Raw genomic sequence first — 72089 nt, forward strand, 5'->3', positions numbered from 1 at the left:
CGGTTAAAGAGGACCTTTCACCAGAATAAAACATCTAAACTAAGCATACAGACATGTAGAGTGGCGCCCAGGGATCCCCCTGCACTTACTGTTATACCTGGGCGCCGCTCCGTTCTCCCGGTATAGCCTCCGGTATCTTCTTAGTTAGGCTCCACCCAGGGGAACCTGACGGCGTCTCATTCTCCCATGCTGTAGCGCTGGCCAATCGCAGCGCTCAGCTCATAGCCTGAGAGAAAAAAAAAAAAACTCTCAGGCTATGAGCTGAGCGCTGCGATTGGCCAGCGCTACAGCATGGGAGAATGAGACGCCGTCAGGTTCCCCTGGGTGGAGCCTAACTATGAAGATACCGGAGGCTATACCGGGAGAACGGAGCGGCGCCCAGGGATAACAGTAAGTGCAGGGGGATCCCTGGGCGCCGCTCTACATGTCTGTATAGTTAGTTTAGATGTTTTATTCTGGTGAAAGGTCCTCTTTAAGTTTTTATAATAGCAATTTGCATATACTCCAGAATGTTATGAAGAATGATCAGATGAATTGCATAGTCCTTCTTTGCCATGAAAATGTACTTAATCCCAAAAAAAACCTTTCCACTGCATTTCATTGCTGTCATTAAAGGACCTGCTGAGATCATTTCAGTAATCGTCTTGTTAACTCAGGTGAGAATGTTGACGAGCACAAGGCTGGAAATCATTATGTCAGGCTGATTGGGTTAAAATGGCAGACTTGACATGTTAAAAGGAGGGTGATGCTTGAAATCATTGTTCTTCCATTGTTAACCATGGTGACCTGCAAAGAAACGCGTGCAGCCATCATTGCGTTGCATAAAAATGGCTTCACAGGCAAGGATATTGTGGCTACTAAGATTGCACCTCAATCAACAATTTATAGGATCATCAAGAACTTCAAGGAAAGAGGTTCAATTCTTGTTAAGAAGGCTTCAGGGCGTCCAAGAAAGTCCAGCAAGCGCCAGGATCGTCTCCTAAAGAGGATTCAGCTGCGGGATCGGAGTGCACGCACAGTGAGGCGAAGACTTTTGGAAGATGGCCTGGTGTCAAGAAGGGCAGCAAAGCAGCCACTTCTCTAAAAAAAAAAAAAAAAACATCAGGGACAGATTGATCTTCTGCAGAAAGTATGGTGAATGGACTGCTGAGGACTGGGGCAAAGTCATATTCTCCGATGAAGCCTCTTTCCGATTGTTTGGGGCATCTGGAAAAAGGCTTGTCCGGAGAAGAAAAGGTGAGCGCTACCATCAGTTCTGTGTCATGCCAACAGTAAAGCATCCTGAGACCATTCATGTGTGGGGTTGTTTCTCATCCAAGGGAGTGGGCTCACTCACAATTTTGCCCAAAAACACAGCCATGAATAAAGAATGGTACCAAAACACCCTCCAACAATTGAAACGTATGAAGTGCGTGTAATTATATTTCACTACATCACAGAAACAACTGAAACAAAGATCTAAAAGCAGTTTAGCAGCAAACTGTGTGAAAACTAATATTTTTGTCATTCTCAAAACTTTTGGCCACAACTGTACATAATGGCCCCTTGCTACCTGGCAGCACCTGATCTCTTACAGGGGGCTGTGATCCGCACAATTAACCCCTCAGGTGCTGCAACTGAGGGGTTAATTGTGCGGATCTCAGCCCCCTGAAAGAGATCGGGTGCTGCCAGGCAGCAGGGACCAGACCCCCCTCCCTCCCCAGTATTAAAATCATTGGTGGCCAGTGCGGCCCCCCTGCCTCCCTTCCCAGTATTAAAATCATTGGTGGCCAGTGCGGGCCCCCTCCCTCCCCAGTATTAAATTAATTGGTGGCCAGTGTGGCCCTCCCTCTCTCCCCAGTATTAAATTCATTGGTGGCCAGTGCGGGCCCCCCCCTTCCCTTCCTCCCCAGTTATAAATTCATTGGTGGTTAGTTCGGCCCCCCCCCACCCCTAATTAAAATCATTGGTGGCAGTGGCCACAGGTTAACAACCAAACCCCCATCATTGGTGGCAGTGGAGCGGCAGTTCCGATCGGAGTCCCAGTTTAATCGCTGGGGCTCCGATTGGTTACCATGGCAGCCAGGACGCTACTGCAGTCCTGGCTGCCATTGTTACTTAACAATTTTAGAAGCATTATACTTACCTGCGCTGTCTGTGGCCGGCCACTCCTCTTACTGGTAAATGAAAGGTCTGTGCGGCGCATTGCTTATAGCAGGTAAGTATAATGCTTCTAAAATTGCTAAGTAACCATGGCAACCAGGACTGCAGTAGCGTCCTGGCTGCCATGGTAACCGATCAGAGCCCCAGCGATTAAACTGGGACTCCGATCGGAACTCTCCACTGCCACCAATGATGATGATGGGGGGGGGGGGGGGCACCAATGAATTTAATACTGGGGAGGGAGGGGCCACACTGGCCACCAATGAATTTAATACTGGGGAGAGAGGGGGCCGCATTGGCCACCAATGAATTTAAAACTGCGGAGGGAAGGGGGTCTGGCCCCCTGCTGCCTGGCAGCACCTGATCTCTTACAGGGGGCTATGATACGCACAATTAACCCCTCAGGTGCAGCACCTGAGGGGTTAATTGTGCGGATCACAGCCCCCTGTAAGAGATCAGGTGCTGCCAGGCAGCAGGGGGGGTCGTTATGTCCACAGTTCTCAGTATATTCTAACTTGAAGCGTCCCCTTCACTATGGGAATGCCTCTGTGTTAGAATATACTGTTGGATCTGAGTTTTCACGATCTAACTCAAATCAGATGGTATATTCTAACATTTTTGATTGCTTGCCATTACACTTTTTGTGATGTAAGGTGACAAAAAAAGGTTTATTTAGCAGCTTTTATTTTTTATGGTGTTCATCTGAGGGGTTAGGTCATGTGCTGTTTATAGAGCCGGTCGATATGGACGCGGCGATACCTAATATGTATACCTGTTTTTCCACCCTATTATTTACCAATTTTTTATTTTTTGGGGGGAAACTTTATTTTTTGTCCCACTTTGGGATTTTAACTTTTGGGGGTCTAATCCTTTACAATGCATTCCAATACTTCTGTATTGGAATGCATTGGCTGTATGAGTAATACTGTGTGTATTACTCATACAGCTTCTGGCCTGTGAGATTCAGGGGGCTGGATCTCACAGGCTCTTCACCAGAAGGCAGCGCTTTGCCTTCCTTAGACATCGCGCTGCCTTCCATGCCATTGGGGTCCCCCCACAGCCCCATGGGGACCCGATGGCACCACCACCAGCCGCAGAATAAAAAGCCGCAGGTCTGAATTGACCTGCGGTTTGCGGCGATCGCCGACACTGGGGGAGGGGGGGTCCTTACCACACATTTAGCCTGGGTGCCTGCTCAATGAATTGAGCAGGCACCAGGTTCCGATCACCGCCCGCCAGTGATCAGAACTATACATGACTTACCGGTACGCCATGGGTCCCTAAGGGGTTAAAGTGTAACTGCCATTCTATTTTTATTTGTGTAATGTGTAGGGACAGTGATGCTGACCATTTTGTAATATACTTTAATTACTGAAATTGTACATTTTTATTTGAATAGCTCTAAAGTGGCCCATTTTGAGCCTCAGCAACGCTCCTCTTTCTTCTGTTTACATAACAGTCAGTGGTAGCAAGTCTCCACAGTTACATAAACAGAAGACACAGTTGCCCCTCAGTGGTTGGAAGGGAGAGTGAATCTACCTGTAACGCGTATGGTGAAACAAGTGATGTACCTGCATTGAAAAGCCTCTGATAATACTGTATGGCCATACAGAAGAAAATTTCTACAGTAAAGGATTAACTATTCTTATCGTTGAAAGCTGCACCAAAGGAAATTGCGGAACAGAGTGGCAACTCCCGCGATCTTTGGAACTCCAGCGAAATTTAAACCAGCTTGCTGTATGGAGCGACTGAATAAGCCGGCAAATATTTAAAGCTCCATTGTAGCAATAGGGAGACAGCAGACGCTAGACTAAGCCAAATATCGATTTAAAGTTTTCGATTCAAAGCTCATATCGACCTTAAAAGGATATGCTATAAGTGACTTTTCACATTATCCCAATTTGGGAAACTGAATGTCCACAGGAATCCTGATAGAGCGCTAGAAGATAATACCCCCTCTTTCCCAAATAACAGCATACACTTAAAGTTTTTTGGTGTGATCTATATTATTGAATTTATCGACACTATTGAGTGGCATCGAATATTCTATTGAATATTTCAACATTTAATTTCTACCATTCAATTTATCGAATATTTCTATTGAATATATTTTTATCGAATATATTATCGATCATATCTACCACAATATATGTGACTAATGTTGTATATTATTGCTACATTGTTCTTATAAATTTTATTACTTGTATTTTATGGGGATTTAATGAATATTTTCTGCACATGTCAATTTGGTTGCCAAGTGCATGAGTGCTCGCTCATTTTCCTATTACTACAATTCCAAGAACTCCTTCTTGATGTGTTATTCTTGTTAACAAGTCTACATTAATAACTACTAGACACATTTACTTGCGTACCTTTGGTTTACGAGTGTCCAAAGAAAATGACTCAACTTCTGATTAGTTGGCAGGCTGTGCATCACACCATAGTAATGTCAGTCTCCCACAACTCCCTCAAAACTTGTTACCTGCAGTGAAAGAAAGCAAGTACAGCTTCTGTGCATGCACAGATGAGCAGGTACACATGCTGCAATGAAGGGGTACAAGGAGATGCATTGTAAAACAGTGGGTGCAGCTCTCCACCTGCATGCCCACCGGTGATGCAGGTGGAAGTTACCTACAGCAAATGCTTTTACAAAGTGACGGGGGGGAATGGAGGGGGTCAACAACTTTAATGCATTTTCTGAGATTACATTTTATGACCTAGGTTTATGTGCATAAGATCTTCTGAACGAGCCATAGTTATATTAGTGTGAAAACCCGCTTCAACACAAAAAAAGAAAATAATTTATCAGCACGTCAAACTCCCATCCCGATGGCTGGCCCGCACAAGATATGGACGCAGGAGGACCAGCTTGTCAGAAGACAAAGCCAGTGCTTGGTACTCATGTCACACCCACCCCTCTTCTTCTATGGAGCTCATCATCAAAATGCTACAGTCTCCACCCTGGACAGGCGCAGTCTCTACATTAGTATGTCGGCTGTCCCCACTCCACACACCATTATCCTTCCACTATACTCCTTGTGGAAAGTGGTTTTCTTTATGTCTTGGCGACCCTTAGACTGACCTACGTAGCACCGATAGGATTGCATAGCATTATATTGATTTATGATGTACTGTCTAACACTAACATGATGCTGTAGGTCAGGACGAGAGCCCTCAGACGCACACTGCAAGTTCAATGCACTGAACTCTCATGTGAAACCAGCCTAAAGGCCCATGCACATGTGTATTTTGCGGTCAGAAACAAAACACATCCGCGTTGGATCTGTATTTTTTGCAGATCCATTGTAAGAATGCCTGTCGTTTTCTGCAAAACAGAATTTTTTTTGTGTGGCCCATTAAAATGAATGGTTCCACATAGAGCCCTGTAAAAAAATTGGAATGGGAAAAAAAAATAAAAAATGTTTGTGTGCAGGAGTCCTCTTATACTCAGTTTCTGTGGGGGTCACAGCAGGACTCATTTGCCATAACCCCAGAATCTGGGAAAGAGGAAAAAATATAAATCAATAATAGACTAGGTTAGATTATTTGCAATTCTGGGTTTGCAGATGTAGCAAACGTGCGAGTCGTGTTGTGGCCCCATTCATTTCTACATGAGTACTGCTACACTGAATACTGACACATTCTAACAACCCATTGTAGGCAACCATACTGCCGATATGGCCCTCAGTAAAAAGGCGTTTGACACCAGATCTAGATCCATTCAGGGAAAATTAAAAAACATACATACCACCACCTTTCAAAATATTTTATTTTTCAACAATCCAGGAGAAACCAGTAATAACTATTCACAGCTTCTATCTAGTAACAACCTACAGTTACAGGGATGGTGAAACTGTCAGAGGTGCCAATAAAATTCTCTTTAGGACACATGGAGAGTGGCAGTAGGCACATCTACGTACATTACTAGAGTCTGACTTTACGGTTTTATTGTAGTCTGGATTCATAACCTTTTCCACTTTCCTCAATGCTCACTGCTTGCCATTGCCATTGATTGGTCTCTTCTTGTGGGCATCACTGGAGAGATATGCTTCAAGCTTGGGACGGCTACTAATGCGTTTGACATAGGCACAGAGGAGTGGGAAGCCTGAAAGGCAGTCTGGTGCCAGAACAAGATGGTTGTGCAGAAGATCCACCAGGTTGTAATCGGCAAAGGAAATCTACAAAGCAATAGGGAAATAATGCAGTTAGATATCACAACTTTAGGAGTCAACGACTTAATGGGTATTCCGGCCCAACCAGTTGCTCCGTTCATTTCAGGAGGGTACAGGCCCCCCACCCCCCTGCATTTCTTAATTGTTCAAGTCACCCTGAATTTGTGGTCAGTTCGCAGAAAGGTCTATGAAGAGGGGAACCAGTATGGAGAACATAATACAAGTACTGAGCAGATTTACTGTCAGCTGGACTATTAAACAATGAATGGCCCTGATAAGTGAAGGAGACATTTCTCTATCTCTAACATATACATTTCTCCTCCTCACTTGTACTATGGATTTATACAAAGTTGTTTATAATCCAAGGTACACATCAATGTGTTTCCATGGTAACAGACTACAAACAATCATCCTGCTGTCATACAGTTTTCCATATGTCCCTTACTTGCTGCTAAAGTACTGGAGCAACAAAGTTGGTTGTGAAGGTGTGCACAGCTTTTAGATCTTTATGAACACGAGTATTCCTATGTGGACTTTCCATTTCTTGCAGGCTCTCTAACAGCAGCCTGTGTCAGAATTACATTTTTTTTTTAAATAAAAATCTTTAATGTATGCAAATATCTGCAGGTAAAAAAGTACAGTAATCTATATATTCTCCAAACACAGAATAGGGCTGCCATAGATGTGCATGGAGGTTTTTTTTTCTTTTTAAATCAAATTTTCTGATCAATGGCCTGTCAATTAAATAGTCCTAGTATAACTAAAGCAAATCAATACTCACATGAGCTCCTACCACAAACCCCTTCCCCTCATTATTAGAGGCAAGCAGACGTTCAAAGTGACCAAGGTCAGTGGGCAGAGCCTTAACGTAATCATCTTTTCCATTCTCCTAAACAAAAAAGGAAACATGAATCTTCTGAAGAGGAAGACATTTCTCTGTCAGACTTCTGGGTGTCACTCACATAGTTCTGATAGATCATCTTCAAATACTTAAGCCGAAGATCTTCCACTCCGTCATTAACCATGTCTATGAGGCTTGCCTCACGAGGATTTTTCCCATACAGATCTACAACCCAATCATAGTTCAGAATTAGTAAATATATGCAGAGGGATCCACAAGCTCAATACATGAAAGAACAAAAGAAGCTCCGACACCTGAGTTGCTCCTGATCCCCCAGTCATGTGGATTAAAACATCTGGCAACGGGGTGGGGGAAACAGCCAATAGCAGGCCATGACAGGGACTAGCCTCCCTAGAGTCACCAGGAGATGCAGCTGTGCGGGAGATCAGGAGCGGCGCAGGTGCTGGGGAGGTGGGCAAGTATAATCTATACGAGGGGCCTGGGCATATGTTAGACTTTGTATAACCCCTTTAAGTTGTAATACCATGATTCCTGGCAAGAAGGCGCAAAATGGCATTGGACTGATACAGAGTGAAGTCTCCATCTTTCAATCCTGGAAGTTGGCCATACACCTACAAGGAGAAAATAAGACAAGGAACTGTAAGATAGTTTGACAGCACTGAATGTGTTAACTACAGCAAAATTCCTGGCATCAATGGGATCTGATTGATGCAGAAGACAACAAAAAAAAACACCTGTGTAAAGAGTACTGGTCAGGTCCCCACATCCACAGTGATGAAAGCGCTCCTTCCATGCATACAATCAATAGGGATGAACGTAGGGAAAATAGAGGAAACATGGGTACTGGAAGTGGAGCATCTAGGGCAGGAGACAGGAACCTTCGGCACGCCAGCTGTTGTGAAACTACAACTCCCAGCATGCTCCAATCATTTCTATGAGAGTTCTGAGAAGAGTAGAGGAAGCATGCATGCTGGGAGTTGTAGTTCCACAACAGCTGGAGTCTCCCTACTCCTGGTTTATAGTATAAGGACAGGAAGGAACACAGGAGAGGTGAGAATTGATGACCAAACCTAATGATAAGCAGGGTGTTCTAGTGGTGATAACTAAGGGCCTTAGACTGAGAACATAATATATTTATTATTTATAAATTTACATAAAATTACTCAAATATTAACCACGTTCTGGAACATCCTTTCAGAGATGGCAGCTGCCGAGTGGGTGGCCTGCTGTCAATGACCGCAGGACACCCCAGAAAGAAGGCAGGGACCATTCCTGTAGGTCCCTGCCTTCTAGATTGCTGTATACACAGTGCTCAACAAGTCCTGTCCAGGCCCGGTGGTGATGTGACCGCCAGGGGAGTGCAGGAGCTGACGGGTCTTCCACAGATCACGATCAGCCCTGCACTGAGGCCATGACGAACTTGGTCTATAGGGCAGGCAAAGACCCGGTGGAACACCTTACCTCCCTTATGGTGGGGGTGATCAACGCATGGAACCCATTTGTGGTGGCGAGAGGGGACAAAACAAGGCGCAGTATGGTCCCTAGTTTTGCCCCTATGGAGAAACCCTAAACTTCCAGAATTGGCTTCTCTCTCAGACTGAGTTCTGGCTGCAGAGGGGGATTAAATACCTCACCCAATTGTATGATGAGGGGGTTTTTAAGACTCAGCTCTACAGGCCGAATACAATATACCATGCTCATCCCTCTTTAGGTTTTTCCAGCTGAGGCATGTACAGTCCTGATCAAAATGATAAGAGCACTTGTAAAAATGCCAAACAAACATATTTTACATTGTTGGATCTTAAGGGTCCAAGTAGAGCTTCAACATGCAACAAGCAGAAATGAGAGAGAGACAAAACATTGAGCATTCAATTAATTGAAAATAACGATTAAACTGAAACAGGCTGTTTTTCAGCTGATCAAAATTTTAGGACCACATGCCTCTAAAAAGGCCAAATCTGTGCAAAGATGTGGATTTATTGTCATTTTCTGTCAGGTAGTCACACGTTGTGATGGCAAAGGCAAAAAACTCCCTTTTTGAACGTAGTCAGGTTGTTGAACTGCATAAGCAGGGTCTCAATGCACCATCGCTGCTGAGGTGGGACGCAGTAAGTCATTTGGAATTTCTTAAATGATCCTGAGGGTTATGGAACAAAAAAGGTCAAGTGGAAGACCCAAAAATTTTTATCAGCACTGAGCCGGAGGATCAAATTGGCTGTCCTCGACCCAAATTAAGGCCCTTACTGGTGCTGACTGCAGCCCCATAACCATCAGACAGCATCTGAGACTGAAGGGATTCAAAAACAAAAAAGTCTTCAAGGACCTTGTCTCCTTGAACGCCACAGAACTGCTCGTTTGGACTTTGCAAGAGAGCACCAAACATGGGACATTCAAAAGGGGGAAGAAAGTTTTATTCTCTGATGAGAAATTTTTACCTTGATGGTCCTGATGAATTCCAACGTTACTGGCATGACAAGCAGATCCCACCCGAGATTTTTTCTACGCGCCACAGTGGAGGGGGTGCCATAATGGTCTGGGGTGCTTTTTCCTTCAGTGGAACAATGGAGGTTCAGGAAGTGCAGGGGCGTCAAACAGCCGCTGGCTATGTCCAAATGTTGCAGAGAGCATTCCTCATGACTGAGGGCCCTCGTCTGTGTGGTAACGACTGGGGTTTTTCAACAGGACAACGTTACAGTACATAATGCCCGCAGGACAAGGGACTTCTTCCAGGAGAATAACACTCTTTTGGCCCATCCAGCGTGTTCCCCTGATCTAAATCCAATTGAGAACCTTTGGGGATGGATGGCAAGGGAAGTTTACAAAAATGGACAGTTCCAGACAGTAGATGGCCTTCGTGAAGCCGTCTTCACCACTTGGAGAAATGTTCCCACTCACCTCATGAAAACGCTTGCATTAAGCATGCCGAAACAAATTTTTGAAGTGATAAACAATAATGACGGAGCTACTCATTACTGAGTTCATGTTTGGAAGTTGGATTTCTTCCTATTTTTTTTTTGGAGGTGTGGTCCTAAACTTTTGATCAGCTGAAAAACAGACTGTTTGTTCATTTGTTGTTTTCATTAACTTAAATGCTCAAAAATTTTTTGTCGCACTCCCATTTCTTCTTGCTGCATGTTGAAGCTCTACTTGGAACCTTGTTAAGATCCAGCCATGCTAAAATATAATTGCCATTTTTCAAGTGGTCTTAAACTTTTGATCAGGACTGTATGTGCGTCCCAATTCGTAGTGGGCCCTTTGCGGCTAGAATATGGAGAGAGAAAATTGCCAGGCGAGTAGAACGTAGTAAAATGTTCTGCCTTCGAAGGTTGATACAATATTAGTGTCCCATAGCCTATATCTAAAGCTTTCGCCAAATGGAAAGACGACATCACGAATTTAGAGCTGCGGCAGGAGAGGGAATTGGCCTCTACATGGAGATCTGTGATTTGTGCGCAGGATCAGCCGATTCAGACTAAGTGGATACACAGTATATTTGCTCGCATATACAAACTCTCAGATATCTGTACCAGATGTGGCATTGGCAAGGGAACGTTCATGCACATGATTTGGGAATGTCCAGTTATTGCAGACTTTTGGGAATACATGCACAGATATCTTAATTCCAGACTGGGTCTCCCGGCAGTTATATCCCCAGAAGTTAGTCTACTGGGCCTTGTCAACGACATTATCCCTACCAAATACACTACAATCCTTTATAGGTTACTACTATTCTATGCTAGGAAATCCATCCTGCTAAATTGGAAGCCTCCAAAGAGTCCCCCTTATCCCACTGGACTCCACTCATCAATGCAACTTTACCCATGTACAAATTGACCTTTGAAGCTAGGGGTACACCAGACAGGTTTGAAAAGATTTGGGGCCTCTGGTTGAGTGGCAACTCTGTATCGGAATAACTCAGACACAACTCTGGTGTCTGCAGGTTGCTGCCCGAGTGAATGTGGTGTGAATGTCTGACAGTCTTTGAGAGCGACCAATTATATCCAGGACCACGAGTTAAAAGGTGAAATGTACTTGTTAAGGGAAATATGGCTTTCAGCCAGAACCTCATCCTGATGACCACACAAATATGCCTAATTGGACCCAGTGGTATTCATCCATTCAGTATGGCCAGTAGCATTGTGTCCCTTGTTAGCAAAAAATAATTAACTCCCCTCATCCAATTGATCGCGCAGCCGGCATAGTCTTCTTGCTTATTTCAGGACCTGCAAAAGGACCTTTGATGACGTAAGTGCAGGTCCTGAAAGAAGCAAGAAGACTATGCCAGCTGCGTGATTAATTGGATGAGGGGAGTTAAAAATTAACCCCTCAATCCACATTTTAGTAAGAATTCTGTATTAAGACTGCTATTATTTTCCCTCATAACCATGTTATAAGAGAAAATAAAATGAATAGAACACCCAACCCAAACTTCAGTGAGGAAGTCTGGGTACCACATTCAGTTCTCACACATGCAAAACGCATTGCACCATTTGCGGAAAAAAAAAAAAAACGTAACATCGGAACGCAGTCAAAACTGACTGCAAACTCATGCGGTTTTCCCACAATACAGACACAACGCATCCGTAGCAAATCCAGGACACCCGTGTGAAAGGCCTAACTCTTCTAGCAGAGGTCATCGGTAGGAGAAAAGCCAGTTTTAGGGAGAGCATCTTGGGGGAAATGCTGTCTATTGGCGCAAAAGAATCTGACATCAGGGCTGAAAGAACCAAGTTTAAATCCCAAGGAGGGATCCTATGTCTGCAAACTGGGGATAACTTAGAAACTGCAGTGATGAATCCTTAGGACAGGAAACAGAACTGGAGGTGGAGAGGGTGGTCCCTCTTTTAAAGGGTTTTGTCACCTGAAAAATGGGTATTAAACTGGCTGACATTAGTGATGTGCTAATGTCAGCTGAACATAACTATACAAGTGCCATCTCACTGCCTGAAGCCTTTGAGATTTTTTATAATATGCTAATTAGCCTCTAGGAAAGGGAAGGTGGGTGGTTTGGGGGGCGTTGCACCTGCTCCTAGAGGCTCTGTTTGCCCACCTCTTTTCACGCCCTTCTGTTGATTGACAGGGCCAGGGCAGCGCTGCTCTTCTCCCGTCAGCTGTGTCTACTAAGAAAATCTCGCGCCTGCGCCATCCAGTATTCAGCGCAGGCGCAGTGAGGGAAGGACGTTCTCCGGCAGCCTCACTGACGTATTCAGCACAGGCGCAGTAAGGAAGCCAACAGCCTCCGAGCGTACTTCCCTCACTACACCGAATACTGAACGGGACGGCGCAGGCGCAAGATTTTCCTAGTAGACAACTGGCGGGAGGAGAGCAGCGCTGCCCTGGCCATCAAGAGAAGGGCGTGAAGAGAGGTGGGCAAATGGAGCCTCTAGGAGCAGGTGCAAAGCACCCCCACCCAAATTCCATGTTAGAAAATCTTGATGCCGCTCCCTCTTCTGAGCTCTGGCGTATCCTAATATATCAGTTTACGACCACAGTTGGGGTGTTACTGTTTTCAGGAGAAAGAGGGTAGCAAATTGTCGGGGAGGTATTCTCCTGTTATCTTTTGTGAAAAAGTTTTTCGGCTAAAGCACCATTTTCTTGCCCCGTCGTGTGCCCAAACACTGTTATACGACCACATATGGGGCGTTTCTGCAAACTGCAGAATCAGGGTAAGGGCTTGTTCACACGACCGTTGCCCCTCCGTCACCGTATTGCGGATCTGCAATACACGGGCACCGTTCCGTGTGCATTCTGCATCACAGATGTAAACCCATTCACTTCAATAGGTCTGCAAATCCGGAGATGCGGAACGGAATCACTACGAAGTGCTTCCGTGGGGTTCTGTTCCGTGCCACAAAAAGATAGAACTTGCTCTATGTTTTTGCGGAACGGATGAATGAGTCAAGTTGAATGGGTCTGGATTCATCCTGGTGGCCATATGGAGGTTGCCCGTGCATTGGGGACCGCAAATTGCGATCCCCAATGCACAGAACAGCCATGTGAATGAGCCCCAATAAATATTTAGGTTTGTTTTGTTAGAGATGAGCAAATTTCGACTTCTAAAATTCTATGACAGAATGCATAACGGAATGCCTTTAGAGGCATTCTGTTATTCATTCTGTCATAATAGAAGTTTATGGGCTGCAAAACGGATCAGTCCCATTTCTGTTTTGCAGCCCCAGACAAAAAAATAAAAAATATAAAGGAGCCATTGGCTCCTGACCTCAAATTTTTAGTCGCCAAATTTAAGATGCGCATTAAAAAAAACAAACAAAAAAAAAACACACATGTCTTACCTAGGGTTGTCACGATACCAAAGTTTTGACTCTATTGCGATACCATAAAAAAAGCAGTGTGCATTCCACATTTTATGGAACGTCTGGACCATAACAGAACAGTCCCAACCTAATTTGTCAGGATAAGGTGACAAAAAAAAAAGCTAATTTCATGTTTTTTTCCTGTCATGCACTTTCGGGCGTGGCGATGTGCAATTTTATTGTTTATATATTTATATGTAAAATTGGGCAAGGGGGTGATTTAATATTGGTGTTTTTTTTAACTTTAATATCTAACTATTACCCCCTTTAAGGGCTAGAACCCTTGTCCTATTCACCCTGATAGAGATCTCACACTCCCTGCTGCTGTGCGTTTTGTGCACACAGCACCAGCGAGCCAACTATGGCAGCCAGGGGTTCAGTAGCATCCCAGCTGCCATGGTAACCGATCGGAGCCCCAGGATTACACTGCTGGGGCTCCGATCAGAACTGCCACCAATGATTATAATACTTAAGGGGGGTTCGGTGCGGGACCTGAGGGGTTAATAGTGGTGGGGTGCCGGGTATGGGATATGTCCGGCACCTGCAGTGCAGGCTGCATTTGTATTAAGCATAAACGATATTCATTGATGGTGTAGTAGCCACAGCCCCTCCTCCTCCCTGCTATCAGCCCATTGGTGGCAGCAGCACAGGGGGGAGGGACTGCCTCCTTCCCCTGTGCTGTTGAGAAAAACATGGCACGTGCTGACAGCAGCACGTGCCATGTCAGTTTGTGAAAGCGGCAGAGCAGCTGCGGGTCTAGGCGCAAATGGTGACAAGACTACAAAGTCTTGTCGCCATTTAGCAATTCTAGGTCGCATTTCTGACCATTTTTGTCGCCATCTGGAGCCCATAGACTACTATTATGATGGAATGAATAACTAAAGGCATTCCATTATAGAAATGCACTATGTTCCGTAGGGTGGTTGCGGGTATCGAAATTTCGATACCCAATCGATACTTTTGTCCCGGTATCGATACGATACCGGGATTTCCGTTTTTTCGATACTGGGCTGCGCTTCTGCGCAGTCTAGTATCTCTGAACATGAGCGCGCTGCTATCGGCGCGCTCATGTTCTCTCTCAGCAGCACGGGGAGAAGGAAGCTGTCCTCCCTCCCCCTGTGCTGCTGCCGCTGCCACCAATGAGAAGAGAGGGGCGGAGGAGGGGCGGCAATGAGAAGAGAGGGGCGGAGGAGGGGCGGCAATGAGAAGAGAGGGGGTGGAGGAGGGGCGGCAATGAGAAGAGAGGGGGTGGAGGAGGGGCGGCAATGAGAAGAGAGGGGCGGGCGCACTGCACCCCCAATGATAGGATTACTATCGGAGCGATGGGAGGAGACATCAGCTTCACTAGTGGGCGTTCCTTTTCCCTGCGCTGCGATTGGACAGCGCTACAGCCAGGGAGAAGGAACGCCCACTAGTGAAGCTGATGTCTCCTCCCATCGCTCCGATAGTAATCAGCAGCATGTGGAGCAGGAGAGGAGACAGTAATGGGGCACTGCGGGCGAACGGAGCGGCGCCCAGGACTAAATGGTGAGTGCTGAGACATCGCTGGGCGCCGCTCTGTGTGGCCTAATAGTGAAAGTCTGGACTCATATACAGTAGTCAGTCTTTAACACATACAGGAGGCGGGTGCCGGCAGCAGAATCGCATTGCCGGCACCCTGCCCCTGACAGGGAGCTGCGATCAGCGGCAGTTAACTGCCGCTGATCTGCTAGTACCCGCCTCCTGTATAAAGGGGTAAAATCATTGGTGGTGCAGTGTGCCCCCCCCCCTCAATCCCCCCATCCCATTAAAATCATTGGTGGCACAGTGCGCCGGCCCCTCTCAACCCTCCAGTATTAAAATCATTGGTGGCAGTGGCCACAGGGACCTCTCCACTCCCCCTCATTGGTGGTGCAGTGGCAGCTTCTGATCGGAGCCCCAGCTGTGTAAGCCTGGGGCTCCGATCGGTTACCATGGCAGCCAGGACTGGTTGCCATGGTAACATCCCTGATGCTGTGTGCACAAAGCACAGAGCAGCAGGGACAGTGTGGAGTCCTATTCACCCTGATAGAGATCTATCAGGGTGAATAGGAAAAGGGATGAAAGATCCCAGGTTCTAGCCCCTAAGGGGGGAAATAGTTATTAAATAAAAAGTGAAAAAAAAAAAAAAACACTAAAATATGAAGTATAAATCACCCCCCTTTTCCCAATTTCACATATAAAATATATAAATAAACATATTACATCGCCACGTCAGAAAAGTCCAAACTATTAAAATATAAAAAAAAAATCTAGGTGGTGAATGCCGGAACAGAAAAAATAAAATAAAAACTGCGCGATTCGCCATTTTTAAAAATGAGGAATGCACGTGGCTTTTTTTGTTTATTTTTTTCGCGTGGTATCGAATATCGCAATACTTTTTCATGGTATCGAAACCGAATCAAAAATTTGGTATCGCAACAACTCTAATGTTCCGTAGGTACGGAATCCATAACGCAGTTCACCTTTTACCAACAAACGAAGTGTGAACGAATTTCAAAAAAATGAAATTTGCTCATCTCTATTGTTAGATCGTTAACCCTTGCTGTGTTCCAGAAAAAAAAAAAAAAAAGGGATTAAAATGGAAAAATCAGCAAAATCTATTTTGCTTTAATTCCAATGGAATACCTAAAGGGTTAACATTTCTAAAGCCAGTTTTGAATAGTTTGAGGGGTGTAGTTTCTAAAATGGGGTCATTTATGGGTTGTTTCTTTTTTTTCAATCAAATTGTTTTTATTGTTCAAATAAAGTTGGCATATCACAAGACAATTTGCGTCACAATTTTTCTGATATTTTCTCCCCACCACATCTCAAATACACAGAATTGTATAAAACATTATCATATGTCCATATATTTGATACATCTTCCACAGTCATTGTACATAATGAATATACCAAGATAAAGACAAAACAATTAGAGTTATTTGACTGTTAAAACCCCAACAACTCCCACCCCCCCTCCGCCCCCAAATCAGAGCATGAATTTTCAAGACCTTTTTATATTACAACATGAGTGTGAGACAACCATTCATTCCACAACTTTTCAAACTTCTGAGGACATCCTCTCCTAACAAACACTCCCCTCTCTAAAGTTAACATATCATGCACCTTTCTCACAAATTCATCCACAGTTGGCGGACTCCCCTGGATCCACCTAAAAGCGATCAACTTCCTGGCCACATACAATAGTCTCCCAACTGCCACCTTGACCGCCTCTCCCCCAATCTCCTTCACATATCTCAGCACACATATCTTTGGGTCCTTCTGCACCCTCAACTCCAGGTTACGATTAATCAAAGTCAACACCTCGTCCCAATATCTACTTAGCACTGGACAAGACCAAAGCATATGAAACAGATCTGCACCTTCCGCCATACATTTTGGACAATTGTCATCAGTTCTAATCCCAATTTTCCGTAAAAACACTGGAGTTTTGTAGACTCTGTGGATGATAAACAGTTGTGACAACTTGCCCTGTTCACTTACAGACACTCCCGGGACTGCCTCCAATATATCTTTCCACTGTTCCTTAGGGATGTCTCCCAGATCCTTTTCCCATTTTCTCATCCTAGTAAGAGGGAATTCTATCAAAAGTTTGTCTAAAAGCAGAGTATACACCTGTAATATCAAACCTCTTTCCTCCAGCTGGGAGAACCAGTTTATGGACCACATCCGTTTTTGCAATAATGCATCCCTTCCTTATCGTGACATCATAGGCGTGTCTCAGTTGCAGGTATTGATAGAACCATACTTTAGGAATGTTGAATTCCTGCTGTAGACCTTGAAATTTAAATACATTAGTCTCGATCAATTGACCTATCCTCATTACTCCATGGGATTCCCAATTTCGGACTCCTGATAGAGAAATGAACTCTGGCATCAAGTTATTGTTCCATATTGGGGAAAGCTCTCCTACCCCACCAACTCCCCTGATCAATTTCACCTTTGCCCACACTTTTTTCATAAGCTCTATAAGCGTCACTTTCTCTCCCCCCATGCATCCCTGCACCTTCCAGAATACCCATAAGATCCCTACTACCCAACCAATGTTGCAGTATCTTCCCCGTCACATCTGGTAGCTGAAATTCCATCCAACCCTTAAAATGTTGACACTGAGAGGCTAAGAAATAAATCCAGGCGTTAGGGACAGCCAAGCCACCTTCAGACTTGGGATATTGCAGCGTCTTCAGCTTAATCCTAGCTTGACCATATTTCCAGATAAGATCTCTAAATATTGAATGTATTTTCCTAAATCTCTCAACTGGGATCCATACAGGGGCATTATTCAATATGTATAGTAACTGCGGCATCATTACCATTTTTAGGAGATTCACTCTGCCCACCACCGACAAAAAGAGTCTACCCCATGTCCTTGCCTTCAGCCTAAAGGTATTTAGCGAAGGAGTTAAATTAAGCTCTTCAAAATCTAGCAGTCTAGGTGTTATATATAACCCCAGATATTTAAACTTGCCCACCCAGGGAATCAAACTATCCGCCTGCACACCAGATAGTGCCTGTCCGTCTACCGGCATCAAGGCAGACTTCTGCCAATTTATCCGAAGCCCAGAGAAGCCACCAAATTTATCTATTAAAGCCATGGCTGCATCCAGAGAGCCCCCAGTGTCACCCAGAAATAACAGTGTCATCAGCATACATTGCCACTTTGTTCTGCATCTCACCATATCTAAACCCCACAATATGAGGTGACAGGCGGATAAGGGCTGCAAGTGGTTCAATTGCTAACGCAAACAAAGGTGACAATGGGCACCCCTGTCTGGTGCCCCTGGCCAAAGAAAAGCTATCTGACAGCCCCCCATTAGCTCTGATCCGTGCCTTTGGGCTTGAATACAACACTTTCACCCACTGAATGAATCGAGCACCAAAGCCCATGACTCAATGTTTCCCATAGGTAGTTCCATTCAACACTGTCGAACGCCTTGGCGGCGTCTAACGCAAGTAAGGCCCTATCTCCATTATCTGCTGGAATATTCAGACTGGCATATACTCTACGGATATTTATAGCAGTTGATTTCCCAGGCATAAAGCCCGTTTGATCCGGGTGCACTATAGTTAGTATTACCCTGGACAGCCTGTTCGCCAACACCTTCGCCAGGAGCTTCACATCTGCTGTTAATAGCGAAATTGGTCTATAAGAATCAGGAACTTTGGGATCTTTCCCAGGCTTAGGACTAACTACTATGATAGCCTCCTGCATAGAATGTGGTAGCGAACCCGTCTCCAGAGAATATTCAAGAACCTTAAGTAATTCAGGAAGAAGTATCCCTTGCAACTTTTTATACACCTCCACTGGTATACCGTCTGCCCCCGGCACCTTACCGTTCGCCATCCCCCCAAGAGCTGCCTCTAACTCCTCCAGCGTGATTGGCTCTTCCAGTCTCTCTCTATCCTCCTCTGATAACACTGATTGCTGAGCCTCAGCCAGAAAGGCGGACAAGGCCTCCTCCGAGCTAGATGCCTTGGAAGCATAGAGAGAGACATAAAAACCTTTTAGAATATCTAATATCCCTTTTGTATCCTGGCTACTATTCCCATTACCATCCATTAGCTCTTGTATACAAGAACCCCTCTGTGCCTGAGAAACCACTGAGAGCAAATGCCCAACTTTCTCTCCCTCCTCAAAAGATCTTTGGCGGTAAAAACTATGTTTCCTCTCTGCAGCCTGTAGTAGGTGACACCTCAGTTGTTCCTGAGCTACCTCCAGCGCCTCACTATTAGCCATGGTGGGGATTCTACCAAACTCCCTTTCAGCCTCTGTTACTTGTACATGAGCTTTAACATCTGCCTCTCTGGATTTAGATTTATGCTTACTTATTTCTTTGATCAGTACCCCTCTCAGAAACGCTTTCATGGCATCCCAGACTCCGTGAATTGAAGCCGTCCCTCCAATAGAAAAGTACTCCCTGACCTCCAGAGTAATCTCAGACAAATCACCAAGTACATTCAACCAATGCGGGTTACATTTCCACAACCTCGGTCCCTGCCTAAGCACGCCCAGGCACAAATCAACCTGCACCAGGGAATGGTCAGACAACGACCGAGGGTGATAAACAACATCTCTTATCAATGGCAGCATAACATCATTAACCAAAGCCAGATCTATGCGTGATAATGAATGATGCGTAGCAGATCTACATGAAAACACCCGCTTATCTGGGTTGCGCAGCCTCCAAACATCAAGTAAACCCGTTTCCCTCATAATATTCTTTAGAGCCACACTCCCCGGTGATCCACTGGCACCGTCTACCCGACATCTATCTATGGAGTCATTCAATGTACAATTGAAGTCCCCCACTAGTAGCCACGGCAGTCCGCCACAAAGGTCATAATATCCCTCATTACAGGGGGAAGCAAACGGTGGAGGCACATACACTGACACCAACACCACCTGGATCCCATCAATCTTGCACACTACACACACATACCTGCCCTCAGCATCCACACATTGCTTCAGATGTTCATACCTTATACTTTTATGCACAATCACACTTACGCCCCTGGAGTGAGAGGAATGGATTGCATGTACCACATGTCCTACCCAATTTTTGTTCAGCCACTGCACATTATCATTGGACAAATGCGTTTCCTGCAGGCAGCAGATAGCTGGCTGAAACCGACCCAAATATTGAAATATACATTGTCGTTTTCGTGCATCAGCCATTCCCCTCACATTCCAGCTCAACACTTTAATCACCTGTGTCATGATGAAAGATTACAGCATGTTTGAATCTCACACCCCATACTAATGTCACTCTCTCATAATTCACGCCCCTCACCCCTCTCTGACCCTTCACCCTCCCCCCCGTCCCTCCCCCTCCCCAGTAATCAGGCTACTTTGAAAAGTAACCCCAACCCCCCCCCCCCTCCCAAACATCCAACTCTAACTCAGGGCAATCTGTAAGCACCATGCCCAATGTTAAACAAAAATCATTTCTGATTCCAACACTCTCCCTCAGGTAGAGAATCCTCTCCACAACTGGGAAATACATTTCTTATCCCAACTTCCTACTCCTGCATCAGGATCTACCATGTGGTAGCAACACTCAATACACTTTATAACTGGTGTAACATTAAAGTGACATTAGGGTGCAATCCTATGCATATAAAGTGAGCACAAACTGCAAACTGTTTCCTTCAAGTGTCCAGGGCCCCACTTCTCAGTTGTCGCTCGTGAACGTCCAGCCACTGAGTTGCTTCTTCCGGATCCTCAAAGAATCTGGTGGATCCCAATGCCACCACTCGCAATCTAGCCGGGAACATGGCGTACGGAACTTGTAGCACTCTGAGCCTTTATATCTATAAATCTGCTCCTCCTCCGCTGCACCTCATTGGAATAATCTGGAAAAATGGACACTGACCCCATTCATGACCATCTCATCATTGTCCCTTGACTGGCGTAGGATAGTGTCCCGATCTTTAAAGTGTAAAATCTTCGCCAGTATGGGGCGAGGAGGCCTGCCTGGCAGGAGCGGCCGCGACGGGACTGTGCGCCCGCTCAACCGCGTACAGGGAAGATAGGCCCTTCTCATGGAATAACTGGTGCAACCATTTCTCCACAAACTCTGTAGCATTGGCCCCTTCTGTTTTTTCTGGCATTCCAACAATCCGCAGATTATTTCTCTGCGATCTGTTCTCTAAATCATCCGCTTTGGCGTATAAGGCAGCTATATCTTTCCCATTCATTTTTGACGCCATTTGCAGAGGTTGAATAACATCTTCCAGTGAGGACACCCTCTTTTCCAAATCTGAAGTGCGCTCAGAAATCTTGCACAGGTCGTGCCTGATTATGGACACATCTGATCGCAGACTGCCCACTTGTACTGCGAGCACTTTAAGGGTACTGTTGCAGCTTGCCACCGCCACCATTATATCTTTCAGTGTGGGTTCCCTTGTAGAATCAACCCGCAGGTCTTCTGGAACTATTGCAGGGGCTGCAGATTTGAGTACCGGCTGACCGGCCGAAACCGGATCGTCGCCGTCCATGGATCCGTCCTCCTGATCAGAGGAGGTAGGTATATCAGTCCCTTTATCGCTGGCCGAATCGCCCCCTCCACCGTCCAGTCTGGCATATTTACTAAGTTTAGCAGCCGCGCTCTGGCTCACCGTCTCCTGCCGCGCCGACCCCTCTCCACTTCCGGCGCCATCTTGGCCTTTCTCCATGCGGTCTTGTTTCGCCAGTTTGGACGATTTCCTCTGCATTTTCAGGCTCCCGCTTTTGTCACCGCAATCATTGGACACCTTTCTCACCCCAGGTAAAGTAGTTTCAGGCAGTTTGAGTGCGCTTCCAGTGTAAATGAGCAGGATTTTTGCAGGAGCAGTGAACAGGGAGTCTTACTCCATGCACTCACAAGCCACGCCCCCTCATTTATGGGTTGTTTCTATTATGTAAGCACCACAAAAATAAAATAAAAAAAATTTGAAAATACTAAACCTTTTAATGTCCTAAAAGAATAAACTTACATTACCAAAATGATGCCAACATATAAGTAGATATATGGGGGAATGTAAATTAATGAATATTTTATGAGGCATCACTATGTCTTAAAAGCAGAAATATTCAATTTTAGATTTTCGTTAACTTTTGGATAGAGATAAAAAATATATACATATCTAATAAAGCTAACATATAAACTCAAATTTACCATTAACATAAAGTACAATGTGAAAAAAATCTCAGAATGGCCTGGATAAGTAAGTCTTCCAAAGTCATTACCACATAAAGTGACATGTCAGATTTGCAAAATTAGGCCTTGTCAGGAAGGGGGTAAATGGCCCGATCTGGAAGTGGTTAAGATAATTTTTAACCAGTTCAAGACAGCCAATTTTCCCCTTCCTGACAGCTTATTTTTGCAAATCCGACGTGTCACTTATACAAGCCATTCTGATGTTGTTTCTTGTGACACATTGTACTTCATGTTGGTGGTAAATTTGAGTCGATATGTAAAATGGTGAATTTTGGAAAAATTTGCCATTTTCTAAATTTGAATTTCTCTGCTTTTAAGACAGATGGTATTTTATGAATGTCAATATAATTTTAGGACAGTTAAAGGCTTTGCATTTTAGAGGCAATTTCACCAAATTTTCAAGAAACTTTCCATTTTTTTTAACTATACTCAAATTATTAAAAAGGAGTTAAAAAATGTTGTTAACCTTTTAGGTGAACCAAAAGGAATTTGAGAAAATTGAAGGCAAAATTTAAATGTTTCTTTTTGCAGACTTTCCACTTCAATCCATTTTTCTGTGGCACAGCAAAACAAACTACAATATCACCCCGATGCTGCAGTTTACAGCCAATACGTGGCTCTTTGTGATATACCCTGCTTATTCAGACAAGAACTTACTCAGAACTTACATAGTTTTTCATTATTTTATTTTTTTTAGCTGTCACAGGTACATGCATTTTGTGCACTACATGCTGACTATATGCACGTCAGGATAAAGGGCAGCGTGGTGCTAGCCGGCTGGAGACCACGGAGCGGTGAGTAATAGCAAGCGCGTCACTCATGCTCCATGGTCACATGAACCAAAAAAATCCTTGATGCAAAAAATTTGCATCAAGATTTTTTTTTGCATTCAGTTAACTGATTAGAGTAAGGCCCCTTTCACACAGGCACGATTTCCACGCAGGTGCAATGCGTGAGGTGAACGCATTGCACCCGCACTGAATCCAGACCCATTCATTTCTATGGGGCTGTGCACATGAGCGGTGATTTTCATGCATCACTTGTGCGTTACGTGAAAATCGCAGCATGCTCCTCTGTGTGTTTTCCATGTAACGCAGGCCCCATAGAAATGAATGGGGTTCTGTGAAAAATTGCAAGTGCGTATGCGGTGCGATTTTCACGCACGGTTGCTAGGTGACAATTGGGATGGGGACCAGATCATTATTATTTTCCCTTATAACATCAAAGGTCCTATACCTCACAGAAAAAGACAGAAGAGAAGCCGGCTGCGCAAACAAGTGGATTAAGGCGAGTTACATTTTTTTTTTTTAACCCCTCCAGCCCTATTGTACTATGCATTCTGTATTCAGAATGATATTTTCCCTTATAACCATGTTATAAGGGAAAATACAATCTACACAACCTTGAACCCAAACCTGAACTTCTGTGAAGACGTTCGGGACTGGGTACCACATTCAGTTTTTTATCACGCGCGTGCAAAACACATTGCACCCGCGCGATAAAAACTGAACAGAATGCAATCGCAGTCAAAACAGACTGAAATTGGGTACCTACTCACGTGGGTTTGCTGCAATGCACCGGGACGCATCCGGACACGCTTGTGTGAAAGAGGCCTAATCGTTTCAGCCTTACATCACTCCATAACCACATAATTGTTGTAACCATACGTAACCTGGTTTACATTGCTGGGGCATGTACCGTATCTGCATCCAGAGGACAAGTCTTTTCATCCCCTTCTGGGGTTTCCCTCACCACCTGGGAATGAGTGAGAGCTTCAGGGGTCTCAGCTTCTACCTTATAATCACGACCTGCAGGGGGCAATGTTTCTACCGCACACACATCTTTACCATGAACATCCTGCATGGCAGTATTATACTCCCAAGGTACTACTGACTTACAGGGAATATTTCCTAGATCTCTCTGGCTCATTGCTAGGCAGTTCATTAGTGACTGCGGCCACATCCATTGTGCACACACCTCACTGACTTGCACCATCCGGGAACTCAGGCGCGTCTCCTTGGGTTATACTCACACCAGGATGATCCTCCATTTTCTGCAACACTAGTTCTTTACTCAGCAGTCTGAGGTGTCAGTACTCAAGATACTTGCAGATTCATAGGGTTCAGCATGACACCCCCCCCCCCCCCCCCCCCCCAATGGTGGCAGTCACACAAAATTCCATCCAAGACTTCAAGTCAATATCTATTCTCTTAGAAATTGTGTGGGACCTGGGTGACTTTGGTTTTATAGCGGCAGAGGGTGTGTGGGAAGGGGAAGGGGGGGTTGCGGTGTCCCCTCTTAAACTCCATCAGCACCCCAGATAGCATTTAAACTCCCACCACCAAAAATAAGGGCCTAATATGGGATCTGAACCTGCGCTCCTCTACTCACTCATTCTGTTACTGTAAATCTGACAGGCAGTCTATTAGGGTGAGAGGAAACACTGAATGCAGCAGTATACCAGAGCTGGCATCCACAAGTGATGGAGCGGGCACAGACCCCGATCCCACGCCATCACCTGATCTACATTTTACCATTATACTTTGCCCATCAGGGGTTTCATCTCACCGCAGCTTTCTTCAGATCCCCCTTCTGCCAGTCATCAGACGTTACGACTTCCTCCTTCCATTGAGCTCCCTGGTCAGCCATGAGCATTCGCATAGCTTCACAACGACCTGACAAGGAAATCAAAGAGAAATAACTCACCCCAAACCCCTGCAGACCACAATGCAGTTCTCCCCCAAACATTACAGAAATGAAAATCCAGTCATCTTCTATTATAGCCTCTTCCTTACAGCAGCCCGATATTCTGACTAGGGCCAAGCTGCAGTACCAGACACACGCGTTTGGATGTCGCTCTGTGAGGAATTCTGCCCCTTTCCCACCAGCGGATGCCGCGCGGGTAATCTGCTGCGTGGAAGACCGCCAAGCCCCGCTCCGGACAGCAGAGACACGGAGCAGTAACCTGATTGATAATGCTCCGTGTCTGACCTTTTTACTACAGAATCACGGTGACAACTTTATCTTACCGTGATTCTGTAGTAAAAAGATCAGAGGGGCACGGAGCATTATCAATCATGTTACTGCTCCGTCTCTGCTGTCCAGTGCGGGGCTTGGCGGTCTTTCACACAGCGGATTACCCACATGGCATCCGCTCGTGAGAAACAGCCCTTGTAGGTGCAGCTGACCGTAGTAGACCATCAATGTAAAAATGCTTTAAATGGTTTGGTTCTAAGAAAGAAAACCTCTACTTACCTCTGGCATTAAAATAAATGATGGTGTATTCAGGCACTAAAGAGCGAGAAGAGAGACAGGCGGTATTAATTGGTGGTAATGCTACATGACTTCTGTATATGCCGGTTGTTACAAGTTATCCCTAAGGGGTCATGCACACAGCCGTTGTAGTTTTTTTGGTCCGCAAAACACGGACACCGGCCGTGTGTATTCTGCATTTTGCAAAACGCAACATCCAGCCCATAATATAATTTGTCTGTTTTATGGACAAGGATAGGACATGTTCTATCTTTTTAGGATGCCACACGGTGCACTGTCTGCATCTTCAGTGGCCCCATTGAAGTGAATGTCTTGTAGGAGTTCTGCTCATTTTGGGGGGCTCCAATGTGTACAGAGCAGAGCTGTGGAGTCGGGAGGTCAAACTTGACATTTCCTAAACTCCTGTAATATGTAATGCACTATGCAGTTATTAACCTGAAAACACAATCACACTTAGGCCTCATGCAGACAACCGTACCGTTTTTTGTGGTCTGCAAACCACGGATTAGCAAAGAACGGAAACCGCCCGTGTGCCTTCCGCAGTTTGCGGACTGGAACAGGCGGCCCATTGTAGAAATGCCTATACTTGTCCGCAAAACGGACAATAGAACATGCTATTTTTTTTTGCGGGGCCTCGGAACGGAGATACGGATGCGGACATGGAAAACAGTCGTGTGCATGAGGCCTTAGGTTGTAAGAAACCTATGAATTTGTCCTCAGAAAATGGTAGAAAAGCTCTATATGCATGTCCTGGAAATGCAGAGAATCGCACAAGTCTAAATGGGAATAAAAGAAACATGCAAAAAGTGGAGCCGCTATAGTCGGTGGCTGTCTGGGAATAAATGCCTCACCACAGGTCCCACCATGGAAAGATTCCTACTTACCTACTCCCCGCCGCTCCAGTCCTGTGCGCCAGCTCCTGCGTGTCCATCTTCCGGTCCACGACTTGTATACTTCCTCTCCGGCACGGACAAGATCATCTGCTCCACTGCAGCCAATGACTGGTTTTTTGTAGTGATGTGTTACAGTGCATTATGCCGCCAGAAGGATACGACAGGCAAGCTATTAGGCCGTGCCTCTGGCAGGACCTAATAGGGCTTATACACAGGGCAGAACTGGTGGCCTTCCTTGTAGGCCCAGCTACTTGCACAGACATCGGCAGCCCTCACTCTCGTACGTGGCAGTGCCGATGGCTGACTGAGGGAGTCCCCTTCCTCTGAAACCATTTAGACGCTGTGGTTGCCATCGACTGTAGATCTAAAGGGTTAAACTGCTGGGATCAGCGCTTCCACCATTCGGGTGGGACTCCGCTCTCCACTGTCCAGGAGACCCATGCAGCACTTACATCTTAATGACCGCTGTAAAAAGGCGTATCGGCGGTAAGGCAGTTTTTCTAATGTTTTTTGCACCCTTGACAGTTATGAAATGGCAGCTTTCACTGGGTTTAACGTTTTCCCATAATAAAACATATGACTTTCATAAGCAAGTCTGGCAGCTGTCTAAAGTTAACCACTTCACTGCCAAAGCGCTGATACTGCAGGGAGCAGGTGTGTAGGAGAAGCAGCCAAGATGGAGAACAGCCATTGTGAGTAAGACATCCATGGAGAACAGCGTGCGGTAATTTGCCAGAAGCTCGTTTGTCCGCAGCGAGCAGCAGTTTTTGCGGCTTGGATGCAGAACAATTCACTTCAATGGGGCAGCAAAAGATGCTGACAGCACTGCGTGTGCTGTCCGCATCCGCAAAAAAAAATTATATGCGCGCGTGTCCTATTCTCAGCTGTGTCCTAGACAAGAATAGGAAGTTACATTAATGGCTGTCCGTGCCATTGCACAACGCAAAACACACAACGGTCGTGTGCACGTAACCTAAGGAAGCTCCACATAAAACTACAAATAAAGCCGTCATATAGCCCCAGCCATTGGCCTAGCAGGGTTGAGTGAGCGCAGGGGTCTCATACTACACAGCCATATGGTGGATATATTCTCCCGAGGAAGCATTTTCCCTCCTATGGTTCCCATTGTGAATGGCAGGGCACAGTAGCACTGACAGGTCTATAGGCACAGCACCCTCTGGACTGCCCCACCATGACACATGCCTGGAGCACAGCGCCCCCTCTAGGTTACATCTGTGTAATGGAGGGCTGGGATCCCAGCACAAGTGGCTACTATAGGCGTCACACCCACTTAAAGGGGAACTCCTGCAGTGGTAAAACAAACTCCAGGAGCTGATGCCGGTGACCACTGTATACACAGCTCATCCTGTACAGCAATGCAAAGTCACCCATGGAAAACGGGACGCAGAAAACTACAGCACTTATCCTTAGTTTCTAGTCCATAAAAGTGTAGGAGTCTACAGCAGACATCTTCCACTTCCCTCTGATAAGCCGTAAACACCCAGACTCAGCGATAAGAGCCCGCGCCCTATCGTGCAATGCAAGCGCTGAGGCGTCTTACTGTTGTCTTGCGGAGAAATCCTCAGGCACAGGAGTCACAGCCGGAGAACTGCAGCCAGGTGAGGCGGAGGCTTTATAGGCGCGGAGGGGGCGGAGCTAATGGCGGAGGCAGACTGCGCCTGCGCGGCGGCTCCTGTCAGTCACGGCGGCAGCCTCAGGCTCGGCTCCTCTCACTGCAGGAGGGCAACCAGGCTGTGCTGCCCACCTAGTAAGAGCAAGCCAGGGCGGGGCAGTGGTCTGTGCCCCCCAGCAGCCGCGTTTTTTTCTGCTGTTTAAACTATTCTAAAAACTGTGACAAAAACTCTTTAAATGCGGCTCATGTGAATACGCTACATAGCTATGGGCCATTAAAGGGGTATTCTGCTTGCTAGAAGTTATCCCCTATCCACAGGCTGGGGCATAACTATCAGATCGGTGGGGGTCCTACTGCTGGGGACCCCGTATCTCCTGCAGCCCCCCTGAAATTAAGGAAGTGGCCGGTCACACATGCTGGTGGCCGCTCCATTCACTTCTATGGTAGTTCCGGAGATAGCCGGTACAGCGCTCCACTGTCTCCGGAATTCCCATAGAGATGAATGGATAATGTCTAACAACTGGAATACCCCCATTTAACCCTTTTGAGGACCAAGCCATCTTTGACAGAGAGGTTTTTGTTTTTTCCAACAGTCTTACCTTTTTTTATTTTTTCGGCAGCATAGACGTATTAGGCCTTTTTTACATGAGCGAGTTTTCCGTCCGGATGCAATCTGTGCATACCACTCACAGCAGTTATGCCCAAATGTGCACCCTCACATCAGTTATGCCTAGTAGTTATGCCAACATGTGCCCACTTCACAGGAGGTAAAAAAAATCAAACAGTAAATACTCACCTGGTGCCCCTCACAGCAGTTATGCCTAGATATGCCCCTCACATCCGTTATGCCTAGATATGCCCCTCACAGCAGTTATGCCCAGATGTGCACCCTCACAGCAGTTATGCCTAGATATGCCCCTCACAGCAGTTATGCCCAGATGTGCACCCTCACAGCAGTTATGCCTAGATATGCCCCTCACAGCAGTTATGCCCAGATGTGCATCCTCAGAGCAGTTATGCCTAGATATGCCCCTCACAGCAGTTATGCCCAGATGTGCCCCCTCACAGTAGTTATGGCCAGATATGTGCCCCCTCAGTAGTTATGCCCTCTCACAGTAGTTATGCCAAATTATGTGCCCCTTCAGTAGTTATGGCAAGATATGAGCCTCTCAGAGTAGTTATGCCCACGTATGCCCCCTTAACAGTAGATATGCCAAATGTGCCCCATCAGAGTAGTTATGCCCATGTGCACCCTTCAATATAGTTATGCTCACATGTGCCCCCCTCAGAGTAGTTATGCCAAGATATATGCCCCCTTCACAGTAGATATGCCAAGATGTGTTTCATAATAGTAGTTATGCCCAGATGTGCTCCCTCAGAGTAGTTATGCCAAGATATGTGCCCCCTTCACAGTAGATATGCCAAGATGTGCCACCTCAGAGTAGTTATGCCCAAATATTCCCCCTCAGAGTAGTTATGCCCAGTGGTGCACCCTTCATAGTAGTTATGCCAACATGTGCCCACTTTACAGGAGGTAAAAAAAATCTAACAGTAAATACTCACCTGGTGCCTTCGATGATCACAGCTCAGCTGCAGGCGCTCCCCAGCAGGATACTATCACACATTGCACTTGCTGTGTAGGAGCAGGGGCACAGAGGGTGATTCCTCTGCTTCTTCTACACAGCCAGTAGCGAGATGTGTAATACCTCAGAGTGGCATTACCACTTCTGCACCCCGCTACTATCTCCTATGGTTACCTAATGTCATTCTGTGTATTTATTGCAGGACCATCACACTGTGCATATCTATTTCTTAAAACTGTTTATGTTATCATGTAATGTGGCTGGTTTAACAGCAGGTGGCAGCAAACACGGCAGAGCTACAGTTAGGTAGAATGGAGGTTTCCATTCCATTCTAACTAGGGGCATAGCTAAAGCCTCATGGGCCCTGGTGTAAGAGTTAAGCTTGCTATCCTACTTTTCTATCCTCCTCCTCACCTTGTCTTACAACTACAAAGCCTACGTAATTTAGAAAACCCCCATTAAAAATGACTTTGTTGAATTTGCTGCGGAGCGACAGATGCAAAACTGCACGACGGGTTAATTCACCATTTTTGCCAGTAATGGCGCATCATCTTCTTGTACAGTCAGAGCGGGGAAAACAGGGAACGCCCCAATCTACAGCGGGAAGCTACAGCCCTGCCCACAGGGAACAACATCTCAGTGCAGGGAAAGAAAGTGGAGACTCCTCACCTAAAGCCCCTCCTCCTTCACCAGTTGGCATTGCTCGTCGAGGAAACAAGATGGCGCGTCATCTGAAGCCTGACAGGAGCAACATCTGTTACAGCAATAAACTGCCAGGATCACACGGTACCGTGGTAGAAATAGCGGTGTGGAAGTTGGTGAGGAGATTGGCAAAGGAGTTGCCCGCATTCCCCATGCCGGATGGCACGATGGAGGCGGCAGGAGGAGAGGCCCATGTGAAGGCCTAAACCCGATGGTGCCCCCGGATGTGATGGCCCATGCACAAGACAAGTGGGAGTATAAGCTAGCTATCGCGGACTGGGCCATCCGCGTATGGGATCGACCTCAGCCCCGAGATCCTCTCCTGGAGCGTAGAACAGGCTCAGTGGTTTGGTTCTCAGTCCAGCGAGGCAGCAGCTTCCTCATGGATGAAAGAACCGAGCAGGAGCTCTTTGTGGGACGTCGCTCCGTGAAGCGCCATTACCTGCCTCAGGCAGAGCACAGTTTGTATAAGGGAAACAGAGTGGAATACACCCATATGGTAGGCCACCAGGGGCCCTTTGCCGTAGCTGTCGTCCTTCTGGAGAAGCCCCCCGTCACAATGACAGCACCGGAGACATGGCGAGACGAGCCAACTACAGTGGGGAGATTGCGCTGTCTGCAGGGATCGGCAGGTGGTGTGCTGCGCTTCTGCGAGAGGCCGGAGCCACTCATTCCAGGACTACCTGTGCCACCTATGTGTTTAATAGGCTGTGTGTCGACCTCCACCTTTTCCTTTAGCCCAAAAATCATCTACTAGTCGCCCTGGAAAATGGCCCCGGCGTGGGAAAGAGCTATGCAGGACCCCTTACTACATGAGCTGGAGTATCTACCCACTCTCATACAGCCAGAGGTACTGGATCCACTTTACCTGGCAGGAGAGGCCGGACCTTCCAAGCAGAAAGTTACAGCGGCGATGAGAAGCACAACCACCCGGACACTACCAAAATCCCACAGTAGGTGTCATCAAATCACCACTATTGTGGCACGCCTCACTTACCAAAGGCAGTACAAACCTCTTATCAGCTTCAGTAGTAGCAGTAGCAGTGAGGAGGATCTGAGGTCCTTCTGTAACATCCCAGAGTTATGTTACGAAACTCTTTTACCCCGCTACAACCTGTTAAGTGTATCTGCATTGTCACCCTGTGTAATTTAACATCACATCCTCAATAATGTGCATTATACTTTGCTGTAATGTTTCCATGTTCACCAGCAGGTGGCAGCAATGTGTTACCAGGGACTTAGCAACAGTTTAGTATTTCTAGACTGGAATGGTACATTGCAGTTTAGCTCCCCCCTCTGTGAGGAGGTGTGGAATGTTCCCACATCCTGCCTCATGGGTGGAGAAGGAAGTTAGAGTTAGTGTGCCAGCCACCCCTGCTAGGGGAAGGCTGTGCTTGTAGGAGCTCCCAGTTCTAGGGATCCAAGCCAGTCTCTTGTCTCAGCTGAGACAAAAGATCATCATTCCCAGTCTGAGCTCTTCAGCCTCAGCTGGTGACAAGCAAGCAGCCACCTCCAGAACTCCAGGAAGAAGCATGCCCTGTGAGCACAACTGTGAGTAACGTCCAGAGACCAGGAGAAGCTAAATTCCTCCTCAGCTAGTGAGTCCCCAATACAGCAGAAGACAGATAGCGCAGAAGATATAGATTCCTGCCATATTACAGAGCCACAAGCAGACAACTTATCCTGCAAGAGAGCTCCAGGCACATGATAGAAGCAGAAGATAGATTCCTGCCATACATTGCCAATACCTGCTGGGACCAAAGACTATTGCAGTATCTCATGTGGATTAATGCTGCATCCAGTAAAGACCAGTTTGAATTATATTCCAAGTCTGGATCTCAATTATTGCTACCAAAACCCTCAATTACTCCTACTAGCAACACTCATTTTATTGCAAGTGAGCCAGGATCCAGGAGTCCAGCCGTACCAAGGTAGGAGACACCGTTGACACTATTACTATACCCACTACTATACAGAGACATTACACCACTCTGGCATTCCTAACCTGGTACGTGAGTTACAACACCTTAAAGGGCCCTGTGTTAGTACCCTGCGCACGCTGCAATTGGCGTCACGAACAAACTATTGACTTGTATACCCATACCTGGACCCACTGCATAGTTTGGCGTCCGCATAACCGTACCACGCCCCGGCTCATTGCACTTCCTCTGAAGAGCCTCTTTACTATTTATCAGCTTTAAAAATCAGGACTAATGGGAGCCACTTCTTGGACTCGACCTGACGGGTGAGGAAAGGTTGGCTGTGTATTTGTTGCCCTTTTTTATTCTTCACCCAGATGGCCATGTTAGTCAGGACTCCCCACAACTGTCAGCTACCTCCAAGTTGCACCTAACAGCGCCAAAATCCCCCCCCCCCCCTTTCTCAGGTTGATTGGGGACCCCCTTTGCCAAAAGGGTTCTCATGACCTATGCTATTCTTATACCCATGTGGATTACAAATGACATTGTTGCCTCATTTGGATTACAAATATTCCGTTACTACCACATTTCGATTACAAATAATAATGTTACGTTATTTCCTATGAATTACAAAGGACTCTGTTGTACTTCAGGTTCCAGTTTGATGCAATGGCTCTTCAAGCACTGAAGAAGAGACTCTAAAGTGAAGTTATTTCACTATTTTATTGCACTCTTGGATTGCCTTATCTATTTGCACCATGTTTTGCACTAACCATTTTTACAGGTTCACAACGTTCAAGTATATTGCCATTTGTGTGTATTCTCTTTCAGGTGCCGCAATGTGATATTATGCACTTTTGAAGGGACTCTGCACTTTATATAGTTAGCCAGATAGCTAGCATCTTACTCTTGCTCATATTGACTGCCTCTGAGGACGTCTGGTACATCACAAGCAAGTCTTACATTGTCCTTACTCATATGGACTGGCTCTGAGGACGTTAAATACTAATGGTTCTTATGTTACCTTGTGTTAGCTAGATAGCCTAGGTATTAGGGTCCATTCACACATCCGCAAATGGGTCCACATCCGTTCTGCAGTTTTGCGGAATGGATGCGGACAGCACACAGTGTGATCTTCGGGTCCGCAAAAGATAGAACATGTCCTATTCTTGTCCGCAGGGTCGGGACCAGTTCTAGAGCAGTCTATCTTAACCCCTGGTGGGGGAAGGAAGAAAAGGCTGGACACGTCGCCGTTGGACGTGTCCATGCCCAGCAAGCCAGCCAAGCACCTTCCGCTCTGCTGGATGTGGAGGCACAGCTTGGAGCCTCTGAAGCCAGAAGGAGTTTTCCATGGCCAAACCTAGAGTCATACTATAAGAGAGAAGTTGCAGCATCCTGCAGAATCAAAGATTCTATTTAAGCTTGTCAGCACAGCAGAGCCAGAGAGCAACAGATGTAGCAGAGACGAGTTTGCCTGCCAGAGTTAATGCTAACGCCTGCTGGGAACCAAGATAAAGTCTGTAAACCGTTTGGAGAGACATTTATGCAGAGTAAAGCTGTTTTCCAACTTCATCTCAAGGTCTGGACTCAATTTATTTCTACACCCCCTTCATCAACAACCACCCTTTTCTTGCTTCAGAGCCAACGCCTAGGGTCCAGAGTATCCAGGTAGGAGCACTGTGGCACATGCACAAGACATTAAGGGACAGTATAGGCTACCCTACACCACTCTGTGTGACCCAATTGTGACTGGGGGAATGCCAACAGCTGAGATGAATGGGGGAGCGGACAGCTCCCTGCTTCACCATTAGAATCACCTGAGAGCAGGGCATACCTCGGCCGTTCCGGGACCGCAGGACTGTCCTGCTGGATCCGGGACAGTTGGTAGTTGTGTGTGTTATGAACACATAGCAACCGGACTGAATCCTGACCCGTTTATTTGATTTGGTCTGTGCAGATTTATCATACATCATTTCTGCGTTGCGTGAGAATTGCAGCATGTTCTATATTGTGCATTTTACACAGCTCTGGCTCCACAGAAGTGAAAGGAGCTTGTGTGGAAACCAGAAGGTATCCAGATGCAATGCGTTATACGCTGATGGTTGCTGGAGATGTACATTGTTACTCTTCAGTTTTATTCATGTGTGAAAAACGCATGCAATCCAGATAAAATCCGGACAGAAGAAATAGAAACACTAAGGGCAATCGCAGACAAAACTGATTGAACTTGTGTACAAAACCATCAGTTTTTCCCTGAACAGATCCTGAAACAATCCATATCGCTCGTGAGACCTAAAGGGTTTGTTTTTTGCAGGATGAGTTATATTTTTTGTTAATGGCACTTTTCAATCCCTTCACGACATCAGCTGTACATGTACAGTGAATGTCGGGTCTTTAATGATGGCGCCAACTCTGGAGCACCTCTGGACACCCATGGCTAATGTCCGCGATCAGTGGTAATGCCAACCGCAGACATTTAACCCCTCAGATGCAGTGGTCAAACGTTCTATTCATGTAATGAGCCGGAGTCTGTACTAGGCTTCCAGGCTCATTATTTGTATATTACAGTTCAGGCCAGCAGGTGGCAGCACTGAACTGTAATGTAAGTGATTTTTTAATAGAATAATGGGGGCAAATTCCACTATTGCATAAATTGATTGAAAGTAGTCCACTTGGAGGCCTAGCAAAAAGTAAAAAATGTTTTTTAAAAATATAAATTATAAATATAAATCACCTCTTTACAAAAAAAAAAAAAAAAAAACACATCATGGGCATCACCGTGTGCAAAAACACCTGTACTATTAAAATGTATTAAAAATTATCCCATAAAGTGAATGGCATAACGAAAAAATAAAAATGGGTGATTTGTTTCTTTCAGCACTTTACCTCCCCAAAAAATTGAATAAAAAGTCATATACACCACAAAATGGTATTTTCAAAACATGAGTCTAGGGAACAATCAGTGAAGTCGGTAATATGGCGGCACTTGGATTTATGTTCATAAAATCCGACCTTCTGGTGACACTGCAGGACGGCTGGTGTGAGAAAGCAGAGCACAGAGCCCTATGTAAAGTCTGCCGGTCTCAGCACTGTGAAGCTGTATATTTCAGCTGAGATAACTGCTCCGCTGTGTCCCTGTGCTTCAGAAAGGAGGTTACCTTATCATGTACTCGGAGGCTGAAGGGTAGGAGTAAGGAGCAGATGCACTGCTGTGGGGGAGAAGCGTCATTAGAAAACACTTCAGCCCAGTGGCGTTGCTAAGGCTGGTGTCACCCGGTGCGGTAGAAAATGGTGTCACCCCCCCAGGATGAGTCACGTAGGGGACGTCCTTCAAGCTCCGCCGCGGTGCCGCTGACACCCCTTACGTCCTTCACTGAGCCTGCCGACTGACCCAAGCGGTAATGCGGGGGGGAGGGTTTGGATAGTAAACAGACCGCTGATGTGGGAGGGGGGGGCTAAGCAGACAGATTGCCAACAGGAAGGGGGGTTGGGGGTGCTAGCAGGCAGATCGACAACTGGGGGGGGGGGCGGATTAAAATTTTTGAGAACAGATTCCCTACTACGGCGGGCGCGTGGCGTCGGGACACGTACACCATATATATCCAACACACATACATATAAATACACCATATACATGGTACACATACATAAATACACTATACTATACAGCAGCACATACCTCTCACATCCAGGGCCTCCCAGGTGACGTCTCCTCCGATGTAGATCTTCTCTGTCATCATCTTCTCCTTTTGGTCCAGACACTTCTTTCAGCCACGTCTCATCTCTGCAGTGTGTGAAACACGGACATCTTAGTGTCCTCACTTTTCTATCATCATCCCCCAACCTGGAGTCCCCACAGTGTTATCCTGCGGCTCGCTGTGCTCCCCAATTCCCCCAAAAACTATCCTGAAGAAATAATAGTGCCCCCATAGTAATTGTGCTCCTCATAGTCCCACCCATAGTAATTCCCTTCTAGAGTTCCATAATTATAATACTGCCCCCTACACTGCCCCACATTAAGTAATATTCCCCCCCACACTGCCCCACATTAAAGGGGTTCTGCACTTTTTTTAAACTGATGATCTATCCTCTGGATAGATCATGAGCATCTGATCAGCGAGGGTCCGACACAGACATAATGGAGGGCAGTGTGGGGGGCAAATTACTTAATGTGAGGCAGTGTGGGGGGGCATATTACTTAAAGGGATTCTGCACTTTGTTTTAACTGATGATCTATCCTCTGGATAGATCATGAGCATCTGATCAGCGGGGGTCCCGGGCGTCGGACCCTCGCTGATCAGATGCTCATGATCTATCCAGAGGATAGATAATCAGTTAAAACAAAGTGCAGAATCCCTTTAAGTAATATGCCCCCCCACACTGCCTCACATTAAGTAATTTGCCCCCCACACTGCCCTCCATTATGTAATTTGCCCCCCCACTAAGTAATTTGCCCCCCCCCACTAAGTAATTTGCCCCCACACTGCCCTCCATTATGTAGTTTGCCCCCCCCCCCACTAAGTAATTTGCCCCCACACTGCCCTCCATTATGTAGTTTGCCCCCCCCCCCACTAAGTAATTTGCCCCCACACTGCCCTCCATTATGTAGTTTGCTGCATTTCCAGGAAATGCACTTTAATGCTCCATGAGTCATAGAGCATTAAAGTGCATTTCCACCTTCTGTTCAAGCTTTAACCTGGCTGGACCTGGAGGCCAAACCCCCCCTCCCCCTCTAAATTTAATAAATACTATAATGGGGTATTAAATGAAATAATCTAAATATAAAGTCAATATGCACTCTCTGCGCTACTTACCACACCTCCTCCTCCTTCAGGCGCGGCAGTGGCAGGTCTGGCTGGCTGTGTGAGTGAGTCACTGCTGTCACGTGACTCACCACCCAATCCATTAGCTCCAGACTCGAGTCCTAGGCCTGCTGGCTGCTCCTGCAGTGCATCCGCCGCGGCGCCACTCACCAGGCAGTCACACCCCCTTCACCACGTGACGGCCGGGCAGACGTGCTTGCGAGAAGTAAGGAGAACTCCGGCGGGTGACACCCCATCAGACTGGTGTCACCCGGTGCGGCCCGCACCCCCCGCACCCCCCTCGCAACGCCACTGCTTCAGCCTCTGCGTACGGGATGAGGAAACTCCTTTCTGAAGCGGAGCAGTTAGCCCCTTTCACACGAGAGAGTTTTCCGCGCGGGTGCAATGAGGTGAACGCATTGCACCCGCACTGAATCCGGACCCATTCATTTTGATGGGGCTGTGCATATGAGCCATGATTTTCACGGATCACTTGTGCGTTGCGTGAAAATCGCAGCATGCTCTATATTGTGCATTTTTCACACAACGCAGGCCCCATAGAAGTGAATAGGGCTGCGTGAAAATCACAAGCAAGTGCGGATACCGTGTGATTTTCATGCATGGTTGCTAGGAGACGATCGGGACCCGATCTTTATTATTTTCCCTTATACCATGGTTCCCACTACATCCTATGCAATATTAAATGGTGGCATTAGAAAGTACAACTTTTCCTGCAAAGATCAAGCCCTCATATGCTATGTGAACTGTAAAATAAAGTTAAGGCTCTGGAAAAGCAGGCAAATCGGGAAGGAGAATTGTTCCATAAGATTGTAAACAAGTATTGTGAAACTGAAAAAAAAAAAAATTTGCTGGGTGGAAAGGAAAGAAATGCCATTCCAAAAAGTTTTTTTTTTTTTTTCTCATTTTTATGCACTATATTGTTTGGTAAAAATTGTCCGTTCCGTTTTTTGTGGACTGTATGTAGAACCACTTCGATGGGTCTGCAAAGAAAACAGAAGTTACTCTATGTACATTCCGGATCTGAAAATGCCAGTACTACATTTATCACATACTGTGAATGGCATAACAGCAAAAAAACAAAAACCCAATTTTTTTTTTTCACTCCAGCTCTCCCCCCCAAAAAATGTATAAGTGATAAAAGTCACACACTGGTATCACTAAAAAGTACAGATCGCCCGCAAAAAATGAGCCTTCATATAGCTCAAAAGTGTTTGACACCCGATCTAGATCCATTCAGGGAAAATTAAAATAAAAAAAACATACCACCACCTTTCAAAATATTTTATTTTTCAACAATCCAGGAGAAACCAGTAATAACTATTCACAGCTTATATCTAGTAACAACCTACAGTTACATGGATTGTAAAACTATCAGAGGTGCCAATAAAATTCTCTTTAGGACACATGAGGGAGAGTGGCAGTAGGCACATCTACGTACATTACTAGAGTCTGACTTTACGGTTTTATTGTCGTCTGGATTCATAACCTTTTCCACTTTCCTCAATGCTCACTGCTTGCCATTGCCATTGATTGGTCTCTTCTTGTGGGCATCACTGGAGAGATATGCTTCAAGCTTGGGACGGCTACTAATGCGTTTGACATAGGCACAGAGGAGTGGGAAGCCTGAAAGGCAGTCTGGTGCCAGAACAAGATGGTTGTGCAGAAGATCCACCAGGTTGTAATCGGCAAAGGAAATCTACAAAGCAATAGGGAAATAATGCAGTTAGATATCACAACTTTAGGAGTCAACGACTTAATGGGTATTCCGGCCCAACCAGTTGCTCCGTTTATTTCAGTATGGAGAACATAATACAAGTACTGAGCAGATTTACTGTCAGCTGGACTATTAAACAATGAATGGCCCTGATAAGTTGAGGAGGCATTTCTCCATCTCTAACATATATGGCAAAATGTCTCCTCCTCACTTGTACTATGGATTTATACAAAGTAGTTTATAATCCAAGGTACACGTCAATGCGTTTCCATGGTAACAGACTACAAACAATAATCCTGCTGTCAGTTTTCCATGTGTCCCTTACTTTTCTTGCAGGCTAACAGCAGCCAGTGTCAGTGACACAGAATTACATTTTATTTTTATATAGAAATCTTTAATGTATGCAAATATCTGCATGAGGGAAAAAACAAAAAAACCACAATAATCTATATATTCTCCAAACACAGAATAGGGCTGCCATAGATGTGCATGGAGTTTTTTTTTTTTCTTTTTTAAATCAATTTCCAGATCAATGGCCTGTCAATTAAATAGTCCTAGTATAACTAAAGCAAATCAATACTCACATGAGCTCCTACCACAAACCCCTTCCCCTCATTATTAGAGGCAAGCAGACGTTCAAAGTGACCAAGGTCAGTGGGCAGAGCCTTAACGTAATCATCTTTTCCATTCTCCTAAACAAAAAAGGAAACATGAATCTTCTGAAGAGGAAGACATTTCTCTGTCAGACTTCTGGGTGTCACTCACATAGTTCTGATAGATCATCTTCAAATACTTAAGCCGAAGATCCTCCACTCCGTCATTAACCATGTCTATGAGGCTTGCCTCACGAGGATTTTTCCCATACAGATCTACAACCCAATCATAGTTCAGAATTAGTAAATATATGCAGAGGGATCCACAAGCTCAATACATGAAAGAATAAAAGAAGCTCCGACACCCGAGTTGCTCCTGATCCCCCAGTCGTGTGGATTAAAACATCTGGCAACGGGGTGGGGGAAACAGCCAATAGCAGGCCATGACAGGGACTAGCCTCCCTAGAGTCACCAGGAGATGCAGCTGTGCGGGGATCAGGAGCGGCGCAGGTGCTGGGGAGGTGGGCAAGTATAATCTATATGAGGGGCCTGGGCATGGGGGGGGGGCATATGTTAGACTTTGTATAACCCCTTTAAGTTGTAATACCATGATTCCTGGCAAGAAGGCGCAACATGGCATTGGACTGATACAGAGCGAAGTCTCCATCTTTAAATCCTGGAAGTTGGCCATACACCTACAAGGAGAAAATAAGACAAGGAACTGTAAGATAGACAGCACTGAATGTGTTAACTACAGCAAATTTCCTGGCATCGATGGGATCTGATTGATGCAGAAGACAACAAAAAAAACCTGTGTAAAGAGTACTGGTCAGGTCCCCACATCCACAGTGATGAAAGCGCTCCTTCCATGCATACAATCAATAGGGATGAACGTAGGGAAAATAGAGGAAACATGGGTACTGGAAGTGGAGCATCTAGGGCAGGGGACAGGAACCTTCAGCACGCCAGCTGTTGTGAAACTACAACTTCCAGCATGCTCCAATCATTTCTATGAGTTCTGAGAAGAGTAGAGGAAGCATGCATGCTGGGAGTTGTAGTTCCACAACGCTGGAGTCTCCCTACTCCTGGTTTATAGTATAAGGACAGGAAGGAACACAGGAGAGGTGAGAATTGATGACCAAACCTAATGATAAGCAGGGTGTTCTAGTGGTGATAAATAAGGGCCTTAGACTGAGAACATAATATATTTATTAACATTTAAAATTTTTTACATAAAATTACTCAAATATTAACCACATTCTGGAACAGCCTTTCAGAGATGGCAGCTGCCGAGCGGGTGGCCTGCTGTCAGTGACAGCAGGACACCCCAGAGAGCAGGCAGGGACCATTCCTGTAGGTCCCTGCCTTCTAGATCACTGTATACACAGCACTCAACGAGTCCTGTCCAGGCCCGGTGGTGATGTGACCCCCAGGGGAGTGCAGGAGCAGACGGGTCTTCCACAGATCACGATCAGCCCTGCACTGAGGCCATGACGAACTTGGTCTATAGGGCAGGCAAATACCCGGTGGAACACCTTACCTTCCTTATGGTGGGGGTGATCAATGCATGGAACCAGTTTGTGGTGGTGAGAGGGGACAAAACAAGACGCAGTATGGTCCCTAGTTTTGCCCCTATGGAGAAACCCTAAACTCCCAGAATTGGCTTCTCTCTCAGACTGAGTTCTGGCTGCAGAGGGGGATTAAATACCTCACCCAATTGTATGATGAGGGGGTTTTTAAGACTCAGCTCTACAGGCCGAATATAATATACCACGCTCATCCCTCTTTAGGTTTTTCCAACTGAGGCATGTATGCGAGTCTCAATTTGGGGTGGGCCCTTTGCGGCTGGAATATGGGGAGATAGAGAAAATTGCCAGGCGAGTAGAACATGGTAAAATGGTCTCTGCCTTCTATGGGACACCAATATCCTATCAACCTTCGCCTATAACTAAAGCTTTCGTCAAATGGAAAGAGGATATCACGAATTTAGACCTGCGGCAGGAGAGGGAATTAGCCTCTACATGGAGATCGGTGATTTGTGCGCGGGATCAGCCGATTCAGGCTAAGTGGATACACAGTATATTTGACTCCTGTGCGTCTAGCTCGCATATACAAACTCCGATATCTGTACCAGATGTGGCATTGGCAAGGGAACGTTAATGCACATGATTTGGGAATGTCCAGTTATTGCAGACTTTTGGGAAGACGCACACAGATCTCAATTCCAGACTGGGTCTCCCGGCAGTTATATCCCCAGAAGTTAGTCTACTGGGCCTTGTCAACGACATTATTCCTACCAAATACACTACAATCCTTTATAGGTTACTATTCTATGCTAGGAAGTCCATCCTGCTAAATTGGAAGCCTCCAAAGAGTCCCTCCTTATCCCACTGGACTCCACTCATCAATGCAACTTTACCCATGTACAAATTGACCTTTGAAGCTAGGGGTACACCAGACAGGTTTGAAAAGATTTGGGGCCTCTGGTTGAGTGCCAACTCTGTATCGGAATAACTCAGACACAACTCTGGTGTCTGCAGGTTGCTGCCCGAGTGAATGCGGTGTGAATGTCTGAGTCTTCGATAGCGACCAATTATATCCAGGACCACGAGTTAAAAGGTGAAATGTACTGTTTCAACATCTTAAAGGGACACTGACAGGCCCAATTAGCATATTTAGGCATATATATGTCAGTACAGGTCTTATAAAAAGTCTATTAAAATCATCTAAGTATCCCCCCTGTCCACCTTATAAATACCGAAATATTAAGTTTTATAACCTGCTTGTCCGGTCACAAATCTGCCCAAGGGGCGGCGTTTCATCTGAAAATGCGCCCAGCCAGCCGCTCCCAACTGCCGTCTAAAGCCCCGCCCAGCTCATCAATATTCACTTCGCTGGGCGGCGGATTGGGGGGAAATGAGATTACACTTACCAGTAATCTGTTTTCTTTGAGCCTATGACAGCACCTGGCTAATTCCCTTGGCAAAAAAGGAGTATTATTATATAAAAAAAAAGTATAGATAGCTCTTAGTTCTTGGAAAAGGACCGGAGATGGAGAGGGTGGTCCCTCTTTTAAAGCGGTTCCTGTTTCCTGTCCTGAGTAGTAGAGGAGGCGGTCTCTCCATGGGTGCTGTCATAGGCGAGGGGGAAAATTCCATGTTAGAAAATCTAGATGCCGATCCCTCCCTTCTGAGCCCTGGCGTATCCCCAAATAACAGTTTACGACCACAATTAGGGTGTTACTGTATTCAGGAGAAAGGGTAGCAAATTGTGGGGGGGATATTCTCCTGTTATCGTTTGTGAAAAAGTTTGGGCCTAAAGCACCATTTTCTTGTAAAATAAAAAGTAATTTTTCATTTTCACACCCAAGTTTTAAAAATTCTATGAAACAACCGTTGAGCAGAGTGCTTGCTACACCCCTTAAAAATCCCTTGGGCGGTGTGGTTTACAAAATGTGGTCACTTTGGGGTTTCTTTTTTTGACTGTGGGGGAACCTCAGGGTCCCTTTAAATGCAACATGGTGCCCCAAAGACCATTCCACCAAAATCTGCCCTCCAAAAACCATATGGCGCTCCTTACCTTTTGGGCACACGACAGGGCACAGAAGGTGTTATACGTCCACATATGGGGCGTTTCTGCAAACTGCAGAATCAGAGTAAGGGCTCGTTTACACGACTGTTGCCCCTCAGTCGCCGTATTGCGGCCCGCATTTGCAGATCCGCAATACACGGGCACCGCTGTGTGCATTCCGCATCACAGATGTAAACCCATTTACTTCAATGGGTCTGCAAATCTGGAGATACGGAACGGAATCACTACGGAGTGCTTCCGTGGAGTTCTGTTCCGTACTTCCATTGTGCAAAAAGATAGAACTTGGATGGGTCTGGATTCATCCTAGCAGCCATACGGAGGTTGCACGTGCATTGGGGACCACAAATTGCGGTCCCCAATGCACAGAACGGCCATGTGAATGAGCCCCAATAAATATTTAGGTTTGTTTTGTTAACTAGAGATGAGCAAATTTCAACTTATGAAATTCTATGACAGAATGCATAACGCAATGCTTTGAGGCATTCTGTTATTCATTCCGTCATAATAGAAGTTTATGGGCTGCATAGACTTCTATTATGATGGCATGAATACCGGAATGCCTCTAAAGGCATTCCATCATAGAATTACACTATGGTCCATGGGAACGGAATCCATAACGCAAGTCACCTTTTACCAAACAAAATCTGCAAAACCTATTTTGCTTTAAATTCCAATGGAATACCTAAAGGGTTAACATTTCTAAAACCAGTTTTGAATAGTTTGAGGGGTGTAGTTCTAAAATGGGGTCATTTATGGGTCGTTTCTATTATGCAAGCCCCCACAAAGTGACTTCAGAACTGAACCTTAAAAAAGTTACTTTGGAAATATTCCTAAAAAAAAAAGTTAAAAAAAAATTGCTTCTAAAATTCTAAACCTTCTAATGTCCTAAAAAGAATAAACTTACATTAGCAAAATGATGCACACATAAAAGTAGACATATGGGGAAGGTTAATTAATGAATATTTTATGAGGCATCACTATTAGAGTTGAGTGAACACCTGGATGTTCGGGTTCGAGAAGTTCGGCCGAACTTCCCGGAAATGTTCGGCACTAAAAAGGCTGTAAAACAGCCCAGGAAAGGGCTAGAGGGCTGCAAAATGTAGGTAAATCCCCTGCAAACAAATGTGGATAGGGAAATTAATTAAAATAAAAATTAACCAATATCAATTGGAGAGAGGTCCCATAGCAGAGAATCAGGCTTCATGTCACCCACCACTGGAACAGGCCACTGTCACACATTTAGGCCCCGGCACCCAGACAGAGGAGAGGTTCATTCAACTTTGGGTTGCCCCACAATATAATGGTAAAATTAAAAAAGAGGATTGAATGAGGAAGTGCCCTGGAGTACAAGAATATATGGTTAAGGGGAGGTAGTTATAAATGTCTAATCTGCACAAGGGATGGACAGGTCCTGTGGGATCCATGCCTGGTTCATTTTTATGAACATCAGCTTGTCCACATTGGCTGTGGACAGGCGGCTGCGTTTGTCTGTAATGACGCCCCCTGCCGTGATGAATACACGTTCAGACAAAACGCTGGCCGCCGGGCAGGCCAGCACCTCCAAGGCATAAAAGGCTAGCTCTGGCCACGTGGACAATTTGGAGACCCAGAAGTTGAATGGGGCCGAACCATCAGTCAGTACGTGGAGGGGTGTGCACACGTACTGTTCCACCATGTTAGTGAAATGTTGCCTCCTGCTAACACGTTCCGTATCAGGTGGTGGTGCAGTTATCTGTGGCGTGGTGACAAAACTTTTCCACATCTCTGCCATGCTAACCCTGCCCTCAGAGGAGCTGGCCGTGACACAGCTGCGTTGGCGACCTCTTGCACCTCCTCTGCCTTCGCCTTGGGCTTTCACTTGTTCCCCTGTGACATTTGGGAATGCTCTCAGTAGCGCGTCTACCAACGTGCGCTTGTACTCGCGCATCTTCCTATCACGCTCCAGTGCAGGAAGTAAGGTGGGCACATTGTCTTTGTACCGTGGATCCAGCAGGGTGGCAACCCAGTAGTCCGCACACGTTAAAATGTGGGCAACTCTGCTGTCGTTGCGCAGGCACTGCAGCATGTAGTCGCTCATGTGTGCCAGGCTGCCCAGAGGTAAGGACAAGCTGTCCTCTGTGGGAGGCGTATCGTCATCATCCTGCGTTTCCCCCCAGCCATGCACCAGTGATGGGCCCGAACTGCGTTGGGCTCCACCCCGCTGTGAACATGCTTCATCCTCGAGTAGTGGGCCCTGTCTGACCACATTTGTACCCGGCCTCTGCTGTTGCAAAAAACCTCCCTCTGAGTCACTTTTAAGAGACTGGCCTGAAAGTGCTAAAAATGACCCCTCTTCCTCCTCCTCCTGGGCCACCTCCTCTTCCATCATCGCCCTAAGTGTTTTCTCAAGGAGTCATAGAAGTGGTATTGTAACGCTGATAATGGCGTCATCGCCACTGGCCATGTTGGTGGAGTACTCAAAACAGCGCACACAGGTCTCACATGGAGGCCCAGTCATTGGTGGTGAAGTGGTGCTGTTCCGCAGTGCGACTGACTCGTGCGTGCTGCAGCTGAAACTCCACTATGGCCTGCTGCTGCTCGCACAGTCTGTCCAGCATGTGCAAGGTGGAGTTCCACCTGGTGGGCACGTCTCATATGAGGTGGTGAGCGGGAAGGCCAAAGTTACGATGTAGCGCAGACAGGCGAGCAGCAGCAGGATGTGAACGCCAGAAGCGCGCACAGACGGCCCGCACTTTATGCAGCAGCTCTGACATGTCGAGGTAGTTGTGAATGAACTTCTGCACCACCAAATTCAGCACATGTGCCAGGCAAGGGATGTGCGTCAAACCGGCTAGTCCTAGAGCTGCGACGAGTTTTTGCCCATTATCGCACACCACCAGGCCGGGCTTGAGGCTCACCGGCAGCAACCACTCATCGGTCTGTTGTTCTATACCCCGCCACAACTCCTACGTGGTGTGGGGCCTGTCCCCCAAACATATGAGTTTCAGAACGGCCTGCTGACGTTTACCCCGGGCTGTGCTGAAGTTGGTGGTGAAGGTGTGTGGCTGACTGGATGAGCAGGTGGAAGAAGAGGAGGAAGCCAAGTATTAGGCCACAGGAGGCAAAGAATGTTGCCCTGCGATCCTTGGCAGCAGAAGGACGGGCGCCAAACTGCTCTCCGCATGGGGCCCAGCCGCCACTACATTTACCCAGTGTGCAGTTGGGGAGATATAGCGTCCCTGGCCGTGCTTACTGGTCCACGTATCTGTGGTTAGGTGGACCTTGCCACAGATGGCGTTGCGCAGTGCACACTTGATTTTATCGGATACTTGGTTGTGCAGGGAAGGCACGGCTCTCTTGGAGAAGTAGTGGCGGCTGGGAACAACATACTGTGGGACAGCAAGCGACATGAGCTGTTTGAAGCTGTCTGTGTCCACCAGCCTGAATGACAGCATTTCATAGGCCAGTAGTTTAGAAATGCTGGCATTCAGGGCCAGGGATCGAGGGTGGCTAGGTGGGAATTTACACTTTCTCTCAAATGTTTGTGAGATGGAGCGCTGAACGCTGCCGTGCGACATGGTGGAGATGCTTGGTGACGGAGGTGGTGGTGTTGGTGGTACATCCTCTGTTTGCTGGGCGGCAGGTGCCAACGTTCCTCCAGAGGCGGAGGAAGAGGCTGAGGCAGCAGAAGAGGTAGCAGGGGGAGCCTGAGTGAGTTCCTGGTTTTTAAGGTGTTTACTCCACTGCAGTTCATGCTTTGCATGCAGGTGCCTGGTCATGCAGGTTGTGCTAAGGTTCAGAACGTTAATGCCTTGCTTCAGGCTCTGATGGCACAGCGTGCAAACCACTCGGGTCTTGTTGTCAGCACATTGTTTGAAGAACTGCCACACCAGGGAACTCCTTGAAGCTGCCTTTGGGGTGCTCGTCCCTGGTGACGGTGGCCAGTAGCACCTGATATGAGTCCTGTAGCCGGAGATGAGTCAAGCGGAAAGGAGCCCAGCACCGCCCCGCGTCCTCCGAATCTCCTCCTTGCCAGCTGACGTAGTAGAGCTGGAGCGCCGAAATCTCGCGATGCGTGAGCTAGCGCATGCGTAGTTCGTTCCCTGTGCTGATGCCAGCACAGGGAATGAACATGATGCCGACACTGCGCATGCGCTAGCTCGCGCATCGCGAGATTTCGGCGCTCCAGCTCTATTACGTCAGCTGGCAAGGAGGAGATTCGGAGGACGTGGGGCGGTGCTGGGCTCCTTTCCGCTTGACTCATCTCCGGCTACAGGACTCATATCAGGTAATTTGCATATCACTCAAAACTGTTTTTTAACACAACAAAAGCACGGAGAGCTATGGGACCTGGGTACTGCAGATGAGCTAGTGGCCATCTAGCAGCCCATGTCCCCAGCTCTATGCGCAAAATCATGGTGACAGGTTCGCTTTAAAGCAGAGATTCAAATTTAGATTTTCGTTAACTTTTGGATTTTTAATTATATATATATATATATATATATATATATATATATATATATATATATATATATATATATATATATATATATATATATATATAGTAAAAAAAACAGACTCAAATTTACCATTAACATAAAATACAATGTGTCATGAGAAAATCTCAGAATGGCCTGGATAAGGGTACTTTAACACTAGCGTTCTTCTTGTCCGGCATAGACTTCCGCCCTAGGGGCTCTATACCGGAAAAGAACTGATCAGTTTTATCCCCATGCATTCTGAATGGAGTGTAATCCATTCAGTATGCATCAGGATGTCTTCAGTTCAGTAGTTATGACTGATCAGGCAAAAGAGAAAACCGCAGCATGCTACGGTTTTATCTCCGGCAAAAAAACTGAATACTTGCCTGAATGCCGGATCCGTCCTTCCGGTCTGCGCAGACTGAAAAAAAAAAAAAAGGTGAAAAAAAAATGACGGATCCGTTTTGCCAGATGACACCGGAAAGACGGACCCGGCTTTTCAATGCATTTTTTCGACTGATCAGGCATTTTATAAGACTGATCAGGATCCTGATCAGTCTTACTAATAATGCAATCAGTTGGCATACGTTTTGCCTGAATCGGCAGGCAGTTTTGGCGACGGAACTGCTTGCCGGATCTCTCTGCCGCAAGTGTGAAAGTACCCCAAGTAAGTGTTCCAAAGTTATAACCACATGTCAGATTTGCAAAATTAGACCTGGTCAGGAAGGAGGGTAAATAGCCTGGTCTGGAAGTGGTTAAGATTTTTATCCAGTTCAAGACACAGCCAGCCAATTTTCCCCTTCCTGACAGCTTATTTTTGCAAATCCGACGTGTCACTTATACAAGCCATTCTGATGTTGTTTCTTGTGACACATTGTACTTCATGTTGGTGGTAAATGTGAATAGATATGTAAAATGGCGAATTTTGGAAAAATTTGCCATTTTCTAAATTTTAATTCCTCTGCTTATAAGACAGATGGTATTTTATGAATGTCAATATAATAATTTTAGGACAGTCGAAGTCTTAGCATTTTAGAAGCAATTTCACAAAATTTTCAAGAAACTTTCCATTTTTTCCTGTGGCACAGCAAGGGTAACAGCAAAACAAACTACAATATCACTCCGATCCTGCAGTTTACAGAATTTACAGCCCATCCGTGGCTCTTTATGAGATACCCCATTTTAATGACCCCAATATGCTGGCAGCGCCACTACTACATAACCTATAAAGGCTCCTATTTTGGGGAACATCTGGGGGTCACTTCATTTTAAGAATAAAATGTATATCACCACCCGTAGGTGTACAACACACTTCAGACAAAATCTTACTCCTCCATAGTTTTTCATAATTTTTTTTAGCTGTCACAGGTACATGCATTTTGTGCACTACATGCTGACTATGTGCACGTCAGGATAAAGGGCAGCGTGGTGCTAGCCGGCTGGAGACCACGGAGCGGTGAGTAATAGCAAGCGCGTCACTCATGCTCCATGGTCACATTGTCCAAATAAATCCTTGATGCAAAAAATTTGCTAAGGATTTTTTGCATACAGTAACTCAATTGATTTGAGTAATTTTTCCTCAGTCCTGTGCGTCTCATTAAACCTGTGTTGATTTGAGTAATCGTTTCAGCCTTACATCACTCCATAACCACAATCGTTGTAACCATACATAACCTGGTTTACATTGCTGGGGCATGTACCGTATCTGCATCCAGAGGACAAGTCTTTTCATCCCCTTCTGGGGTTTCCCTCACCACCTGGGAATGAGTGAGAGCTTCAGGGGTCTCAGCTTCTACCTTATAATCACGACCTGCAGGGGGCAATGTTTCTACCGCACACACATCTTTACCATGAGCATCCTGCATGGCAGTATTATACTCCCAAGGTACTACTGACTTACAGGGAATATTTCCTAGATCTCTCTGGCTCATTGCTAGGCAGTTCATTAGTGACTGCGGCCACATCCATTGTGCACACACCTCACTGACTTGCACCATCCGGGAACTCAGGCGCGTCTCCTTGGGTTATACTCACACCAGGATGATCCTCCATTTTCAGCAACACACTAGTTCTTTACTCAGCAGTCTGAGGTGTCAGTACTCAAGATACTTGCAGATTCATAGGGTTCAGCATGACACCTCACACAAGGCTGGGTTAGACTCCCCATACAACAATCCACGCTCTGTTCAGCATTAACCCCTGCTGCACAGTTACTTTACCTCCAAGGAGGTCACCCCCTGGTCCATCACTGGTTCTGTACACCCTTCCAGCATACAGTCACCACACATCAAGTTTGCAGACTTGACCCTCATGCCACCTGTAGGTACAGTAGACTCCTGGTTGCCACTAGCTGTTATGGTGACATCCTTGTCATCAACCATGAACTCTAGGAGCACACATGAGCAGTCCCCTCATCTGAATTAAAGGCATTCTGTCACCGCTAGTGAGCGTATACAACTGCTCATATGGCACTGTAGGTCTCCTTGAGGGCATTCTAACCAGAACTGTATAGGCAATCTAAATTTATTTGTGCCCCTCAAAAAACGATTTCATAAATATGGCAATGAGCTTGAAAAAGAGTCCAAGGGGCGGAACTTATCGCTCAGAGCCCGGCCGCACCCATTCTTAGAGAGCCCTGCTCCTTCCCTCATCTGCTATTCTTGATGTGCGGACATGACCCTGCCGCAGCAGTAAAAAAATCTTGCGCATCATCTAGTGCGTGTGCCTGTGCGCGCTGAATAACTCAGTAACTGATTTGTGCAGTTGTGTAAGGAGCGATCTGTATTTTATTGCATTTTTTTGTGGGATGAGAACAAAAACAAAAAAAACAAGTCATTGTGACTTTTTTACCCCATCTGTCAGTTTGCCATACAGTATAAAATATTTTTATATTTTAATAGTACAGGTAGTTTCACACGCAGCTATACCTAGGATGTGCATTTTTTCCAGTCTCCCCCCCCCCCCCCCCCATCTTGGGAAGGGGGGGCGCGATTTTGAATTTTTTAAACTTTATGGTCCCCCCCAACAATCAGATACTGATGACATTTGAGCTTACCATTACATGTAGATACTGGAACAGACCCCAGAAAACAGTACTCCCAAGCTCAGCACCCTCACCCCAAATGTCTTATGCTGCATTTCTATATGGACCAGTAGCTGAAACAGGTGAGTTTTCCTTTGTACTGGTCAGTTTTCGGGGCTGAACGGACCCCTTCAGATTTCAATCAATATCTATTCTCTTACATATTGTGTGGGACCTGGGTGACTTTGGTTTTATAGCAGCAGGGGGTGTGTGGGAAGGGGGGGGGGGGGGTTGCGGTGTCCCCTCTTAAACTCCATCAGCACCCCAGATAGCATTTAAACTCCCCCCACACCAAAAATAAAGGCCTAATAGGGGATCTGAACCTGCGCTCCTCTAATCACTCATTCTGTTACTGTAAATCTGACAGGCAGTCTATTAGGGTGAGAGGAAACACTGAATGCAGCAGTATACCAGAGCTGGCATCCACAAGTGATGGCGCGGGCACAGACCCCGATCCCACGCCATCACCTGATCTACACTTTACCATTATACTTTGCCCATGAGGGGTTTCATCTTACCGCAGCTTTCTTCAGATCCCCCTTCTGCCAGTCATCAGACGTTACGACTTCCTCCTTCCATTGAGCTCCCTGGTCAGCCATGAGCATTCGCATAGCTTCACAACGACCTGACAAGGAAATCAAAGAGAAATAACTCACCCCAAACCCCTGCAGACCACAATGCAGTTCTCCCCCAAACGTTACAGAAATGAAAATCCAGTCATCTTCTATTATAGCCTCTTCCTTACAGCAGCCCGATATTCTGACTAGGGCCAAGCTGCAGTACCAGACAGACACACGCGTTTGGATGTCGCTCTGAGGAATTCTGCCCCTTTTACACCAGCGGATGCCGCGCGGGTAATCTGCTGCGTGGAAGACCGCCAAGCCCCGCTCCGGACAGCAGAGACACGGAGCAGTAACATGATTGATAATGCTCCGTGTCTGACCTTTTTACTACAGAATCACGGTGACAACTTTATCTTACCGTGATTCTGTAGTAAAAAGATCAGAGGGGCACGGAGCATTATCAATCATGTTACTGCTCCGTGTCTGCTGTCCAGTGCGGGGCTTGGCGGTCTTTCACACAGCGGATTACCCACGCGGCATCCGCTCGTGAGAAACAGCCCTTGTAGGTGCAGCTGACCGTAGTAGACCATCAATGTAAAAATGCTTTAAATGGTTTGGTTCTAAGAAAGAAAACCTCTACTTACCTCTGACATTAAAATAAATGATGGTGTATTCAGGCACTAAAGAGCGAGAAGAGAGACAGGCGGTATTAATTGGTGGTAATGCTACATGACTTCTGTATATGCCGGTTGTTACAAGTTATCCCTAAGGGGTCATGCACACAGCCGGTGTAGTTTTTGTGGACCGCAAAACACCGATACCGGCCGTGTGTGTTCTGCATTTTGCAAAACGCAACATCCAGCCCATAATATAATCTGTCTGTTTTATGGTCAAGGATAGGACATGTTCTATCTTTTTAGGATGCCACACGGTGCGCTGTCTGCATCTTCTGTGGCCCCATTGAAGTGAATGGGTCCGCAAAAAATGCTGATCAGATGTAGGAGTTCTGCTCATTTTGGAGGGCTCCAACGTGTACAGAGCAGAGCTGTGGAGTCGGAGGCCAAAGTTCTGACATCTCCTAAACTCCTGTAATATGTAATGCACTATGCAGTTAACTGGAAAACACAATCACACTTATGCCTCATGCACACGACCATGCCTTTTTTTGCGGTCTGCAAAACGCAGATCCGCAAAAAATGGAAGCCGCCCGTGTGTCTTCCGCAACTTGCAAAACAGGGGGCCCATTGTAAAAATGCCTATTCTTGTCCGCAAAACGGACAAAAATAGGACATGCTATATTTTTTTTGCGCGGCCTCGAAACTGAGATACGGATGCGGACAGCACATTGAGTGCTGTCTGCATCTTTTGCGGCCCCATTGAAGTGAATGGGTCCGCACCCGAGCCACAAAAACTGCGGCTCGGATGCGGACCCGAAAAACGGTCGTGTGCATGAGGCCTTAAAGAGGACCTTTCATCAGAATCAAGTATGTAAACTGAATATACAGACGTGTAGAGCGGCGCCCAGGGATCCCCCTGCACTTACTGTTATCCCCGGGCGCCGCTCTGTTCTCCGGTTATAGCCTCCGGTATAGTCATAGTTAGGCTCCACCCACTTGAGCCTGCCGGCGTCTCTTTCTCCTATGCTGTAGCGCTGGCCAATCGCAGCGCTCAGCTCATAGCCTGGCTAAGAGCTGAGCGCTGCGATTGGCCAGCACTACAGCATAGGAGAAAGAGACGCCGGCAGGCTCAAGTGGGTGGAGCCTAACTATGACTATACCGGAGGCTATAACCGGAGAACGGAGCGGCGTCCGGGGATAACAGTAAGTGCAGGGGGATCCCTGGGCGCCGCTCTACACTTCTGTATATTCAGTTTACATACTTGATTCTGATGAAAGGTCCTCTTTAAATTGTAAGAAACCTATGAATTTGTCCTCAGAAAATGGTAGAAAAGCTCTATATGCATGTCCTGGAAATGCAGAGAATCGCACAAGTCTAAATGGGAATAAAAGAAACATGCAAAAAGTGGAGCCGCTATAGTCGGTGGTGGCTGTCTGGGAATAAATACCTCACCACAGGTCCTGCCATTCGGCCTCCACTATAGAAAGATTCCTACTTACCTACTCCCCGCCGCTCCAGTCCTGTGCGCCAGCTCCTGCGTGTCCATCTTCCGGTCCACGACTTGTATACTTCCTCTCCGGCACGGACATGATCATCTGCTCCACTGCAGCCAATGACTGGTTTTTTGTAGTGATGTGTTACAGTGCATTATGCCGCCAGAAGGATACGACAGGCAAGCTATTAGGCCGTGCCTCTGGCAGGACCTAATAGGGCTTATACACAGGGCAGAACTGGTGGCCTTCCTTGTAGGCCCAGCTACTTGCACAGACATCGGCAGCCCTCACTCTCGTACGTGGCAGTGCCGATGGCTGACTGAGGGAGTCCCCTTCCTCTGAAACCACTTAGACGCTGTGGTCGCTATTGACTGTGGCATCTAAAGGGTTAAACAGCCAGGATCAGCGCTTCCACCATTCGGGCGGGATTCCGCTCTTTACTGTCCAGGAGACCCATGCAGCACTTACATCTTAATGACCGCTGTAAAAAGGCGTATCAGCGGTAAGGCAGTTTCCTAATGTTTTTTGCACCCTTGCCAGTTCTGAGATGGCAGCTTTCACTGGGTTTAACTTTTTCCCATAATAAAACATATGACTTTCATAAGCAAGTCTGGCAGTTGTCTAAAGTTAACCACTTCACTGCCAAAGCGCAGATACTGCAAGAAGCAGGTGTGTAGGAGAAGCAGCCAAAATGGAGAACCCCCATTGTGAGTAAGAGATCCATGGAGAACAGCGTGCGGTGATTTGCCAGAAGCTCCATTATGCTGTCCGCATCCGCTGCTCCGTTCCGTGGTCCGCAAAAAAATAAAAATATAACCTGTCCTATTCTTATCCGTTTTGCAGACAAGAATAGGAAGTTATATTAATGGCTGTCCGTGCAATTCGACAAATTGTGGAACGCACAGACGCCATCCGTGTTTTGCGGACCGCACAACGGCATGTAACCTAAGGAAGCACCACATAAAACTGCAAATAAAGCCGTCATATAGCCCCAGCCATTGGCCTAGCAGGGCTGAGTGAGCGCAGGGGTCTCATACTACACAGCCATATGGTGGATATATTCTCCCGAGGAAGCATTTTCCCTCCTATGGTTCCCATTGTGAATGGCAGGGCACAGTAGCACTGACAGGTCTATAGGCACAGCCCCCTCTGGACTGCCCCACCATGACACATGCCTGGAGCACAGCGCCCCCTCTAGGTTACATCTGTGTAATGGAGGGCTGGGATCCCAGCACAAGTGGCTGCTATAGGCGTCACACCCACTTAAAGGGGAACTCCTGCAGTGGTAAAACAAACTCCAGGAGCTGATGCCGGTGACCACTGTATACACAGCTCATCCTGTACAGCAATGCAAAGTCACCCATGGAAAACGGGACGCAGAAAACTACAGCACTTATCCTTAGTTTCTAGTCCATAAAAGTGTAGGGAGTCTACAGCAGACATCTTCCACTACAGATTCCACTTCCCTCTGATAAGCCGTAAACACCCAGACTCCGCGATAAGAGCCCGCGCCCTATCGTGCAATGCAAGCGCTGAGGCGTCTTACTGTTGTCTTGCGGTGAAATCCTCAGGCACAGGAGTCACAGCCGGAGAACTGCAGCCAGGTGAGGCGGAGGCTTTATAGGCGGCGGAGGGGGCGGAGCTGAAGGCGGAGGCAGACTGCGCCTGCGCGGCGTCTCCTGTCAGTCACGGCGGCAGCCTCAGGCTCGGCTCCTCTCACTGCAGGAGGGCAACCAGGCTGTGCTGCCCAACTAGTAAGAGCAAGCCAGGGCGGGGCAGTGGTCTGTGACCCCCAGCAGCCGCTGTAGCGTTACATTACCCTACCTCGTGAGATTTCCCTACCCTCTGATTTCCTGTCGCATCGCAGATGTATGGAAGCGTGTCTTAGTTTTTACTATCTGCGCATGCGCAAAAGGCCAGTCTAGGGAAAATCTCACTGCCGAGTTCAGCAGCACACTGGGACACTGCGCATGCGTCGGGGAGCCGAGGTAGGGGAAAATTACGGCCCAGTGCGCAAGCGCCGAGGGTAGTATAAATATCCATTTCAAAAGCGCTTTTAACCCTTTGCAGGAGCAATTGTCATATTGGTTCTTGAGTGATTGTTCTCTTATATATAGGTTCTATTATATAGGGGGTCTGTCTGTGCAGTATATGGGGGGGTCTGTCTGCGCAGTATATGGGGGGTCTGTCTGCGCAGTATATGGGGGGGTCTGTCTGCGCAGTATATGGGGGGGTCTGTCTGCGCAGTATATGGGGGGTCTGTCTGCGCAGTATATGGGGGGGTCTGTCTGCGCAGTATATGGGGGGGTCTGTCTGCGCAGTATATGGGGGGGGGGTCTGTCTGCGCAGTATATGGGGGGGGGGTCTGTCTGCGCAATATATGGGGGGGTCTGTCTGCGCAGTATATGGGGGGGTCTGTCTGCGCAGTATATGGGGGGGTCTGTCTGCGCAGTATATGGGGGGGTCTGTCTGCGCAGTATATGGGGGGGGTCTGTCTGCGCAGTATATGGGGGGGTCTGTCTGCGCAGTATATGGGGGGGTCTGTCTGCGCAGTATATTGGGGGGTCTGTCTGCGCAGTATATGGGGGGTCTGTCTGCGCAGTATATGGGGGGGTCTGTCTGCGCAGTATATGGGGGGGTCTGTCTGCGCAATATATGGGGGGGGTCTGTCTGCGCAGTATATGGGGGGGTCTGTCTGCGCAGTATATGGGGGGGGTCTGTCTGCGCAGTATATGGGGGGGTCTGTCTGCGCAGTATATGGGGGGGTCTGTCTGCGCAGTATATGGGGGGGGTCTGTCTGGGCAGTATATGGGGGGGGTCTGTCTGTGCAGTATATGGGGGGGTTTGCAAAGTATATGGGGGGTCTTTCTGCGCAGTATATGGGGGTCTTTCTGCGCAGTATACGGGGGGTCTGTCTGCGCAGTATACGGGGGGATGTCTGCGCAGTATACGGGGGGGGATGTCTGCGCAGTATACGGGGGGATGTCTGCGCAGTATATAGGGAGGTGTCCGCCCAGTATATTGAAGTTGTGGGGTCTACACAGTTTATTGGGGGGCTATCTACAAAGTATATGGGGGGTTATCTACGCAGTATATTGTGTGTGTCTGCGCAGTATATTTGAGTGGTCTGTGCAGCATATTGGTGTTCTTTCTGTGCAGTATATGGGTGGCTATCTACGCAGTATATTGAAGTTGTCTGCGCAATATATTGGGGTGTGTCTGTGCAGTATATTGGGTGATGGATGTGCAGTATATTTGGGGGGGGGGCAGTGTACTATATTTGTGGGCTGTGCGTTAGATGTGGAGCTGTGCAGCACGTGTGGCCTGTGTGTTCGATGTGTACAACCCTAGTTTAACAAAAAATAAAAATAAATTCCCAGCCAGAGGGACTGCCCCACATCTGCCACCAAATCCGTCGCTCACTGGATTCAGTCATCTCCGTCTGTGTGTCTCCCACAATCTGTGTGTCTGTCTGCTGTATATATGTGGACCGTCCGTCTGCTGCACTGCGTCTGTTCTGCCATTTACTCTAACCATTTTAATATTTTTTTTTTGTGTCACAACTCTGACCAGCATGTTCTCCTATGATACACGAAGTACCTGAAGTGGAATGAAGAAGCCCATGTTTGAGGCCCGCGCCCCCGGCTGGAGCAGTGAAGGGGCATCTGACAGGTGACAAGCTGCTCCTGTTTGCACCGCTACTTCAGCATTGTGTACGGTGATCACCGCGAGTTCACAGGTCGGCAACCATACGCCGTCCACATGCTGTGAATTACATCTCCCATCATGCTGGCAAAGCATTATGGGAGGTGTAGTCCAAAACATCTGGAATACCAAATGCGTATGAATGAAAAGCATGGTCTGTGTGACTGGTCAGTAACAAGGGTTGGAGCCTTGACGTGGCGTTACTGCTCACATGTGTATCCATGTGCCAATTCAACCAATGTGAGTGACTGTAATACTGATGAGGTAACTATAAATACTGTGACGATGGAGAATTAAACGACCGTATCTCCTACACACTGCGTACACCGTGACCGCATCACCTACACACTGCGTACACTGTGACCGTATCTACTAAACACTGCATATAAAATGACTAAATGGAAACGTACGAAAGCCATTCCGAGGATCCGTAATGCGGATCATTTTGTCACGTTCGTTTCCATTTTTGCCTCCGTTCAGCTGATCCTTTCTTGATTGAGTAGGATTATAGTCTGTCCCCCCATTTCATGTATTCAGATCCCCAGGGTTGTCATTTGCTTTGAATCATGTAAATGCTCCGTTGCTAATCTCTCGGGGGCCGTCTTCTTGAAATTTTAATTATGTCCGGTTTCAGCTCTGATCACGGACCACCACACCTTTTGGAGTCTTGTACACGACTATATGCACTAAAACATGTCTAGTGTTAGTTAACGGGCCATATTGATGGTGCGTACAGGAGTACATGGCATCATGATATTGTCCATGTTGTGCCTCACAATGGGCGATTGTCCCGCACTCCTATCATCTATTAGTGCTAAACAATAGTCCCACCGGAAGCTCGACTTGCATCATTGTCATCTATGATTGTGTGTACTCCTGTTGGCACGATCAATGCCACGACGGGACATATGGCCCTCTTGTAGGGAATACAGTCGTGTGAAAGAGGCCTTAAAATGGGTTTTCTCATCTCAGACAATAGGGGCATATCGCTTGGATATGCCGCCATTGTTTTATAGGTGCTGTTCCCCGCACCTATATTGAGAACTGATCCCCGAAATTGGAGTATGGCACAATGCGCATGCTCTGCCGCCATCCATTCTTTTCTATGTGAGAGTTGTGGATTAGCAAACAGTGGTCGACGGGCCCCATTAAATCTGGTGTCCTCCAGCCACAGCGCTACCTGCTCCGTTCTCAATATAGGTGCGTGTCCCATCAGTGGTACCCACACCTATCAGACAATGGTTGCATATCCAAGCGATATGCCACCATTGATTGGAATACCCCTTTAACAGCAGTTAGTCCCTTGTGCGTCCATTGTGGTAATCACACTAGTTATGTCATAGCGTCATAGGGAAATCATTAATCAAACTGTAAAATTACCATTTGTTAATAAATTCCTGATGCTGATGGACCGTGACTCCTACAAGGGCTCATATGAAAAGGGGCAAGATTGAACAACGAACAAGCATTTGCTGTTCATGTGCCAATCATAGGGTCTACGATCAATAAAGAGCCAAAAGATCGCTCATTATTGATGGTCATGTTCACGGTTCAGCCACCTTTGGCAATAATGCTGTTTTGAAAAATAAAATACCAAGGGCTTTTTAATAAACGCACAGTAGTGACCCTATGGTAGTTTTAATGTCACCGCAGCTGTAGTGCCAAAGGTTATTGTTACCCTGTACTGGCCAATAAAAACACAAATACATTGAAGTTAACTATAAATTTTTTATTTTTGTATAAATTAAAATATATCCATATAAAAAAAAATATATATATTATATATACATACTATAAAAAAATCTGTAAATTTTGAGGGGAGTTGGACTGTCGGGTAGGTGGTCTGGAGCTGGCAATGGTAGCCCCCCTGTCCTCTTTATTCTCTGAGCTAAAAATACACTCCACAGGAAAGGATGCAGGTTGAAATTGTGGGTTGTATAAGGGTCTGAGGAGGAGGGGACCCGAGCATGTGTAGAGGGGGGGGGGGGGGGGAATAGTGGGACGGAGAAGTAGAATAAGAGACAGAAGGGAACACATGCTCGGGGGCTGGGAATGGGAAGGTTGTCGGTAATGGTGACTGGTGTGGGATGGGGTTGTGGGGGCGGTGGCAAATTTCTGTGACACATTCTCTAGCCTGATATTAACCACCTCAGCCCCCAGTGCTTAAACACCCTGAAAGACCAGGCCACTTTTTACACTTCTGCACTACACTACTTTCCCCGTTTATTGCTCGGTCATGCAACTTACCACCCAAATGAATTTTACCTCCTTTTCTTCTCACTAATAGAGCTTTCATTTGGTGGTATTTCATTGCTGCTGACATTTTTACTTTTTTTGTTATTAATCGAAATTTAACGATTTTTTTGCAAAAAAATGACATTTTTCACTTTCAGTTGTAAAATTTTGCAAAAAAAACGAGATCCATATAGAAATTTTGCTCTAAATTTATTGTTCTACATGTCTTTGATAAAAAAAAATGTTTGGGTAAAAAAAAAAAATGGTTTGGGTAAAAGTTATAGTGTTTACAAACTATGGTACAAAAATGTGAATTTCCGCTTTTTGAAGCAGCTCTGACTTTCTGAGCACCTGTCATGTTTCCTGAGGTTCTACAATGCCCAGACAGTACAAACACCCCACAAATGACCCCATTTCGGAAAGTACACTCCCTAAGGTATTCGCTGATGGGCATAGTGAGTTCATAGAACTTTTTATTTTTTGTCACAAGTTAGCGGAAAATGATGATTTTTTTTTTTTTTCTTACAAAGTCTCATATTCCACTAACTAAAATAAAAACTTCCATGAACTCACTATGCCCATCACGAAATACCTTGGGGTCTCTTCTTTCCAAAATGGGGTCACTTGTGGGGTAGTTATACTGCCCTGGCATTCTAGGGGCCCAAATGTGTGGTAAGAAGTTTGAAATCAAATTCTGTAAAAAATGACCTGTGAAATCCGAAAGGTGCTCTTTGGAATATGGGCCCCTTTGCCCACCTAGGCTGCAAAAAAGTGTCACACATCTGGTATCTCTGTATTCAGGAGAAGTTGAGGAATGTGTTTTGGGGTGTCTTTTTACATATACCCATGCTGGGTGAGATAAATATCTTGGTCAAATGCCAACTTTGTATAAAAAAAATTGGAAAAGTTGTCTTTTGCCAAGATATTTCTCTCACCCAGCATGGGTATATGTAAAATGACACCCCAAAACACATTCCCCAACTTCTCCTGAGTACTGAGATACCAGATGTGTGACACTTTTTTGCAGCCTAGGTGGGCAAAGGGGCCCATATTCCAAAGAGCACCTTTAGGATTCCACAGGTCATTTTTTACAGAATTTGATTTCAAACTCCTTACCACACATTTGGGCCCCTAGAATGCCAGGGCAGTATAACTACCCAACAAGTGACCCCATATTGGAAAGAAGACACCCCAAGGTATTCCGTGAGGGGCATGGCGAGTTCCTAGAATTTTTTATTTTTTGTCACAAGTTAGTGGAAAATGATGATTTTTTTTTTTTTTTTTTTTTTCATACAAAGTCTCATATTCCACTAACTTGTGACAAAAAATAAAAACTTCCATGAACTCACTATGCCCATCAGCGAATACCTTGGGGTCTCTTCTTTCCAAAATGGGGTCACTTGTGGGGTAGTTATACTGCCCTGGCATTCTAGGGGCCCAAATGTGTGGTAAGGAGTTTGAAATCAAATTCTGTAAAAAATGACCTGTGAAATCCGAAAGGTGCTCTTTGGAATATGGGCCCCTTTGCCCACCTAGGCTGCAAAAAAGTGTCACACATCTGGTATCTCCGTACTCAGGAGAAGTTGAGGAATGTGTTTTGGGGTGTCTTTTTACATATACCCATGCTGGGTGAGATAAATATCTTGGTCAAATGCCAACTTTGTATAAAAAAATGGGAAAAGTTGTCTTTTGCCAAGATATTTCTCTCACCCAGCATGGGTATATGTAAAATGACACCCCAAAACACATTCCCCACCTTCTCCTGAGTACGGAGATACCAGATGTGTGACACTTTTTTGCAGCCTAGGTGGGCAAAGGGGCCCATATTCCAAAGAGCACCTTTCGGATTTCACAGGTCATTTTTTACAGAATTTGATTTCAAACTCCTTACCACACATTTGGGCCCCTAAAATGCCAGGGCAGTATAAATACCCCACATGTGACCCCATTTTGGAAAGAAGACACCCCAAGGTATTCAATGAGGGGCATGGCGAGTTCATCTAAAAAAAAATTTTTTGGCACAAGTTAGCGGAAATTTGATTTTTTTGATTTTGTTCTCACAAAGTCTCCCTTTCCGCTAACTTGGGACAAAAATTTCAATCTTTCATGGACTCAATATGCCCCTCAGCGAATACCTTGGGGTGTCTTCTTTCCAAAATGGTGTTATTTGTGGGGTGTTTGTACTGCCCTGGCATTTGAGGGTCTCCACAATCATTACATGTATGCCCAGCATTAGGAGTTTCTGCTATTCTCCTTATATTGAGCATACGGGTAATGAGATTTTTTTTTTCCGTTCAGCCTCTGGGCTGAAAGAAAAAAATGAACGGCACAGATTTCTTCATTCGCATCGATCAATGTGGATGAAAAAATCTCTGCCAAAAAAAAAAAAGGAGGGGAAAGGCGTCTGCCAGGACATAGGAGCTCCGCCCAACATCCATACCCACTTAGCTCGTATGCCCTGGCAAACCCGATTTCTCCATTCACATCAATCGATGTGGATGAATAAATCATTGCCGGGATTTTTTTTTTTTTTTATATATATACAAAGTGTTTGCCAAAGTATATGAACACCGCCACCTCCTCAGCTCATATGCCTTGGCAAACGTATCTTTTACTGCAGAGGAGAAATCTCGTCTTGCAGCGCCGCATACACCGACTTGCGTGTAATCTGACAGCAGCGCAATGCTTCTGTCAGAATGCACATCAGTGCTGCAGCTAGTCGATCGGTTGGTCCACCTGGAAGGTAAAAAGAAAAAACCAGGCCGCAACGCAATAAATTTATTAACTGTTGAACGGAACATAGAAACTTTTTTTTAACTGAACGTTTAACTTTTTTACTTACCGGTAATTTTTTTTTTGTTTAGTTTTTTTTACCTTTATAGAACAAACCTCTCCTTCCCCATGGGACAATGTGCAAAGCGCAAATCGCCCAAAGATGTGGCGAAGTATGTTATGCACTTTATCCCAGGTGAAAGGAGAGGTTTGCAGCAGCTGTGAGTAAAAGGGCCCTAATAGCCCTGTGTGCCTGTCCTGTGAGATGCAATCCCTATGCTAGGTGTACCTGTGTGTGGTACTTCTGGAAACACTCTCCATAGCATAGGGCAGGGTGGTCAGGACAGTCAGGACAGAAATAGCGGGTGTTACGCCTTATTCCACTCCTGCTACAGACACGACATTTTTTTCGGGGTGGCGGTTGGGTTGAGGTACCAGCAACGACACTGGGGAAATGTCGCTCGTGTAGACGGCTAACTACACTGGTGGATGGGGCCACGGAACCTCCTGGGTAAAGGAGGTTCTCGATGATCTCTTCCTGGAATTTGAGGAAGGATCCTGTTCTCCCAGCCTTACTGTAGAGAACAAAACTATTATAGGCAGCCAATTGAATTAAATATACAGACACCTTCTTATACCAGCGTCTGGTTCTGCGGGAAACTAAATAGGGAGCCAACATCTGGTCATTGAAGTCCACCCCTCCCATGAGCGCATTATAGTCGTGGACTGAGAGGGGCTTTTCAATGACACGGGTTGCCCTTTCAATTTGGATTGTCGTGTCTGCGTGAATGGAGGAGAGCATGTAAACGTCACGCTTGTCTCTCCATTTCACCGCGAGCAGTTCTTCATTACACAAGGCAGCCCTCTCCCCCCTTGCAAGACGGGTGGTTACAAGCCGTTGGGGGAAGCCCACGCGACTAGTTCGCGCGGTGCCACAGGCGCAAATCCGTTCTAGAAACAAATGCCTAAAGAGGGCCACACTTGTGTAGAAATTGTCCACATAAAGATGGTACCCCTTGCCGAATAAGGGTGACACCAAGTCCCAGACTGTCTTCCCACTGCTCCCCAGGTAGTCAGGGCAACCGACCGGCTCCAGGGTCTGATCTTTTCCCTCATAGATCCGAAATTTGTGGGTATAGCCTGTGGCCCTTTCACAGAGCTTATACAATTTGACCCCATACCGGGCACGCTTGCTTGGGATGTATTGTTTGAAGCCAAGGCGCCCGGTAAAATGTATTAGGGACTCGTCTACGCAGATGTTTTGCTCGGGGGTATATAAATCTGCAAATTTCTGGTTGAAATGGTCTATGAGGGGCCGAATTTTGTGGAGCCGGTCAAAAGCTGGGTGGCCTCTGGGACGGGAGGTGGTGTTGTCGCTAAAATGCAGAAAACGTAGGATGGTCTCAAATCGTGTCCTGGACATAGCAGCAGAGAACATGGGCATGTGATGAATTGGGTTCGTGGACCAATATGACAGCAATTCATGCTTTTTAGTTAGACCCATGTTGAGGAGAAGGCCCAAAAAAATTTTAAGTTCGGAAACTTGGACTGGTTTCCACCGGAAAGACTGGGCATAAGAGCTTCCCGGGTTGGCGGATATAAATTGTGTGGCATACCGATTTGTTTCTGCCACGACTAAGTCCAAGAGTTCCGCAGTCAAGAACAGCTCAAAAAATCCCAGGGCCGAACCGATTTGAGCCGTCTCAACCCGAACTCCAGACTGGGCGGTGAAAGGGGGAACTAATGGTGCGGCTGAAGTTGGTGACTGCCAATCAGGGTTTGCCAGCACCTCAGGGATTCTAGGGGCTCTACGGGCCTGTCTGCGCGGTGGCTGCGACGGGGTAACTAGTGCACGTGCCACCGTACCAGCTTCAACTGCCCTTCTGGTGCTCGCCACGTCACCATGTTGTACTGCAGTGCTGGTACTAGGTCCAGGAAGGGCTGCGCTGCTGGTGTATGCCTCACCACGTGATCCGGCAGCGACAGCCCCACTCTGCTGCTCTTGAAACGGATCCTGCGTAACCTGTGGTCTAGCGACACGGGGCCGGGTACGCCTGGTGCTGCCAGGGACCTCCACCTCCTCGTCCGAACTTTGCGTTAGAGAGCCACTGCTTTCCACAGGTTCATATTCTGACCCGCTAGATTCGTCAGATGAGGGTTCCCACTCCTCATAATGGATTGTTGATTATATTAATAAGTATGTTTTGAGTGACAGCGAGAGCATATGAGACAGAGAAAACTATTGTTGCAAAAAAAGAGAGATTAAGTCCATGATGCAGGAAGAAATTAAATCCTCTTTTGCGGCTTTTTCCTCTCTTCAAACAGTGAAGCCTGTTTCGGAGCCCCCCGCTAAACGCCACAAATCGGACGATGATGTTTCATCCGACTCTGAGGTTTATGGGGGTTCAGCTTCCTCCTCTAAACATATGGAGGATGAAGATAAGCTCTCTGAACGGGATTTTTCAGAAAACAGAAGGAAATTTTATTTCTCCTCTGAGGATATGCCCGAGCTTTTAAAAGCCGTCAGAGCTACTATGGGAGTAGAGGAGGTTCCCTCTACGCCGTCAGTACAAGATGAGATGTTTGGAGGTCTCAGGGTAAAGAAATCCAGAGTCTTCCCTATTAACGAGAACATCAAGGGGATGATTTTGGACGAATGGGCAGATCCGGAGAAACGGCTAGGCGTCGCCAGATCTTTCCAAAACCGGCTTCTTTTTGATCAGGAAGAAGCTAGGACATTTAATACCATCCCTAAGATTGACGTCCAGGTAGCTAGGGTCAATAAGAAAACCAGCCTACCATTTGAGGATGCTTCTCAGCTCAGAGATCCGCTGGATAGAAAGGCTGACGGCCTGCTGAGAAGATCCTGGGAAGCGGCCATGCTCACGCTTAAATCAAGCATAGCAGCCACTTCGGTGGCCAGATCTATGTTCATCTGGCTCTCTGAGTTAGAGAATAGGACCTCCGATGATTCCTCTACAAATGAAATCATGAGCGCCATTCCCCTGTTAAAATCCGCTACAGCCTTTTTGGCAGACGCTTCCGCGGAGTCAGTGCGTTTTTCAGCAAAGGATGCGGGTCTGTCCAATGCAGCTCGCCGTGCCTTGTGGGTGAAGTGCTGGTCAGGGGACAAAGTATCTAAATCCAGATTATGTGGCATCCCTTTCTCTGGAGAATATGTTTTCGGACCTGAACTAGAGAAAATCCTAGAGAGGGCCTCCGATAAAAAGAAGGGTTTTCCGGAGGAGAAGGTCTATAAAAGGAAGTATCCCTTTTGTGCCCCTTCCAACCAAGGTAGTCAATACACGGGGAAGGGCAAGTCGGGCCGTTTCAGTTACCCCAAAGGGGGGAGAGGTAGGGCTCCTGTTTCTGCTCCCCAGAAAGGAAATGGAAACCAGTGACATCCGGGTGGGGGGGAGATTGAGGATGTTTTTTCCCCGCTGGGAGGAAATATCCTCAAACTCCTGGGCTCTGAGGATTGTAGGGTCGGGTTACAGAATACAATTCTCGGACCCTCCCCCAAAGAGATTTTTAGTCACCAAGGTTGCGGTCCCAGACTTCAATCATCCCATTTACGTGGGCATCCGGGAATTAATTTTCAAAGACCCTTTAGACCCGGGATACTCAAAATTATAATTTAATTCAAATAGCCTAGTTGCCTAGACTAATAAACTCCCGTTTCTGGTCAATATAAAACTTAACATTTATTTCATTTTATTTGTAAGAAACATAACGTAACGGGAGAACAAAGAATAGTTTAAAATTCTAGGTGTGGTAGGGCACTGGTGGCTGGGATAGGGGTTACTTCACCCATATAATCAACCCCATAGCATCCGTTTGTCCCACTTTTTCCTTTTGTCAGCAGTAGTTTTACTTTGTCTGCCTAGGTGAGCATAATGCTAGGAATGCACTTATTCATTCACCCTAAGTCTCTGGAATGTCTAGTGATTTTCCTTTGTGCAATTCTCAGCCACTGGTGTTCAAACACGATCGAGTCTGCAGTTACTCCGTATTGTAACACTTAGTCCTACCTACTCCCAATCTAAAAACTAGCACAAGAGCTCCCCCAACATGTTTCACCACTGGATGTGGCTTCTTCAGGGGATGGAGCTACTATCAACAAGAGTGCTTTACCACTGCACCCTTTTAAACATTAGGGGAGGGTCATTAAGTAATCTATAGCCAAACACTACCAAGCATTCTTGTCTGACATACCAGTAGCCCAATCTAGTACCTTCGTGTGTTTTTTCAGTCGTTCCGTCACTTCCTTTCTTCCTATGAAGGCTCTGCGCCTGTGTGAAAACTCTAAACTCCGGTCCGAGAAGCTGTAGGGATATGCGCATGCGCAGGGTCTTTGACTTTTCGTACCCCGCGCCTGCGCACAAACTTTAACCTTTTACCTGAAGGAGTTATGTTACAGCGCATGCGTCAGATCTTAGGTTTTATTCTGTTCGCAATATGTTATATTGCGCATGCGCGGGGTCTTTAACATTCCGATCTGAGATAAAAAGACCATAGAAATATGCGCTTGCGCGTACCGTAGGGGTATGCGCATGCGCAAGGTCTTTAACTTTTTCCCGTATACCGTCCCTGCGCTTGCGCAAGAACTTTAACTTTTTAGCTCAGGCAGTTATATTATAGCGCATGCGTCAGGTCTTGGATTTTATTCTATTCGTATTGTTATATTACGCATGCACAGGATCTTTAACATTCCGATCTGAGATCCAAAAGACCATAAGAGTATGCGCTTGCGCAGGGTCTTTAAATTATTACAGTGTATCCTCACTGCGCTTGCGTTAAAACTCTGACTTAAAGTCAAAGAATTACATTACAACGCATGCGTGGGTCTTGGATTTTATTCTACTTGCGATATATTATATTGCACTTGCGTGAAATCTTTTAACATTCCGATCTGAAATATTGCATAAAACTGCTTACATCTACACTTGCCTTCTGGTATATTAGTAGGATATAATGGTTTTGGACCTTGATGTAAAATTAACTTATTTTGAGGATCAAAATTCATATGGCGACATTTTTTATATCTATACTACCGTTGTATATGCGCATACCTTTTACTTTCAGGTTATGGGGGTGGTATCACTACACATATATGTGGACTTAGGATATTCTTATCATTTTATTATTATTTCCTTCATTCCCATGTTTGTATTACATATATATAGTCATAAAATAGCTATACTTGCATCTAAACCTAGGATGGTATTATTTTATCAGTCCTTTATCTCTTTATACCTTTCTTTTTACATTTTCTATTCTTATGTGCATATATAGTTCCCATGAACTTTATCCCCTTACATTCACCTTTTATAGTTATTATTTTTTATTTTTAGGTTCACTATTATTTTCATCTTTTATCCCTATTTTTATAGTGAGGATTACGATAGAATCTGATTGAATAGACTGAGGGCTACTGTCTTTATTCTACCAGGTAGTTATACATTTCTCTTATTTCCTCCTTTTTTTCTTTCTTTTTTCCTTAATAATATTATTTATTTTTTGGAAAGGTGTACCTCCTAATATCTAGATAAAGGCTGTGAAGGAAAATCCTTCATTAAGGCCCTGTGGACTCATTGTACCCAGCCTATGTATCCAACGAGCCTCATTTTGTAACAACTTTTTATCAAGGTTGCCACCCCTTGGTCCTAGGGATATTTTCTCTATGCCCCAGAATCTTAGAACGGAGCTTTTGTTATTATGGAAGTATTTAATATGTCTGGCAATTGATGTATCTTTTCCGGTTTCAATGGAACTGATATGTCCTGAAATACGACGTCTCAGCTCCTGCACGGTTTTTCCCACGTACAATTTTGGGCATGGGCAGGATGCCAAGTACACTACCCCCTGTGTTTTACACGTGATAAGCTGCCTAATCTCATATTCTTTCTTATCCGTAGGGTTTATATACTTTTTTATGCGCGGGACATATCTGCAGAAGGAGCAGTCTCCGCATGGTGAGGATCCTCGGTATCTTTCAACCAACTTCCCTGGACTTTCTCCTTTTTCCATCAAATGGCTATGAACCAGCTGATCTTTAAGGTTCTTGCCCCTTCGGTATGTCACTGTTGGTTTAGAGGTAAGTATCGTATTCAGGTCCCTGTCAGATTTTATTATATGCCAGTGTTTTTCCAATATTCCATATATTTCTTTATTGTATCCGTCATAGGTACCTATACACCTAATGATGTCATTTTTCTTTGGGGTAGTTTCCTTAAGGAGATCTTCTCTCTTCGTACTATTAGCTCTATTATAAGCTTTTTTCAAGGGATTTTTGGGGTAACCTCTCTTTCTAAATCTCTGAAGAAGTTGTTCACTTTCCTTAGAGAAAGAGGCCTCGTCTGAACAGTTCCGGCGTGCCCTCAAATATTGGCCTACAGGAATTCCTTTCTTCAGGGATGTAGGATGCCAACTATTCCAATGCAGGTAACTATTTGTTGATGTTGGTTTTCTAAAAACCTCTGTTACCAAATGACCATTTTCAGTCTTCTTAATTCTCAAGTCAAGAAACACAATCTCCTTATCCTGGATTTCATAGGTATATTTCATCCCTATACTGTTGCGATTTAATTTCTGAGTAAATTCACAAAACAAAGAGTGACCCCCATCCCATAGGATGAGAATGTCGTCTATATATCTGCCCCAAAAAATAATGTGGCAGACATATGACGACATTCCCTCCGTAAAAACGTGATTATTTTCCCACCACCCTAAAAATAAATTAGCATACGTAGGGGCACATGACGTCCCCATCGCAGTACCATTGATTTGCATGTAAAATTGTCCCTGAAAAACAAAATAATTGTGCTCCAAAACAAACCTTAGTGAGGACAAAACAAATTGGTTATGCCTATTGAAATTCTGACTTCTCGTGTTTAGGTAGGACTCAACTGCGTGCATTCCTAGTGAATGTTGGATATTGCTGTAGAGTGACTCTACATCCAAACTAGCTAAAATTGTATCTTGTGTTACAGTGATGTCATTAATCTTCAAAAGAAGATCTTTTGTGTCTCTAATATATGAGGGTAGGGTGGTCACAAAAGGTCTCAGTACTTGATCGATGTAGTCGCTAACAGATTGTGTGAGACACGATTGGTCTTCCTGGAATTGGTTGTTTATCCTTGTGCACTTTTGGGAGGGCATAGAAGGTGGAAATCGTTGGGTTTTTATTATAAAGATATTTAAATTCGTCTTTTGTTATTAGGTTTTCCTGCAGTGCTCCATCTAGCAGTTTTTTAAGGTCATCAAGAAATTCTTTTGTAGGGTCACTCGTCAGGGGTTGATAGATTGATTTATCTTTCAAGAGTCTCAGCACCATATCAACATAGTCACTCCTGTCTTGAATGACTATGTTGCCCCCCTTATCACTCGGCTTTATTATGACATCCTCATTTTTCCTAAGGATATCCAGGGCTTTTTGTTCCTCATCATTGAGATTCTGCACTAGGTGGTCTTTCCTCATTTGTAAGGATTTAATATCCTGAGTGACCAACTGTACAAAAGTCTCAATTTCTTGGAACTGTGTGAACTGTGGAGTCATTTTTGATTTTGGTCTTAAAGTTGAGAAAGGAGGTTCAAGATTGATTTGGTAACCCTCACTTTCTTTCTGTAGTGACTCCAAAATCTCCACACATCTCCTCTCTTTGTCATATAGTCTCCGTGAATCACTTTCTTCTTGTTTGTGTACCTTATGCAAAGCTAACTTGCGCGCAAAAAGGTTCACATCCTTGATCCATAGGAACTTGTCACATTGTGGGACCGGAGTAAAGGTAAGGCCTTTACTTAGAAGCATTTTTTCTGATGGTTTTAAGACATATTTTGACAAGTTAATAACTTGTTTATCGTCTGGATCAATTTGATCCTCAAAAGATGTCCCAACAGTTATTTGCTGTAGCCCCACCTCTCTCGGTCCCTCAACTGAACCCCTGTTTGGCCTAAAAAAAGGGGGGCAATATTTGTTGTTTTTTCTCCCAACCCCATATTCATTTGTGATGAGTACGCCTGCATTGAAGGTTGTGATGTTTGAGGTTGGAACATTGCTTGCGCCTGACTCGTGTTCCCTCCCTGAGATGTACCAAAGGAGAAAGATTGTGTAGGTTGTGAGGATTGCACACTTGGAGGGAGATAAGATGGTCCAGATACCCCACTTGCACTTAGTGTACCTTGTTTTCCTGTCGGATCCCTTATACATGGTTGAAGAGATTCACGTCTTTCTAGGGATATTGTCTCTTTTTGGTCTTACGTTTGGTTCCCTTGGAACGATTCCCTTGTCCCGTGGAGCTGTATCCTGACCCCTCTGTTCCTGAGGTTTCCGTTTCAGAATTATCCCTGTATATTCTTTGTGGGTTTCTGTTATTCCCTCTATTCCTCCAAATGTACACACGATTACTCTCAAAGTCTGACCGATCTCTAAGATATTTTGCGTGTTTCCTTTCTTTAATTTCGTTTTGCAACGTATCTATATTTTTCTTTATTTTTTGTTCCAAATCAGGAAACTCCGGATGTTGGCCAAATTCCTGTATTTCTCTTATTTCTTTCTCCAATTGTTGATCTACCTTCTTGAAGACTTCCTTTTCATATTCTGCTAAATATTTTAATAATCTCAAGGAGCACTCTGTTAGGAGATCTTCCCAACCTTTAGTGAACTGAGTATCTTCTAGATGTACGTTTGGTCTCAGAGGAATACGTAGTCCTCTGTATACCATGCCCTGTTGTATATAAGTTTCCAAACTTGCTACCTCGAGGGCACGCCGGAACTGTTCAGACGAGGCCTCTTTCTCTAAGGAAAATGAACAACTTCTTCAGAGATTTAGAAAGAGAGGTTACCCCAAAAATCCCTTGAAAAAAGCTTATAATAGAGCTAATAGTACGAAGAGAGAAGATCTCCTTAAGGAAACTACCCCAAAGAAAAATGACATCATTAGGTGTATAGGTACCTATGACGGATACAATAAAGAAATATATGGAATATTGGAAAAACACTGGCATATAATAAAATCTGACAGGGACCTGAATACGATACTTACCTCTAAACCAACAGTGACATACCGAAGGGGCAAGAACCTTAAAGATCAGCTGGTTCATAGCCATTTGATGGAAAAAGGAGAAAGTCCAGGGAAGTTGGTTGAAAGATACCGAGGATCCTCACCATGCGGAGACTGCTCCTTCTGCAGATATGTCCCGCGCATAAAAAAGTATATAAACCCTACGGATAAGAAAGAATATGAGATCAGGCAGCTTATCACGTGTAAAACACAGGGGGTAGTGTACTTGGCATCCTGCCCATGCCCAAAATTGTACGTGGGAAAAACCGTGCAGGAGCTGAGACGTCGTATTTCAGGACATATCAGTTCCATTCAAACCGGAAAAGATACATCAATTGCCAGACATATTAAATACTTCCATAATAACAAAAGCTCCGTTCTAAGATTCTGGGGCATAGAGAAAATATCCCTAGGACCAAGGGGTGGCAACCTTGATAAAAAGTTGTTACAAAATGAGGCTCGTTGGATACATAGGCTGGGTACAATGAGTCCACAGGGCCTTAATGAAGGATTTTCCTTCACAGCCTTTATCTAGATATTAGGAGGTACACCTTTCCAAAAAATAAATAATATTATTAAGAAAAAAAGAAAGAAAAAAAGAAGGAAATAAGAGAAATGTATAACTACCTGGTAGAATAAAGACAGTAGCCCTCAGTCTATTCAATCAGATTCTATCGTAATCCTCACTATAAAAATAGGGATAAAAGATGAAAATAATAGTGAACCTAAAAATAAAAATAAAAAATAATAACTATAAAAGGTGAATGTAAGGGGATAAAGTTCATGGGAACTATATATGCACATAAGAATAGAAAATGTAAAAAGAAAGGTATAAAGAGATGAAGGACTGATAAAATAATACCATCCTAGGTTTAGATGCAAGTATAGCTATTTTATGACTATATATATGTAATACAAACATGGGAATGAAGGAAATAATAATAAAATGATAAGAATATCCTAAGTCCACATATATGTGTAGTGATACCACCCCCATAACCTGAAAGTAAAAGGTATGCGCATATACAACGGTAGTATAGATATAAAAAATGTCGCCATATGAATTTTGATCCTCAAAATAAGTAAATTTTACATCAAGGTCCAAAACCATTATATCCTACTAATATACCAGAAGGCAAGTGTAGATGTATGCAGTTTTATGCAA

The 72089-nt window shown here is 45.7% G+C and overlaps 2 protein-coding genes across 2 annotated transcripts; both read right to left on the minus strand.

Moving 5' to 3' along the window:
- Positions 1-6127: 6127 nt before the first annotated feature.
- Positions 6128-27953, minus strand: LOC121003077 (glutathione S-transferase P 1-like). Its single transcript, XM_040434648.1, has 7 exons — positions 27938-27953; positions 25466-25501; positions 24779-24885; positions 7700-7787; positions 7277-7380; positions 7096-7203; positions 6128-6320 (listed from the first exon to the last, which is right to left on the minus strand). Coding segments are annotated over exons 1-7 (633 nt in total). The 5' UTR covers positions 27939-27953; the 3' UTR covers positions 6128-6131.
- A 10586-nt stretch (positions 27954-38539) lies between these two features.
- LOC121003078 (glutathione S-transferase P 1-like) lies at positions 38540-54821 on the minus strand. Its single transcript, XM_040434649.1, has 7 exons — positions 54697-54821; positions 51684-51719; positions 50995-51101; positions 39951-40038; positions 39516-39619; positions 39335-39442; positions 38540-38732 (listed from the first exon to the last, which is right to left on the minus strand). Coding segments are annotated over exons 1-7 (633 nt in total). The 5' UTR covers positions 54698-54821; the 3' UTR covers positions 38540-38543.
- Between the last annotated feature and the right edge of the window lie 17268 nt (positions 54822-72089).

The sequence above is a fragment of the Bufo bufo genome, chromosome 6 (assembly GCF_905171765.1).
Source record: "Bufo bufo chromosome 6, aBufBuf1.1, whole genome shotgun sequence".
Taxonomy (NCBI): Eukaryota; Metazoa; Chordata; class Amphibia; order Anura; family Bufonidae; genus Bufo; species Bufo bufo.

Bases quoted from the DNA above. Each gene is read 5' to 3' on its own strand.
- LOC121003078 (XM_040434649.1), bottom strand. The intron at 39,620-39,950 runs GTATTACAACTT...ATTGGGTTGTAG, and splicing joins CCTTCTTGCCAGGAATCATG to ATCTGTATGGGAAAAATCCT. The intron at 38,733-39,334 runs GTGAGTATTGAT...ATTGCTTTGTAG, and splicing joins GGTTTGTGGTAGGAGCTCAT to ATTTCCTTTGCCGATTACAA.
- LOC121003077 (XM_040434648.1), bottom strand. The intron at 7,788-24,778 runs GTGAGATGAAAC...TTCTCCTTGTAG, and splicing joins GGGATCTGAAGAAAGCTGCG to GTGTATGGCCAACTTCCAGG. The intron at 7,381-7,699 runs GTATTACAACTT...ATTGGGTTGTAG, and splicing joins CCTTCTTGCCAGGAATCATG to ATCTGTATGGGAAAAATCCT.